General features: G+C 47.1%; 1 protein-coding gene across 1 annotated transcript; it reads left to right on the forward strand.

Moving 5' to 3' along the window:
* Positions 1–9,825: 9,825 nt before the first annotated feature.
* Positions 9,826–27,186, forward strand: GALR1 (galanin receptor 1). Its single transcript, XM_006059338.3, has 3 exons — positions 9,826–12,547; positions 16,949–17,014; positions 22,897–27,186. Exons 1-3 carry the CDS (start codon positions 11,882–11,884, stop codon positions 23,212–23,214), a joined length of 1,050 nt encoding a protein of 349 aa, XP_006059400.2. The 5' UTR covers positions 9,826–11,881; the 3' UTR covers positions 23,215–27,186.
* The last annotated feature ends 44,903 nt before the right edge of the window (positions 27,187–72,089 follow it).

The raw sequence follows: 72,089 nt of genomic DNA on the forward strand, positions 1-72,089 counted from the left end.
ACTATGTATTCCAAATAAAATTTTGAGTGTCCAACAGGAAAACAAAATTTCAGTAACTGATCTCTCAATACTGAAGGACAGAACTCGATTTGAATCTAAAAGGTGGAATCCCAGATCCCGTGCCGTCAGCTGCTGCAGGACCACATCAGGGCAAATCACTTACGGAGGCGACCAGCCTTTCTCTGCAGGCTCGTGTGGGGACAGCTGCGCACTGCAAAGACAGCGCCCCACGTGGCGGCACCACATGCATCCCGCATGCAGAAGTATGCTTCCACCGCCTGCTTAATATTCTGCCATGGTAGAAATTTAGTTTTTCCCTGTGAATTTCTGGCTGCTCCTTTCTTTCTCACTGACAGGAGCAGCACAGGCCTCTAACTCACAGTCAAATGTATCCAGTGTCTTCTTCATACTATATTGCACTGTATCTTTTATTACGAATAACATCCCTGTATAATGTCTTCAAGAAGTTATATAAAAAAGACTACAGTTTCTGAGTTATTCCACACTCAAAAGCATCTTTGTTTAGCTTTATCTGTGACAGGGCTTCCCAGGTGCTAGTGGTAAAGAATCCGCCTACCAACGCAGGAGACATGAGACCCAGGTTTGATCCCTGGGTCAGGAAGACCCCTGGAGGAGGAAACGGCCACCCACTCCAGTATTCTTGCCTGGAGAATTCCACGGACAGAAGAGCCTGGCGGGCTACAGCCTGTGGGGTTGGAAAGAATTGGATATGACTGAAGGGACTTTGCATGTGTGCACGTGATCGATAATTTAGCCAGTAGCAGGGCAGGCAATGAGGCAGACCTGGGTTCGATCCCTGGGTCCGGAAGATCCCCTGCAGATGGAAATGGCAACCCACTCCAGCACTCTTACCTGGAAAATCCCACGGACTGCGGAGCCTGGTAGGCTACAGTCCACAGGGTCGCAAATAGTTGGACACAACTGAGAAACTTCACTTTCTTTCTTTTCTTTATGGCAGGCTGAGAGCAGTCCAGCATGTGCTGATCAAACAGTCAATGCCAGGCCCTTTCTTGGTCATCGGTGGTCAGCTTTCTCTGTGGAAGCTGCCACTTTCTCCTTCTAGTCTCAGAACACTCAGGCTGTGTCTACAGATGAGTCTTTACAAAGTCACCTTACTTGTCTCTGAGGGAATCCTTTTTGTTCTGAAAAACTTTGCTCTTCTTCTGATGTGCTGGGCAGGGCTTCCCCATTGTTTCTTGGCAATTTCTTCACCTCTGTCGCTCCTTTCAAGGTCGCCAAGAGTCAGACACGGGACGACAGAGGTTCTAGCTTTGTTTTCACATTTTCTTTCTCCTTCTTCTTACTCTTTTATTCTCTGTTTCACGCTGGGGTACCTCCTTGACTCTACTTTGCAAGCCTGCTAAAACCTTTTTCTTCTCTGGTTGTTCCACTTACTAGCACACGAGTTCATTTTGTGACTGAAATTTTGTCTGAAGGGGGCGACAGAGAATGAGGTGGTTGGATGGAATCACAGCATCAATGGATATGAGTTCGAGCAAACTCTGGGAGGTAGAGAAGGACAGGCATGCTGCAGTCCATGGGTTCGCAAAGAGTCGGACACGACTTAGCAAGGGAACAATTTTGTCTTGACTCTCTTGGCATATTAGTTAAGGTTAATTTTTTTCTCTATTCCCTAAATAATCTCAGTCTTTTTCTCATATTGGTGTGTATTGATCCTTCTTTACTGGGTAGTCCCTTGTCTTTACACTCCTGATGGTCTTTAATGACCCATTTATATGGGATTGATTTTCTAGACTGTGTGAGTTTGATAGTGCCAAAGCCTCAACCTCATTATGCACTTTTCTCTTAAAACAAGTTGCGATGCACCTAGCCAGTAGGTATGGCTGCCTTGGGGCCTGGTTCTCCATCATTTGGTATGGTTATGTCTCCTTCCAGGTTTAACCAGCTGCCAATCTGGACATGGAACAACAGACTGGTTCCAAACAGGAAAAGGAGAAAATCAAGGCTGTATATTGTCACCCTGCTTATTTAACTTATATGCAGAGCACATCATGAGAAACGCTGGGCTGGATGCAGCACAAGCTGGAATCAAGATTGCCGGGAGAAATATCAATAACCTTAGATATGCAGATAACACCATCTTTATAGCAGAAAGTGAAGAAGAACTAAAGAACCTCTGATGAAAGTGAAAGAGGAAAGTGAAAAAGTTGGCTTGAGGCTTAACATTCAGAAAACTAAGATCTTGGCATCTGGTCCCATCACTTCATGCCAAATAGATGGGGAAACAGTGTGACAGACTTTATTTTTTGGGGCTCCAAAATCACTGCAGATGGTGATTGCAGCCATGAAATTAAAAGACGCTTACTCCTTGGAAGAAAAGTTATGACCAATCTAGAGAGCATATTAAAAAGCAGAGACATTACTTTGTCAAGGCTACAGTTTTTCCAGTGGTCATGTATGGATGTGAGAGTTGGACTATAAAGAAAGCTGAGTGCCGAAGAATTGATACTTTTGAACTGTGGTGTTGGAGAAGAGTCTTGAGTGTCCCTTGGACCACAAGGAGATCTAACCAGTCCATCCTAAAGCTCAGTCCTGAGTGTTCATCAGAAGGACTGATGCTGAAGATGAAGCTCCAATACTTTGGCCACCTGATGCGAAGGTCTGACTCCTTGGAAAAGACCCTGATGCTGGGAAAGATTGAAGGTGGGAGGAGAAGGGGATGACAGAGGATGAGATGGTTGGATGGCATCACTGACTCTATGGACATGAGTTTGAGTAAACCTCAGGAGTTGGCGATGGACAGGGAGGCCTGGTGTGCTGGGGTCACACAGAGTCAGACACGACTGAGCAACTGAACTGAACTGACTGAATTTGGGTCTGAATTGATCTTAGTTGTTCCCTGTGTGATTTGTGGAGATGCACTCTGGCTCAGACAGTAAAGAATCTGCCTGCAAGGCAGGAGACCTGGGATCGATCCCTGAGTCAGGAAGGTCCCCTGGAAAAGAAAATGGCAACTCACTCCAGTATTCTTGCCTGGAAAATCCCATGGACAGAGACGCCTAGCGGGCTACAGTCCAGAGCATCGCACACGACTGGGCGTGCGTGCATGCACTGTCCCTTTTCTAGCCTGGATTTCCGTGTCTTCATATCCTGAGTGTCTGTGAAGATTCTGATGGTTAAAAACCCCGGGTTGCTTGTCTGTGAGTTACTTACTTCACACACTGGTGCTGACCCCCTGGCCTCTCTTTGAAGGCGACTCCTGTCCGTTTGTAACACCGCCCTCGGCCACGTTCTGCCCCCTCTTTACCCCGTTTCTTCCCCAGAGTTGGAAAGTCTGGAACCTCTGTGCCTAAACAGAGAGAGACGGGGTGATGGGTGGAGGTGGTGGTCAGAGCAGGTGTGTGGGGTGAACCACGGCTCATGCTTAGGGGACAAAGGACACCCGGCCAGATCCCTAGTCTCTACCACCCCGCTTCTTCTTTTGAAAACTGTTTTTACTTTTTTATTTATGGCCACACCCACAGCACATGGGATCCTGGTTCTCACCAGGGATCGAACCCACGCCCCCTGCACTAACTTCACAGAATGAAGTTTCTAGATATTTTGAATCATTTTAATATCTTTGAAATATCTTCTCCATCAAGTATTTGGAAAAATAAGTTTGTTACAGAGTTCACCTGGAAAAAACATAGAGCTTTTAGGGGGTCTATATATGTAGCCCTTTGAAAGAGATCTTGTTTTTCCTGAGTTCTGTTTCTTTTATCAGCTCTGGAGTATTTGGGAACCATTGACTATTTCCAGTGACTTAATCACTTAAAAAAATGCACACATATTTTAATTGGTTAGATTCAGTGCTGGGTTAATGCTACCTCATCACTATTAGTGTTATAGTCATTTAGAAATTGTCTTGTTTGATGGAGCTTATAAGAATATTATGGTGATTCAATGAAGCAGACGAGGATGACTCAGAGCTACATTGTTCAAATAGGCTATGATTAGATTTAAACTTATGCATGATGAAACGACATCCATTTGTTAAAATATCTTAAAATTATATGATTACTTATACTAATTAACAGCAAAGGTACAGTAGGGAGAGTGTAAGAAGCATAAAGTCGCCTGCATAGGTAGTGGCCTAGCTAAGACCCGACGCCAGTTTCCTGCATTCGCTTGGATACGAAACAGCTCAAAACGGACAGACCCAGCATGGGTCTCTGGCCCACTTCTCCAGCTTTGTGTATTAGCGCATCTCATTTTTACAGCATCCTTTGAGTCAGGAATTATGGCCACCGTTGCCAGAATCACCACCATCATCTGCAGTGGTCCAGACAAGAACATCGGGGCACAAAAAGAATTAAGCTTATCTTTTTTTTTACTTCTGTTGAGTTTTTTTTTTTAAATTCAAGTGGAGTTGATTTACCATTTTTTATTATTTACAGGCATACAATATAGTGATTTAGTATCTTTTCCTGATTATACTCTATTGAAAGTTATTACTAGATAATGATTATAGTTGTGCTACCCAATTCATCCTTGTTGCTTATCTATTTTATACACAGCAGTCAGTTTTTCTTAATCCTCTACTCCCAATCCACCACTCCCCCTTCCCTCTCCCTTTGGTAACCACTGGTTTGCTTTCTATATCTGTGAGTCTGTTTCTATTCTTCATACACATTCGTTTGTATCATTTCTTAAATCCCACACATCAGCGATCTCATCCAGTATTTGTCTCTGTCTGATGTATTTCACTGGAGCATAATAATCTCTAGGTCCATCCACGTTGCTGCAAATTGCAGAATTTCATTCTTTTTTATGCCCATTGAGGTTTTTTTGTGTCTCTCTTCTCAAATGTCAATGTCATTCTACTGGGTATAAAAGATTATGCCTATTGGCCAAATTGCGATGAACTCTCTTAACAGCCCATGGTACTGAGTGGCAAAGCTGGAATTTGAACCTGGACCGTTTCAATCCCATATTCATCTTACTATGTTATATAGAGATTTAACACCACGTGGCTCGGTGGTAAACAATCTGCCTGCCAATGCAGGAGATGTGGGTTCGATCCTTGGGTTGGGAAGAGTCCCTGAAGAAGGAAATGGCAACCCACTGCAGTATTCTTGCCTGGAGATTCCCATGGACAGAGGAGCCTGGTGGGCTACAGTCCATGGGGTGGCAAAGAGTTGGACATGACCGAGCCACTGAGCCCACACACAGACACAGAGATTTAAAGCTTTATGTTTAAGGTACTGTTCACTGACCACTTTCAATCGTGTGATTAGGAAGTTTTTCTTTTAAGAGTATTTCACATTATGCTCCATGATAAATATTATCAGACCTAGATTTCAAATATGACTGCACTTTTATCCTTATTGTCCTCTCCTGTGCAGCCAATAATCTATGTGACGAAATTTTGATCAAGCGACTGATTTCTCATGTGGCTTATTTTAGGGGAGTCCTCTCCTAGAGGAATCAGAATAGTGACAGAAGCTTTATGACCCCCCCCCCCACTCCAAACTGCACTCATTTTCAGGCTGAACGTGTCACTGTTATTAAAAGAAGTCCTCGTCTTCCCTAGCCCAGTAAAAGGGGGTACTTTGACGGTGTCAGGATCATGTGTGTGGACTTCCTGGGGCATCTCTCAGGAAATCTCCTGGACTCTGGCTCTTCACTTCACAGAGTTGTTGACATCTTTGAGGAGTTGATAAGGCTAGGATGCTTGCTGCACATGGATTCTGAATAATATTTCAGGAGCTTCATGGATGCAAGATGCCCATCAATGAAGCCAATCTGGACCCCAGAGGACAATGAGTTACCTGGGTGCAGAGCTGACATCTTGGCTGGATGTTCCCTGAAGCTTTTGGCTCCTAGACTGTTAACCCTTCTGAGCCTGCAAACATGGCCTTGAGAGTACTAGAGATTCTTACCCTATGTGGCCGGAAGCAAAGGCAGGGCCTCTGCTGTGTAAGACACACCCCAGCTCTTCTCCTGCTGGGGCTAAGTGCTGCATGGCCCATCAGCGACATGCTGTCCTGACATGAAAGGAAAGAGCTACCCCCCAAGGGAGCTGTGTGGTTCGCCCAGAGGGCGCCGGTGGGAGAGGGCGCCACTTGGCGGGTGGGGTTCTGCAGCTGCCTGATTTGGATTCCATCCCCAGTTAGAGAACTAAGATCTTGGAAGCCTCTCTGGACAGCCAAATTAATTTTTAAAAAAGTGTACAATTTAGTGGCATTTGGCACATACACAGTGCTGTGCAGCGGTCCCCGCTCTGCAGTTCCAGAACTTCTGCAGCATCGCAAAGCGAAGGTCTGTACCAATCTGCTCCCCCACCCCCGGCCCCTCCACCCCTCCTTGGATGTACTTTCTGTCTCCAGGAATCTGCCTGTTTTAGGTAGCGTTCAATTTTATGCCTTCAGTATGACTTGAATTGTCTATCTGCATGTGTTACTTTCATTTGTCACAAAATGTCAATATGGATTATGAAGGCAAAAGGGTTATGGACCATTTGCAATTCTTACGGATGCCTTCCTGTTTTAAAATCATCCCAATAAATGTTCTTTTACGTGATCTCACAGAGAATGAGATAATTGAATATACCTGGGTCAGACAGTGAACTAATGTACCATTGCTTTTACATAGAAAGAAGGTACTTGTTTCTGTGTAATTCCCAGGGATATTGTCACTTTATTAGGCAGATTTCTGGGCACATCATAGCAAAGGATTATTAGTACATTAATATGCAACGATTAATTACGTTAAACTTCATTGTAATAAGCTGGTTAGAACATTAGGTCGTGAAACGTGAGAAATTTGCTCTACAGCTTTCAGTGCAGTTGTTAAACTACCCTAAGAAATTAAAAGATTTGATATATTAAATTAGCAGAAAATATTAGGCAATTTTGGATGGCATAATTGCCAGTGGTTCTAAGCACCGCATATAATATCAAGCACATGTCTACATATTTAATCTTAAGGAGATAAGCCATCAGAGGAAAAAATTTCTACAGCACAAAAGTTCACTGTGACCTTGCTTTCCATACTTCATTATCATAAGCAAACTAAATATTTAACAATAGAAAAAGAACTAAGTAAACGTTTGTCTCTCCACTTGGTGGATTAAAAGCGAGAACTGACTAGAGCATAGCACAATGTCAGAAATTCTTTTAGGTTCGAGCCAATAAAAGCCAGTGAACCCTTTTACAGGTGCTATGTTTGTCATTATTTCTTTTTTAAATCCACTGAAACTGATCTTTGTTTAATCAATATTTAACTTCAATCCTCATTCCTCCTGGCCTGTTGAAAATATTAATGATGCTGTCAACTGTTTGAATATCCAGGTTCTCCCTACTCTGTCTCTTTCTCCTGTCCTCCTTCTCCTAGGTACAGGAAGATCCTTTCTCCAGTCACTTTTTGGTTTCTCAAATCCTTATTCCTTGAGTTTTAGGATTCCTCAAGCTTTGGCCACATATCATCGTTTCTTGGCATTCTGCATACGCTCCGTGGTCTGACTTCTGCCAGGGATGTTAACCAGGGTAGGCTGCCTGCAGTAAGAAGCAGACCCTAATACATCAACCCCTCTGTCAAGTAGAGATCTCATTGAAGCTCAGTATTCTGAGGCTTCGTTCAAGGCAGTGGGCAGCTCTTCTCCTCAAGGTATTCAGGGACCCAGCCCTCAGTTTCCTTGGAGGGTCAGAACACAATTCCAAAGGGTAATGTTTGAATAAAGCTGAATCTGTAGCTCAGGGCTCTCTGAGAAGTCAGACAGTGGAGCAGGGAGGAGGGAGGAGCTTGAGGGAATGCAGAGTTAGAGTTTCTTCCAGGTCGTGGCATGTTTGCAGACTGAGGAAACGGAGCAGAGCAGAGGTGGACCACTCCAGGACCAGATAAGGGACTTGCTGGAGGAGGAGGTAGGAGCTACTGGGACCAAGCGTCAGGCCAGCTTGGGAGGAGGTGCGTGCTGACTGCGCTCACGGGACGTGGATGCTCTTGGAAGTGCGGTGGACAGCATGGAAGGGCCTGGTCTGCTTCACTGAGTCGTTTGCACCCAGAGTTTCGTGGTTTGTGTCCTGAGCTGGGCGTGGCTTGTGGACTGGGTTAGGGGCTCACGGCAGCCCCCAAGCACACTTGGTCCATAAGCAGGTCCCCTATCTGGTGCTGAACCTGGAGTTCCGGTTTGACGACATTTTAAATGACTTCATTTGGATCATTTTGAGTAATTTTCTTGTAAAAGAGGAATTTCTACCTGTAGTTTTCGATTTATTGAGTCCTATGAGACGAAACAGTGACACTTTTTCTGGAAAGAGACCTGGAAAATGTCCTTCATTCTTTTAGACTAGAAAGTATATGTTTAATTCTCTTATGAATATTTGAAAGTCTGGGTTTGAAATGAAGAATGTGGGAAAAGTGAAAACAGCTTAGAGCATCCAAAGTGCAAACTTATAGATCTCTCTCTCTCTCCTTTGTCAGGACTCCCTGGAACCCCTGTCTCCGTCACAAGACTTATCATCCTGTAAGTAATGGGTTTTTGTCTATTTTCCTCATGGGGCTATGTGTTCCTTGGCATCACCCACATTGTTAACCATCTGTCCTGGTGAGCTCAGCCTGGATTGGGAGGCACCAGCTCCTCGGAGCACTGAGATCTAGGAACACTGAGTATGCAGACGATGCAGGGATGACAGGCTGAGTGCTTAGTCATGTTTTGCGACCCTTTGGACTGTAGCCCTCCAGGCTCCTCTGTCCGTGGGATTCTCCAGGCAAGAACACTAGAGTGGGTTGCCATCTCCTCCTCCAGGGGATCTTCCTGACCCAGGGATTGATCCTGCGTCTCCTGTGTTGCACTTGAATTCTTTACCTGTTGAGTCAAATTGGCCTCCTGGGTCATACTCCTCTCCTGTTTAACAAATAAACACTGTGTGAGAGAAGGTTCTGGTCATGCATTTGCCGTCTGCAGGCTTCCTGCACCGCCTTCCCTCTGGGGCCCGTGCCTTCTGTCGTCACGATGCTGGGTGCAGGCAGGGTGACGACAGAGCCGCACTGTCGGATCCGGGCCCGCCACCTCTGTCCTGACTCTGGGTTTCACCAGATTCCCCCAGCGTCTGCTTGGTCACCTGCCTGCGGTGGCTGTCAGGTTTCTCCACCTTAAACTTACTCTCCGCCACCAGCCTGCAGTGTGGTCTTTGGAAAGAAGAATGTAAACGGTACATTTAAGGGAAGGGAGTTGCATCCATCTCTTTTATCCATAATAAAAGATAAGATCCATGAAATAAGGAACCTGGCTTTGTTTTTTTTTTTTTTTTTTTTTCCTTTCTGTTTTCAGAACCTAAAATAGTTTTGGGCAAGTAGCGGTCACTGAAGGGTAACGAGTAAAAGAATAAAAACAGACCACATGCTTTCTCCTTCCAATTGAAGGGGAAAAGCCACCTTCAAATGCAATCCTAAGTATGACAAAAAAGAGGAAAAGAAGCACGGAAATAGAAAACAAATAGGAAGTATTGGTATAAAATAAAATGTTAAAACTTAGAGTTATAAAAATTATTATAACAATAAATGTAAACAGATTAAATTCACCAGGTAAAAAAAATTGAGGTTATTAAGTTGGATTTTAGAGTAACTCAGTTATGTGCTGTTTCCAAGAGATATCAGGGAATCACAGGGCATAGGGAGATTGAAAAAGGTTGAGCAGGCCGATGAAAAGCAACAGTGTTGGTATATTTACAGTAATAACAAAGTACACATTAAGGGAAATAAAACCCCAGCCATATAATATTAAAATAAGAGCAATACCCCACAGAACAGTATTTAAGAACATTTGCATATGCCATAAATGTATAAATAAATGATCAACAGATGATACACTTAGGTTATCTGGAGATGTTGGGGTGAGGGCGAAGGCTGTGATTGGGGAAGAATACAAAAGTGCTTTCAATTTTATTGATAATTTCTTTTATGATTCCAAGCTGCTTGATGGGCACATTAGTACCGCATACAGTTTTATAATATCTGTTCCATGTTGAAAATAGTTCATAATAATAAGAAAACCCTCCCCCAAATCTAATTACAAACAACTTCCTGGCAGCACAGGACACCATCACCGTGACGGTGTAGGTCAGAGGGCCCCCTGGCCCTCAGGGTGATGGACAAGACAACCGAACAACGTCCAGCCATCCTCTTAGGGAAGGCAAGGGTGTTCTTGCTTTACCAGGATACTTGGTAAGCTACTTAATCTCGTCCTCTGGGAAACGGGTGTGGACACGACAAGAAGGGAACTGCCAGCATTAAAGGAAGCAAAGGATGCAGGTAAGATGCCTGGTATACAGCAGGTGTTCGATGAACTGAGTCAGAATCTTTCCGGAAATGAAGCAGAATACAACTATCCACGTAGAGTCAAAGAGAAATCAAATCCTACTCACTCCCTAAACTTCTGGGGCCAGGGCAGACCTGCCTCAAGTTGCGCACTTCCCTCACAGACCTGCCCCGGGGGACACTGTGCCCTGTTCCCCACCGCATTCCCCGCCCCTCAGCCACGGCGTCCAGCGCCTAGTGGACACTCGGGCGTCATCTGGAGAATGGAGGAAGGTATGGGGATACTTGAAAGGGAATACAGACAGATCGTGTAAACGCTGCAAAATTGAAGGGATCAATTTCAGCCCCTTAATTGCGAACCGGCAAGCATATAACGCTTACTGACACTTCTAGACGTAAACACCTCTTTTGTTGTTGTCGGCGGATCGACAGCAGTGAGATAAAATCTGTTCTTTTCATTTTACAAATATTTCGCGCCTTCTGTATATGTCACTCGGATGAGTAACGTAAGGCAAAACTGATATAAAGCTGGACGATGTAAACAGGGCACCTTCCCCTTTCATCGTACCCACGTTTATCAAGAAAACTCAAACAGGCCACCCTAGTTCCATCCCTAGCAGCCGGCAGGGTGGAGGGGGGCGGGGGGGTCAGGGATTTTACAAAGCCCCAGGTAGCCGCAGGGCCAATCACCGGTTTCTGGGCTTCACTCCTGGGCCGTGGAGCCCGCTCCGCGACCGCCAGCCCTGGAGCGAAGGGATGAACGGTTTTGATGAAGGAGGAGGCCTGCGCACCGCCCGCCTCCCCGCCCAGCACGCCCTGATCGCGCACAGCCTTGCTAGCCGGGGTCGGGGCGGGGGCTGCACCCCGGCGGCTGCTGCGGTCGCTGGACGCAGACAGGTCAGCAGTGCGCAGAGAAGAGCGCGCGACTGTTCTCGGAGAGGAGGTGGGCGGCCACCCACCCCATTAGGATTCGTCCAGTCCCTGCGCGAGCCTCGACTTCCGGGGGGCGGGGGGACCCCCAGGCAGCGCGGATTTCAGCCCGGCTGAGTCCTTGCTACATCTCAGCGGCACCCTGCGGGCGACGGCGAAGGCGCAGACAGAGCGCTCTTCCAGTTGACCAAAAACTACGAGGGGAAAGCGGAGCCGGCCGGTTGGGGGGCGCGGCGAGCCCTCTCCACGAACCGCGCGCCGCGCTGCTGCGCGCCCGGCTGTGTCCCCGGAGTGCCGCGGGAAGGAAGCCGCGCGGAGCAACAGGTGCCGCCCGCAGCCTTTCGGGACGAGGGAAACGACCTGCAGGGGCGCGGAGCTGGTAAGGCGCAGAGAGAGCTCTCTCTTCCTGCAGGGCTGCGCCGGCCGGTCCCTCCTCCCCGGTTCGGTGGCGGATAAGCGGACGCCCGGCGCTCTTGGGTCAGCCTCGCGAGTGCGGGAAGGTCCAGCTCCGGCTCTCGTCTGCGTCCTCTTCCAGGTGGCCCCGTCCGAAAAGACGGTGCCACTCGGCCCGGGCGCCTGGGTTCTGAGTGCCCCGAGCTGGGTCACCCGTAGCCCCTCCTTCCCCCGCAGGCGCCCTTCGCCAGCGCGACCTAGGCTCCCTCTGCGCGCCATGGAGCTGGAGGTTGGGAACTTCAGTGAGGGGAACGCGAGCGGGCTTGAGCCCCCGACCCCGGACCCCAGGCCGCTCTTCGGCATCGGCGTGGAGAACTTCGTCACGCTGGTGGTGTTCGGCCTGATCTTCGCGCTCGGCGTGCTGGGCAACAGCCTGGTGATCACCGTGCTGGCGCGCAGCAAGCCGGGCAAGCCGCGCAGCACCACCAACCTGTTCATCCTCAACCTGAGCATCGCCGACCTGGCCTACCTGCTCTTCTGCATCCCCTTCCAGGCCACGGTGTACGCGCTGCCCACCTGGGTGCTGGGCGCCTTCATTTGCAAGTTCATCCACTACTTCTTCACCGTGTCCATGCTGGTCAGCATCTTCACGCTGGCCGCGATGTCGGTGGACCGCTACGTGGCCATCGTGCACTCGCGCCGCTCCTCCGCCCTGCGGGTGTCCCGCAACGCGCTGTTGGGCGTGGGCTTCATCTGGGCGCTGTCCATCGCCATGGCCTCGCCGGTGGCCTACCACCAGCGCCTCTTCCACAGGGACGTCAGCAACCAGACCTTCTGCTGGGAGCAGTGGCCCAACCAGCGCCACAAGAAGGCCTACGTGGTGTGCACCTTCGTCTTCGGCTACCTGCTGCCGCTCCTGCTCATCTGCTTCTGCTACGCCAAGGTGCGGGGTGCCGGTGGGTCTGCGGGCCCGGGGCGGCTCCTCTGTCCCCGCACCCCTCCGGTGCCCCGCCCCCTTTCCCTCGACCCCCGTGAGTTTTCTGCCCGAGCCATCGCCTCCTCTGGCCGAGGCTTGGGCTCACGGGTTTGATGCTGCGCGAAAGTTGCTTGGAGTTTGGGCGACACAGGGAAAGTTTGCAGATCCGGGCGTCCGTCCTGGCCCCCGCAAGCCCTGGGCCCTGAGGTTGTCCCTGAAGGAGGCGGAGTTCAACGTCCACTTCTCAGCAGGTTTTAGCCTTGTAGCCCGCTCAGGCTGCCTGATTGCCTCCGTGGCCGCAGCGTTATGCGAGCGCCCGGTCCTGCCCAGCGGGCCCCTTTGCTGGGTGGAGGGCCCGCGCCCCTCCACAGCCCTCAACTGGGGTCGGATGGGCGGATTTCCCTGCCCGCGGGGTGCACGGGGCTGAGGCGCCGGCCAAGACCGGCTTTGTGAAACCGCTGCTCCTGGCGACAGAGCTTTTTTCATAACACAAGTTAGGCGTCATAAATCCAAATGGTCAGAAGTATTTCCTCGCGGATTCTCCAGAGAACGTTGGATGGATGGGTTTGCTGCTGCCGTTTCCTCATTTCAGTCCTTTTAGGAGGAGGTGAAGAATATTAAGTGGTTCAGGTGGCAGGTCTAAAGCCTCCGCTGGGAGACACACAGCTGACACGTGTCTGGTCCCCCTACCCCGCATCTCCTCTCTGCAGTGCCCTTCACCCCAGCTCAGCACAATCAAATTCTCTTTCATTAATTACACATGGTTTTGAAGATTTTGTACTGATCTAAGTCTTACACCTTTTACACAACTTGTTTGTGTGTGTTAGTCATTCAGTCGTTATCTGACTCTTTGCGACCCCATGGACTGTAGCTGGTCAGGCTCCTCCGTCCATGGAATTCTCCAGGCATGAATACTGGAGTGGGTAGCCATTCCCCCTTCCAGGGGATCTTCCCCACCTAGGGATCAAACATGGGTCTCCCGCATTGTAGGCATATTATTTGCTGTCTGAGCCACCTTATCTGCTTAGTAATCAGGAGATGCAGTGCATGGGGTGAGAGCCCCTCTCCCTGACACACCCTCCCCAATACCATCGCCACTAGAGAAATACTTCTGTGACCGAATTCTGAGCTCTGCACCATTTTATCTTCTCTCTCTCTCTCTCTCTCTGTTTCTCAGTTTCTTTCTGATAAGCCTGTGATTCTAGGTCTGTGAATAATCAGGTGAAGTAGAACAGCAATCAGTTCTTATGTTCCACTCATAGTTTTTTTTCCCCGAAGCAGAAATGTGGACTATGAGCCACCTGGTTTTGTTTGCCCTTCCCCCAGGCCATCTATCTAGAGCAGTGTCTGTTTTGAATGGTAATGTTTTCGGATTTGATCTGAAAGAATGTCCTGCACCGAAGGGTTGTGCATAAAGAGATGCAGTAAAGGCAGGAAATTGGGAATCACTGTAGGTTAGCTCTTTGATAAATGGCTGGTTTATTCCCTTTGCTTCTAGCAAAAGCAAATCAAAGCTTGGTCTGCACAGGGCAGTGGTCTCCTATGTCACTTGATCTGCAGGCGACCCAGTGGGTTGGAGCCACTGTGCATATTTTATTGATAAGGAAAGAGGGTTTTGGAGGAGTGAAGCAGCTGACTGAGATTGTGAAGCTGGTAAAGCATTCAGGAAGGATTTCCATGCAGGGCTTCCTAGCCCCCTGGGGCAGGAGGGCCTGTGGGGCATGGACCTTGAGACTAGAGAGATTCTTAAAGTGTTTGGCTTTTCATTCATCATTACATGGGTTATGCTTGAAGTATATTCTTCCTTTGTTTCCCAAAAGTCTTTGGTCTTTTGGAAATTCAGGTCTTTTTAATGGAAACAACAAGATAAACTTCTAGGAAGAAACCAGCCTACATTTCTGTCATTTGAGAATTTATAAAAGTCACACCTAAGGCGAAGTTTCTAAATTAAAAAATTCAGTAAATACATGATCATTGGGATTTTTTTTTAAAATATGGAAATAGTTTGCCTTTAAGCATAACTGGAAATTTCTTTGAAACTCAAAGTAATATTTGCATATTCATTCTAGGGCTTGAAAAAAGGTAAAGATTAAAGACTTCAGTTGCTTTCCTTTGATTCAGTCACTGTCTGCTTTGCATGGAAGGGTTTCACTACTTAAATGTTACATTCAGGATTGATTGTTACCCCAAGGCCCAGATCAAAAGACATATAAAATCACAGTGTTTTTCTTGTTTTGTTTTTTTTAAGTTAACAAAGGAATTGCATTCCAGAACTGCCTTCTGTACTGACAGGAGTTTAGTGGAAGGTCCTTTGCACCTGCCCTCCCTGGAGACCCAGAATGCGGGGCTGGAGGATGAGTCTGGCGCACCCTCTGCTGCTGTGGGGCTGGCTCACTCTTCCCTCGGGGGAGTGCTTGTCCTGGGCCCTCCTTGGCCTGACACCAGATGAACTCGTGACCTGCCCGGTTCCCGCACCTGTGCCAGGACGGGTGTGGGCCTCCTGCACACACACTTCTGAAAGCACGAGTGACGGGGAAGTGCCCACTCACCACGTCATCAGCTTCCCGAGAAACGCAGTCATACCCCTTCCTCCTTTGATGCCGAGACCTTCGTGGGGTCCGTCACACGTGTCAGTGTGAGTCCATAGTGTGCGCTCATGGAGTGGAACAGAGCCAGGAGAAACATGCTTGGGCTTTTCCTCCGTGGACCACTCCACTACGTTCCTTAGGCGTTCTGTAGTTATGAGATGTGACCCCCGAGTCTGTGGAAGGACTGAGTGGCCCCAGGCCCAGTAACATAGCAGGTAACATCTCAGTTTTCCACGTGGGGCCCTCTCCAGGCAGCCCTCACTGACGCTGCCTTGCCATCTCTCCCTTTCTTTCAGTGACTGGAGTCCTCCTCTGGCGGTGGGGAGGCTGTCCCCAAGGAACCTGGCCCGGTTGGTCCTCGCCGGGAGGGGCCCTGTCCAGCCCGTTCCTCCCTCTTGAAAGTCCTCTTCGTTTGTTCCTGCACAAGCCTCCCTTCTGTCGTTCTCTTCCATTTGATTTTTAATACCCCAGTTGCTGATGGCAGAACAGTAGACAGACCCATTGTTGCTGTACTGAGAGTGACCCCAGATGTCCCCATAGTAAGTGAGAGGCTTGTCTTGCGGAGGACGCTGAGCCCCTGTGGGAAGTGAGCAGTATTTCGGTAGGGCTGGGAGTTTGGAGTCAGAAATACACACCCCATGACAGCTGCTTGACCGGCGTAGGGAATCGTGAAAGTGAAGTGAAAGTGTTAGTCTCTCAGTCATGTCCGCCTCTGTGACTCCAGGGACTGTAGCCCACCAGGCTCCTCTGTCCATGGGATTCTCCAGGCAAGAATACTGAAGTGGGGTGCCATGGCCTTCTCCAGGGGATCTTCCCTACCCAGGCGTCGAACCCACTGCAGGCAGATTCTTTACCATCTGAGCCTCCAGGGAAGCCCAGGGAATCGTGAAGTGGTGGATAAATCCCGTGGCTTCTCGATCAGGGAGTGCCCGATGACTCCGGAGGGTTGCATCTGCCCAGACAGAGCAGCTTTCATAATATGTTCAATTTGATTAAATTATTTCCATGCTGTGGTGCTCCAGGGGGACAAGGAGGTGGCTGGAACACTGTTTCCAGTGTTTGGAGGGACTCAACTGAGCAATTGACGGGCAGTCTCAAGCCCTTAGTCACCCTGAGCTGATTGTCCTTAGGTTTTTCACTCATAAGAATGAACTCAAGACCTGCCTGGAGTGCGTACCACCATCCTGACCCTGTTGTATGGCTTATGTTGCAAATTCTTGTGTGGAACCACAGTGTCTCACATCATTTCTCCTGAGTATGACGCTGGCGAGAGAAGACAAAACTGATTTCTCTAAGGAAGGAAACAAGTGTCTCCTTGGAAGCCTCCCTGATGGGCCATTAGTTGTAGAACTTTGTAGAACGGTGGCCTGTCAGCTATCAGTGTGTTGGAAGGCAGTCTGTAGTTTTTCCACGCATCTAGGATTTAACATGTAGCAGGGACCTGGGATTGTAGAAATGTAGACTCTTAGGGGAAACCAGGTGGCAGGGAGGCCAGCGGGGATGCAGGTATGGGCAGCGGAGTGGGTCTTTCTGGAAGAAACCTCGGAGCTATCCACACCAGAGCTCTGTCAACAGGTGCTCTGGACACAGGTGGTTAGAAGACCAGACGTTCATGGCAATCCACAGTCGTCATTACTCCACCAGCTCATGTGGATTGCAGCTTGCGTGATTTTGTAAACCATGGTCTTCCCTTTGCAGAACATCAGGAAATGTCAATGCAAAGTGGGCAATGAATTGTGCGGTCTGAGGCAAACCGATTTTATCAGTCTGTGTTTTTCAGGTCCTTAACCACTTGCATAAAAAGTTGAAGAACGTGTCAAAGAAGTCAGAGGCATCGAAGAAAAAGGTAAAACTCATGAGTTTACATTCTCTGTGCCGTTTCTGGAGCTCGGTTTAATGTATACTCTTAGCTCTCCTGCATCCTCCTGTGAAATTATGGTTCCTGGGTTCAGCGATTTGAAACGAACATCTTAGCCCTGGGCAGAGAGGAGACATGGAGAGTCAGCTGCTGAGGGTGGGCAGGTGACTGAGCTGCCTGAGAATGTGGGTGGAGGTCTGGGGAGGGGCCGAAAGGTGTGTCTTCTGGATTCTGAGCCTCTGGAGAAGGTGCGCTGTGGGTGACTGGGACAGGGTGTCAGGTGGCTGGACCCACAGTTTGCTTGAAACTGCAGGTGGTGCTCGTGGTAAAGAACCCACCTGCAAGTGCAGGAGTCCCGAGTTCCATTCCTGGTTTGGGAGGATTCCCTCGAGGAGGGCATAGCAACCGCTCCAGTCCTCTTGCCTGGAGAACTCCATGGATAGAGGAGCCTGGCGGGCTACAGTCCATGGGGTCGCAGAGACACGATTGAAGAGACTTAGCAGACACACTTCTTTTATTGTGTATTTACCGTCTCTGATGTGGAGCCAGGAGGCCCCGTCTTAATTATCTTTCGAGCGAGTGTTGTTGTATCCCTCCCTGAAGCCTCGCAGCAGTTGCTGTGCTCTGCTCTCTTCCTCCCAGACGGGTGCTGGTTTGGCCCCCTGGGGGCAGAACTGAAGATGGGAGCGGCCTCAGGGGGGTCCAGCCCATCTTTAATTGTCTTTCTCATTCTCCCCTGAATCCCGATTCCCACAAGCTTCCCCTGAAGAGTTTGACAGCATCTAACACCCTGCGATTTATTATGTTTCAAACCCAGTTTGAGGGAAAGCTATTTTACAAATTGGGATTAATTTACCTCTTACTCAGATCATATCCTGGAGAAGGAAATGACAACCCACTCCAGTATTCTTGCCTGGAAAATCCCACGGAGAGAGGAGCCTGGTGGGCTGCAGTCCCTAGAATCACAAAGAGTTGGACACGACTAAGCAACTGAACTGAACTGAAAGATTAGTGAGCATTTTAACATTTACATTGTTTGGTTTTATAGGTATATGTGTACATTTGGGGGTGTGTGTGTGTGTGTGTGTGTATGAGGCATGTGTATTGTTGTTGTGTTAGTTGCTCAGTCATTTCCGACTCTCTGTGACTTTGTGGACTGTTGCCCGCCAGGGTCCTCTGTCCATGGGATTCTCCAGACAAGTATACTGCAGGGGTTGCTCTGCCCTTCTCCAGGGCATCTTCCTGACCCAGGGATCAAACCTGGGTCTCCCGCTTTGTAGGCTGCTTCTTTACTGTCTGAGTCACTAGGGAAGCACAAGACACTCACATACGTGCTTAGTCGCTCAGTTGTGTCTGACTCTTTGCAACCATGGACCATAGTTCACCAGGCTCCTCTGTCCATGGGGATTCTTTAGGCCAGAAAACTGGAGTGGGTATCCATGCCCTCTTCCAGGGGATCTTCCCAACACAGGGATCGAACCCAGGTCTCCTGCACTGCAGGCAAATTCTTTACCATCTGAGCCACCAGGGAAGCCCAAGAATACTGGAATGGGTAGCCTTTCCCTTCTCCAGGGGGATCTTCCTGACCCAGGAATTGAACCAGGGTCTCCTGCATTGCAGGCAGATTCTTTACTGGCTGAGCCACCAGGGAACATATATGTAAATGCAATTCTTCCCAAGGGAGAAGTTCTCAACATTTGGAGGAGGAAAGATTTTCTTTTCTAGTCTCACAACCTCTGACCCTTAATAACCACTGAACAGATGTCAGATCTCTTTTGATGTATTTAATTACTTCCTTGTTTGCACAGAACAAATAGTTTGTGTATGTGCATGTACCTGCGTCTAGGCAAAGGCTAGCAGACAGGTGTGGGAAGTAGGGTAGGAAGAGGGAACGGGAGATGGAAGGGAGGGCCCAGGGTGGAGAGCCAGCGCGTCTCCGCCTGGAGGCGGAGGTTGGGTCGGCTCCGCTGATGCTGCTCTGGGTCCAGGCAGAGAAGAGTGTTCCTGGGTGTGTACACACTCAGTTTCTGATGGATCATGGAGTGATGCGAGAAGATCTTGGAGGTTTATTCATTTCAGCTGTACCCATTTCTGGCTCCCCATCTCGGTGGCTGCGTAGGGCCCCTTCCCCTGTGCCGTGTCTATCCATAAGGGCTCCACTTCGTGTGAAGGCTGGTAGCGCTCCTGAGGTGGAGGGTTAAGTTCAACACAAATGTGCTCAACAGCTCTCCTGCCTGTTTGGAGAAAAATAGAGAAGAAGAGTGTGCTTTTCTTTGCCAAAATAGTAGTGACCACAGTACAGAGCCCGGCCTTGATTAACACTAGGCTCGGCTGGACCTAGAGAAACGTTTTCTGGCACAAGGCTGATCAGATAGGAAAACAAGATTCTTAACAATTTCTGGAAGACTTCCCAGTGGGGTAGACTTCCCCAGGATGGTTCCTGGTAATAGGCAGGTATATGTGAGACCCTCATGGTACCTTCTTAACCACGAGGTTCTTTTAACAGCTGCTCTTTTCCCCCATCTGGCTTGGAGTAACTCAGCAAGCTTTTTGGCTGTCATTTGTACAATTTACAAAATGTTTCTCATCAGTCTCATCATTTAGTCACTTTTTCCTTCCCTGCCAAGTTCCATTAGATGGATTATGAGCAAAATTCTTTGAAGGAAAAAAAAAATCAGATGTCTCAGATGGCTTGAAAAACAGCATCTCACAGGAAGAGGAGAAATTACTATTTTTCAGATACTTTCAGTGCAAGAAGTAAAAAGAAGGCAGGCTAATAAAAGGCCCAACCTTAGGTATAAGAATTCATTCAGAGACTTGGCACATAACCTTCAACGAGGACTTCTTCCCTATCCAACGGTGATGCTGTGGTTCTGCACACTACATGGACAGATGGGTGTAAACCCATTTGTGATTCAGGCAAATGATACTGTAAGAAATGAAAATAGCCCCCATCCCCACACAGGGCCTCGTCTCCTCACTGTCTGACTTTTCTAAGGGGAAGAGCGGAAGCAGGTTTGGAACCTTTCCGAGGAGACGGTGTGGGTCAGCCCGGGTGCGGTCAGCACCGAGGAAGCTCCTCAGCCTTCTCCTCGAAGTGGGTGAGGTTGCTTGCTTTTGTTGTGGCTTCTGCGGAATTCTTCACTGATTCTTCAAGCACTCATGAGCTATGTAGGAAGGCAGGTTTCTGGGCGGGTACGTCATCCACACGACCTGTGGAAGCAGCGCTGTGGGCCGTGAGACCCTGATACTTGAATTTTCATGAAGTGCTGCATGACAATGGCTCGCTGAGCTGCTGCAAACCCAGGTCTGCGGTTGTTGTACAGTTGCTCAGTTGTGTCCGACTCTGCAACCCCATGGACTGCAGCAACCAGGCTTCCCTGTTCCTCACCAAACTCATGCCCATTGAGCTGGTGATGCCATCCAGCCATCTCATCCTCTGTTGACTCCTCCTCCTCCCGTCTTCAATCTTTCCCAGCATCAGGGTCTTTTCCAATGAGTCAGTTCTTCGCATCAGGTGGCCAAAGTATTGGAGCTTCGGCTTCAACATCAGAACACCCAGGACTGATCTCCTTTAGGATGGACTGGTTGGATCTCCTTGCAGTCCCAGGGACTCTCAAGAGTCTTCTCCAACACCACAGTTCAAAAGCATCGATTCTTCGGTGCTCAGCCATTATTTTGTTAGTACATGGGTTCTTTTGACCAGATCTTGACCTTGAGCTGGTGTGTTCCAGGCGCATGTTTTCTGAGTTGGGGGTGGGGGAGGGCGCTGTTCCGTGGGTGGATGTCTTTCTGCATCCCTCCCATGTCTTCCCAGTTCCGTGGTCCTGGTCCTCTGATGTGAGAGAGACGGAGGAGGGAGCCATGCGTGTCTCTCCCTGGACACCTTGATGTGCTGGCATCGCGTGAAGCTGTGGCTGGTATGGAGGCCACTCCTGTACCAGCTCGGATGGGCTGAGATGCCTGTGAAATAGGCAGAAAATAAATAGTGAACCTTTGTCGACACATAGCTGGGAGCACAAACATTGTATTAAACAAGCATTCTGTTAAATTCTTTTGGGAGCATCATTTGATAAAAGATAAAGTTTATGTAAGTACCCATTGATATTCTTTCCTGATTTATAGTGCAATCTTAAGTCACTCACATTTCAAAGCTACAGGCAGACCAAGGAAAGGAACCTTGCTCATGGTTCTGAAAAGACCAGTAGACCTGCTAAAAATAAAAGGCAGATTTTGAATGACCTTGGGTAAACACACACAGAAACAAACCCTCCATAGAAAAGCCACCCTGCTGACAGTTGCCCTACAGGGATACAGATGCAGTGTGGCTCTTATCTGATACAGATGCAGTGTGGCTCAAATCTGATACAGATGCAGTGTGGCTCTTATCTGATACAGATGCAGTGTGGCTCTTATCTGATACAGATGCAGTGTGGCTCTTATCTGATACAGATGCAGTGTGGCTCTTATCTGATACAGATGCAGTGTGGCTCTTATCTGATACAGATGCAGTGTGGCTCTTATCTGATACAGATGCAGTGTGGCTCTTATCTGATACAGATGCAGTGTGGCTCTTATCTGATACAGATGCAGTGTGGCTCTTATCTGATACAGATGCAGTGTGGCTCTTATCTGATACAGATGCAGTGTGGCTCTTATCTGTAAGCTGTCGGGGTGTAGTTCTGCCCTCAGCTTGTTACTTAGTGAAAACCTCCTAAAAGGAGCAGTGAAACAGAATATCCAGAGAGCATGCATTTTGTGCTGCACAGAAATGGCCTTCCCATCTTAGGAAGGACAGTGGGTGTGCTCCTTGCTATTTGTAGGTGTAATTGTGTCTAGGTGGTTATTGAATCATCAGGAACACATCCCATACACTAATGGGTAAACGGATGGATAGCAGACGATCCTTGACGTCCGGGAGGTGGGTGCCGGTCTGCTCTGTGTGTTGTGCATGCGGCAGCCTCAGTCTGGAAACCTGCTGCCCTGAAACCCTGCGGTCAGCTTTGTACCTGAACTGTTTGAAGGTGTTAAGTGGGCAGGTCCAGTCAGAGAATCATCACATTGGGTCACCCCAGTCACAGGCCAGGAGGCTGAGGCCCAGGGAGGTGGCCTCATTTTTCAAAGGTCATCAAACTCTTGGCTTTTGCATGGCTCGTGGCACCTTCTGACCATTGTGTGGTCAGAGTAAACATGAGTGTAACTCCCGTCTCTGGCGCCCTGACCGCCCTTGCTCCGACCTCGTCCCGAAGTCCGAGCATCTCCTCTCCCATCTCTGCTGGGTTCCCTGGCTTCCAGCCCGCCTCTTGGACAAACTTCCTCTCCGAGTCAGTCAGCTATCCCGCGTCTCTTCTGGAAGACTTGCTATCTCACTGTGGGCTGTGACAGTCAGGTTCTAACTCACAGGAAGTAAGAGCAAAGTCATGGCATAACATAAGAACATTCCTGAGGGTGGAGGTCCAAGCTTGTCCTGTGAAAGGACCTGTGGGTCCACAACGGTTTCCTGGTCGGGGAGTCCCTGCTCCATGGTTGTGAGGCTGGAGGGAAAATAAGCACCTTCCTTCTCTCTCTCCTTCCCCTCCACCCTGCCTCCCTGAATTCATGGATCCCAGTGGGATTGCTTCTTTCCAGGGGCAAAGTGGACAGGGGACCACCGGGCCACGCTTATAGCTCCTTTAGGGGTGTGACTGCCAAGTGAAGGTCAGCACCCAGAGCATGTTTAGGATGCACTTGATTCTGTGGAAATGTACAGGAAATTCCCTCTGTCAGTGCATGAACTAGAACGCTGTTCCTGTCTGTTGTGATCAGCGTCTCTGCTTTCTTCCCTTCTCCTCTGTTGTAATCAGCGCCTCTGCTTCCTTCCCTTCTCCTAGACGGCGCAGACGGTGCTGGTGGTGGTGGTGGTCTTCGGAGTCTCCTGGCTGCCCCACCACGTCATCCATCTCTGGGCTGAGTTTGGGGTGTTCCCGCTGACCCCCGCCTCCTTCTTCTTCAGGATCACTGCCCACTGCCTGGCCTACAGCAACTCCTCTGTGAACCCCATCATTTACGCCTTTCTCTCTGAAAACTTCAGGAAGGCTTATAAGCAAGTGTTCAAGTGCCACGCCCGCAAGGAGTCACCTCTTAATGACACTAAAGAAAATAAAAGTCGACTAGACACCCCACCATCAACCAATTGTACTCACGTGTGAAAAAAAGAGTCTTATTTCAAAATGTGGTATTTGCATGCATGTGGACCAGACAGAGAAATACATTGCGGTGTTAAGCAAGGCAGTAACTTGCTATCTTAACAACAATTCATATTATATTGATTGAATTCCACTTGTGTTTAAAAAGTACTTTGATCTACCTGGAAAATCACTAGGTCTAGTGAAGGCCATTTCTAAATTTTATTTTATTTCTAAATTCTATTCCATAAGCAAAAAAAGAATAATATAGTTTTATACATCTTAAGAAATGAAAGTTTCTCAAGAAACTTTATTTAAAGACTGTAAAGAGTCTATAATAGGACTCTCTAGATTTATATTCTTTGTAGGATAAGGAAGAAGGGCCTGTCAAGGTGGTCAGGAATATTTGTGATCTACATATTTTGGAAACAAATGTAATTAGAAAACACATGCTTTAGTTCTTCGATTTTAAGATCAGTGGTAATGCTGAAACTATATGTGTCTCAGATACGATTATGGACACTTGATCCTGAGTTTTATTTTTGGGGCTGTTTGTATTAAGACGTATCCATCTGATGGAAATAAGCTTATTTGCACATTTGCTGCATCTGCTCCCAGCTGTAAGCAGTGCATGCGGCTTCTGCAACGTGCTGTGTCCGTCTGCAGTCATGAGGTCTCTTAAGCTCATCTCAGGCAGTCAGCAGCAAGACCCTGGTTTGTCAGCCATCAGGATGTCAGTGAAAAACTATGCTGTGAACTTAGTCTTCGTTGAGATGACCAAAAAAATCAGGGAAAACCACCACCTGCAACTATTCTCATGGTGGAAGCTGTGAATGAGTTACTGAGAATGAAACTGGACATTAAAAATTTACATATCGACACACACATATGTATATTTTAAGGTATTAGCTATGCCTTGAGTGGAATCTACTCAAAAGGAGAATTTTTAAAATGTCAGTGAAAATGATGTACAGAAAATAATTTTTATGAATTCAGAATAATTTCTATGAATTATAAGCCACATGAGATAATGGTCATGCTATGTGAGGAAAGTCAGTAAGCATAGTAAAATGTCTGGTTCAGATAAACTTTGAAAAAACAGTCTAATGGTTGGACATAGCTGGGCATATCATGTCCAAACAAATGCTTTTTTCATCAAATTTGTAATGATGCCTAATGCATATTTATCCCAAATATTGCTCCCTTTAGAAATGTTAATTTGGGGTTCAAATCATCATAACTTAGTTTCAAATGTAGTTTTTGAGACAGTTTCATATTTAATAATGAGAAAATGGTATGAAAAGATGAAATGATTCTATATTAGTAAATAATTTTCAGACTGCAAGACTGATATATTTTAGGATGATACAAAAGCAAGAAAAAATTTTTTAAAAAGAATTTTGTGTAATGCATACCTGAGTCATATGAGGACTTCATGTGAAATATCAAATTTTGGATCAAAAAATCAACTCAATGTAAGTCTTTGCATGTTAGCTTTTCTAGTTTGTGAATTTATTTTACTAACTATATTCCTCCAGCTAACAGTATTTACATTTGCCACGTTATAAATAGTTCTCTGGATAGAAGAGGAGAAAATTGTCAGAGGATGGGAAATCATGACTTTTCATGTTTGATGGCCAGGGGAAAAATTGTACATACACCTATGTGAGTATTTTTAAGAACAATGTAATTCCTTTGCACGGAAAAATTTTTGCACTTTATTCAAATATGGCAGCAGAAACATTGTACTCTGATGACGGTACCGCATGAGTTTTGTGAAACTTGAAGCTGCCATTGCACACGCCAGGACATCTTCTGTGTGTGTGGATTCACGCAGCTGCACAAAGAGGTGCGTCCTGCTTGGACTTGCTCGGGTGGCGGTGGCTCCCTGCACCGTGGCTGCTCTCTTCCGATTCCCATGCACACAAAGGAAGCACTGGAACAAACACAGGAGGCACTGCTGCCCTATTCGGGCAAGTGCCGAGATGGGTTTGGACATGATGTACTTACCCTTGTCATGCCTTGGTCACTTCCAGATGCTGTCATCTCTGATTTACAGAACCCAGAGCGCCGGGTATAAATGCGGATTGCTTCATTTCACAGGCCGGTGGGCTCTTCTCCTGTCCAGTGTCATTCTAATCAATTCCTCTTGTTTAGAGTTTATGTTGTCTCCTCCTCAAATGAGTTTCGGTGGTAACGGAGGTCTGCGAAGATGTAAAACTGCATACAGTTTCCTGAGTGAGGGGTTCCAGAAGAACTTGTATCTGCAGACCAAGTACTTCCTGGGGCACCCTTGTAATCATGTGTAATTAATGGGGACCCATTCAGAGGCCCCACTCCTTCTTCACTGAGTAACCCAACCCCCCCCTTCTCTTTCTCCCCAGTACTAGCAGCCAGGCTAAAGGAGATACACCCGCTGCACCTCCCCACCCTCGGTGCGCCTTTAAAGTCTGGATGCTGGGTAAACCTTGTTTTTCTGCAAACTTCAAAGAAAAATGATGCTTTCTCGTTAGACTTGGCTGCCCTAGTGGCCCAAGGCAGCTGTTATCTTTCTGGGCCTTTTGCTTTCTCATGGGGAGATGGCTCTGGAATATTTAAATAGCAGGCATACTGGCTGTTTCATATGCATAAAGCACGATTTCGGTTCCTTGCTAATGAATATGGGGACGCGGTTGAGGAGCTGGTCTTGTCCTGTCTCCTCAGGAGTTGCTGAGACAGAGTCTCTCTGCTGCTCCGACCATATATGTGCTCAGCAGTGCGGGGGCTGAGCCCATTTCTGAGTATCTTAGGGAAATCCTTTTGCTGTAAATGGAACTGTTTTACTCCACACACTGGGGATCAAACCGTCGTCCCCCTCTCCTCTGCATCTCCAAGCCCTGTGTGCTCACGGCCTACCTTGCTCCAATCCAGAGTTCCTCACTCTGACATAAGCCACAGTAAAATTCCTCCATCGCCCCAGGCGTATCTGTGGAGAGATGTCTGAACTGCGTGACTCATGCAAGGCTAAAAGCTTCTTGTGACTCAACTTCAAATTGTGATCCTGAGGATAATTGCATTTGCTCCATGTCTCAGATACATTGAGATGGTGCAGAAATAATTCCTAGACGTTAACTGATACCCAAGGTCAGGTTCTGGGCAGGAGAGGATCCCTTCTCTCTCCACAGATGCCATACGATCCCCAGTGCTTATGCTTGAAGCAGCCTTACATCAAGGAAAGCAATGTATTATATAGCTTTGTCACGTTCTTGCTGAATAATTTATTAAATGTGTATAAGAACCACATAGTCATGTAAACTGAATCAAGAGATCAAAATGGCTGCTTCTGGAAACTTACCTAAAATCTGTCAATTTCCGGCTGCATTGATTGCAAATATCTTCCTGACTTTATATTTCTAAGTGGTTTTCTCTGTAAGCTAGTCATGTTCTTCTGGGTCATCAAAAGATGTTGCATATTAAGTTATTTGTCAAGCAGATGTCAATGGCTCATTTATCTAAGGATGTGCTGATTTTAAGTTTCCAAATAGTTAGTGCAGGTAGCCTAAAATGCTGATGGTGACTTGTTATCTTGGAAGGAAAAAAACTGCAAAAGGGATTTAATTTATGCTGTATTTTATCATTTTCCTTTTTAAAAGTGGAAAACTGAGCCTCCAGAATCACGTAAAAAGCTTCAGCGTCCCTGGTGTGGGCTGGGTGTACCTCAGGCAGCCGAGTGCAGGGGACCGTGCCGGGTGTTGTCTGCGTAGCTCAGGGGCCTCTGTTTGTTTTCCCGTGAGAGCCGCATGGCTCTGATGGTGGTTTCTTCTCCTCTGTGGGTGTGAGTGGCCGGTGCACGCACTCCGCCCTCTGAACCTGGGACTCGGCTGTGGGCAGGTTTGCTCATGTGGTGAGGTCTCCAGGAATGGCAGCAGGCCTGGGCGCGGCCTCTCTGCTGGGTCCTGTGCTCACTGTCAGGGCCGTTCCACAGCTGTTTTCAGGCCTTGGAGATCGGGGTTCTGTCCTGGGGGCATCAGGGGTGGTGGGGATGCCTCAGCGATGGGGAGTGGAGGGGGAAGGTGGCGGGTGACCTCTCCACCTTCGGTCAAACTTTCCCTCTGGGTCTGTGAATGTTGGCTAAGTTTGCTGTATTCACACAATTGTGTGAAGAGCCAATTTTGTAGCTAAATGTTTTGGTGTCACTTTGGGGTAGAAAGCCTCATCCTTTTTGGTCTCTTTTAAATTGAAGTGTAGTTGATTTACAATATTGTGTTAGTTTCTGGTGTACAGCCAAGTGACTCAGTTATACATATATAATACGTATTCTTTTTCAGATTCTTTTCCATTATGGTTTATTATAACATTGAATAGAATTCCCTGTGCTGTACAGCAGGCCCTTGTTGGCTACTATTCTATATATTGTGTGTGTATCTGTTAATCCCAAACTCCCAATTTATCCCTCTGCCCCTTCTCCTTTGGTAACCGTAGTTTTTTTTTTTTTAATTGGAGGACAATTTCTCTACAATATTGTATTGGCTTCTGCCACACAATAAGCTTGTTTTAAATGTCTGTGAGTCTGTTTCTGCTTTGTAAGTTCATTTGAATCATTTCCTTTTAGATTTTGCATATAAGGGCCGTCATATAATATTTCTCCTTCTCTGACTTCACTTGTATGACAATCTCCAGATCTATGCATATGGCTGCAAATGGCATTTTTTCATCCTTTTTTTTAATGACTGAGCAGTACTCCATTGTGTGTGTGTACCACATCTTCTTTATCCATTCATCTGTCGAAGGACATTTAGGTTTCTTTCATGTCCTGGCTGTTCTGAATAATGGTGCTGTGAACACTGGAGTGCATGGATCTTTTTGAATTACGAGTTTTCTCTGGATTTACACCTGGAGTGGGATTGCTGGCTTGTATGCAAGTCCCATTCTTTTTTGCTGGGGAATAGTTTTCTGAGAATCTCAAGAAATGGGGGGCTATGCCCCCAGTTAACATTTTAGAGAAGCCACCGGCTGCTGGCTGCTGGAATCGATGGGAACTGGAATCTGCCACTTAGACTCTTAGACTCTTAGGTAGTGGGGATCAGCAAGGCAACCCGGGATTTGGGGGGAGCTATGCAGTCTGCTGTCGGTTTTCTTTGGGACACCGTGTTCTGCAGAACCTTATCTCAGAAGATGGGGTGTTGCCTATTGAAATGAGAAGTCTTTATGTGTTCTGAAGACCACTGTGGATCCATTAGGCTTGTTTTCTCCCTTCAGCTGGCTTGTTTGGGGCTGTCATGCTAACCTGCCTTGCGGTGCGTGGAATGCGGAGTCTGGGTGCTGGTGCTGGTGGAGAGTGAGCTCAGCCTTCTGTGAGCGTGTCTCACTCCTTTTAGCATCAGAGCCAGCGGAGGGCCGACCTCTGGCCCTGAGGGGCTGACCAGCAAAGGATGCCCGGGCTCGTCACGCCTGGGCATAAGTGGCAGACTCCAGGAAAGCGCGCTGCGTCCGTGTTTCTGTGTGGGGTGAGGGGAGCAGGTGGAGCGTTGGGATGGAGTGGGCCGTGTCATGTCCTGGAGGAGCGCCGGACTGGTAAGGAGATCCCGGGAGCCCGCTCCTCCAGCCCTGGGGAGTCCCCCGGCTTTCAGGGCCCTGGCGGAGCGCGGGAGTCGGGCACCTGGGGAGCAGCCCCTGGCCCCCCTCCTAGTTCGGCCAGAGGGGCTAAACTTCCAGGAGTTTAGAGAACTCTCATGCAAGGCCCGTCCCACCCGCTGGCTAGGTTGACTGTCTGACGAAGCTGTCATTCCCTGCTTCTGCGACTCAGACGTGTCCTTTCTCGTTCTCCCTGCTGTTTCCTTAAAGTCACCCATCATTTCTATGCTCAGGATCTCCTGAATTTGGTCATCTCTGAGGGGTTCATGTGTGGCCTGGGCCCTACCCCCATCCTCACGGGTTTTTTTTTGCTGGTCTGATGACTCTTTCCCGGCTCCCTGGCCAGCCATCCTCCCTTGAACAGTGAACTGTCAGAAATGCAGGCAGGGAGAGCACATCACTTTTCTAGGGAGCACGCGTGAGCAATTTCTGCATAGAACCAAAGGCGGGGGAGCCGGTCTGCGGGCATGGTCCGCCTGGGGGCCCTCTTTGGGGGCTGCCCCTAAATAAGTTTGTCCCCTGGGAGTGGCCCTGGTCACCTCTGGGAGGCTCTGACTCAATGGATGGTGGGAGGACTCCTGCTGTCTGCCCAAGGCTGCACTGGGTCCCCTGCACTCGCTCTATTAGGCTCCTCCCCGACCCGCTGCAGTGGCCAAGTGCATCCATCTGTCTAAGGATATCCCACCATCCTCGGACTTGAACTTCCCAGTCTGTTGGGAGTGAAGATGAAACGTCGCTGGGACTTTGGGACACAGAATGACCAGAACGTAAACAGATGTCTTGTCCTTCAGCGTTGCTGTTGTTGGGCTTAGTCACTCAGTCATGTCAGACTCTCTGTGACCCCCAGGGACTGTAGCCCACCAGGCTCCCCTGTCCATAGAATTTCCCAGGCAAGAATACTGGAGTGGGTTGCCATTTCCTTCTCCAGGGGCTCTTCCTGATCCAGGGATCAAGCCCATGTCACCTGTGTCTCCTGCATTGCAGGCAGATTCTTTGTCCTCTGAGTCATCAGGGAAGCTCTGTTAAACAAGATCTCTGCTTAGAAACAACAAAGATCCAAGAAAGAAGAAATGGATGGGGATCATGTTGATTTCCAGTGGAAATCTCCTCATCTTGTTGAAGGGGAAGAAGAATAAGGATGCGGTTTGGGTACATTTTGTCAGGGTCACCTTTGACTATGAGAAAATATTGTTCTAAATGGAAAGTGTGTCATTTTTCTTCTAAAGAGACCATAGCTGGTATGTGGATGTAACTAAAAATCAATGTCAGGGCTGCAGCTCAGGTCAGTGAACATGAAATGAGACCAGGGGTGTCGTAGGCATCCTGCGCTGTTATCTTCGGAGCCTTGGGGGCCTCATAGAGACACTTGCGCTAGAAGACACTTAGTGAGTGAGCACACTCCTGGGTTTTTGATGTTTTCAAAATAGGTCTGAAAGTGAAAATGAAGTTGCTCAGTCGTTTCCAACTCTTTGCTACCCCATGAACTGTAGCCTACCAGGCTCCTCTGTCCATGGGATTTTCTATGCAAGAGTACTGGAGTGGGTGGCCATTTCCTTCTCCAGGGGATCTTCCTGACCCAGGGGTCAAACCTACGTCTCTTATACTGTAGACAGATGCTTTACCATCTGAGCCACCAGGGAAGTCAAATAGGTCTACCGTGGATAAAGAGTGAAACTTCATACTTCTCTCAAAGTAAAATCTGATTATAATTTGGGAATATTTGTGAGCCAGAAAGGGATACATCAGTGTTACTTTCCATATGTTGGTTTTCCAATAATCATGGTTTATTGCCATGTATCTTGTAACGATTGAAGATCTGACAATGGGGGTAGAAATGCAAAGATCCCTTGAATATCAGTGACCACATGTTTCACTCTCTCACCTGACTTCTGCCCAAGTCAGGAAGAGAGTTGTGAGGTGTTCTAGAAAAGATGATGGACGTTAGGGGACTTGAGATTTGGTTGAATTCTGCTGGTAAATTGCTGTCTGCTGGGAAACGCTGTCTTTGGTGCCCTCACATCAAAGAATTTGGTTGAATGAGTCCCAGGTCTTCCCTGGTGGTTCAGAGGGTAAAGAATCTGCCTGCAATGCAGGAAACCTGGGTTTGATCCCTGGGTCAGGAAGATCCCCTGAAGAAGGGAATGGCTACCCTCTCCAGTATTCTTGCCTGGAGAATCCCATGGACAGAGGAACCTGGCAGGCTACAGACCATGGGGTCGCAAAGAGCTGGACATGCCATAGCTATGAATGCTGAATAAAACCCCAGACTGACGGCATATTTGAGTGAGTGGGGGAGATCCAGAGAATCCTGATATTCTGCCCTCAGCTTTGAGCAGCTGTTCTCAAATGTCATTGAGCATCCGATTGCCTGGAGTTTCTTAAAACTCAACTTATGTGGCTTCCCCTCCACGTCTGATTCAGTAGATTCAGGGTGGGGTCCCCAATTTACACGTCTACAAAGCTCTTTGCTAACATTGATGCTGCTGGTGTAGGGACCACATTTTCAGAACTACCATCTGATTTGATGGTTTTAGAGGTGGAGCCTAGGCATTTTTTTTAACACTCCCAGGTGTCCAAAGGTGTGGTGAGCCATCAGGTTGATACACGTCTAAATTTCTGTGGTTCTGTGGAAAAAAAAAAAAAAAAAAACCTGCTTCTGTGGGACCTAAATCATTTAAATTTTATTGCTTACGTTGAACAAGTTCATAAAATATCTGTTCATCTCTTACATGACCACAGCTACAGAAATGTGTCAGCTTTCAGGAGTGTGAAGGAGTTTATTAACTTACGTGTAGGAGTTTCAGAGGTTTTCATTTTTCTTCTAGAGAATAAAATAAAATAACTTGGTGGAAAGGAGCACCTAGACTTTCATGTTGTTCCCCTATACTATAGACAGATAAATACAGGGTTCAAAACTCATTACATGTGAATTTTTGAACTCACTCTTTAAATGTGTGCATGTCTGTCTGTGTGGTTGTTAATTTTTAACTACATTATTATCTCTAAGAGATAAATGTAACTGATACCGTGCTTAAAGTTTTTCAATTAAATATCACCTGATAACTTAATAATATGGATAAGGAAGAAAATCTATGTATATTGTATTTTTACTTTACCAATGCGATTGTTTAAACTCTGCTATATAAATAATGCTGACCAAGGATCTTCTTATACCAGATGTTGTTACAACTCTTCTCTAAAGTTTGTTTCTCTAACATTGTGTCACCATCTATAAATTTAGCATAACTATTACACATACACATCGTATGAATAAGGTTGCAAAGCCAACCACCCCAAGTTAAGAGGTGATGTTCACTTACTTTGTAGCAAATGTAGTCACTCTGAATCACCCTACTTTTGTGTTCTGCATGAAATCTAGCTGGAATCTAGGATTTGGATCACTTTTCTTAAAATGAAAATTTGTTCCTCAAAGTGTTCTTATCTATGAGTATGCTGGTTTCAATAAAGCATAGTTGCAACGTTTTGTAAAGCATTCATCTACATATAGGAACACGGTGCCAAGTTATTGCATTAAATGAGCTTCATTCGCATTGGGAGCTATCGTGTGAAATGTGAATGGATCACAACGGCGAAAAGTTGGTACCTGTATTCACAGAGGTTTCCCTTCCTCATCCCTTCCCTTCCTCCTTCTCCTCCTGCTTCCTTTCCTCTTTCTCTATTTTAAAAAAGAATACATGTCTACTGTTTTTATAAAAATGTCACAAAATTACAGAAATTAGAAGAAAGAAAGCATTCATCCAAAGTTTTATTATCAAAAAAGAGCCATTGCCAACATCTGAATATCAGTCTACACCTCTCTCCAAAGAATATAATTAAATATAGACAAAAGGGATGGAGGGAGGGAGAAGGAATTTTAGAAAAATTGGATCATACTGTGAATATTATTTGTGAATTCCCCAGTGGCTCAGCAGTAAAGAATCTGCCTGCAATGCAGGAGACAGAGTCGGCATGGGTCTGATCTCTGGGTCAGGAAGATACCCTGGAGTAGGAAATGGCACCTCACTGGAGTGAAAATTCCATGGACGGAGGAGCCAGGTGGGCTACAGTCATGGGGCCACAAAGAGTCAGACTCGACTGAGTGACTGAACAAGTATAGGTGATGTTCAATGATACAGTAAAAAAAAATCACTTAAAAATGTGAAAATCCAGTACTAAAGATAGCTGGTAGGTACATAAGCAGCTGTCTTCTTGCTGCACCTTCACCTGGCACCGGGGAGAAACTCTCTGGAGCCTCCTTATAAGATGCTGATCCCTGAAAGCTCTGCTGTCACGACCCGATCACCGCCCACCTCCAAGCACCATCACACTGTGGATTAGGTTTCAACAAATTAATCTGGGGGTAGGGGCAGCATCTCCCTTGATGATCAGAGTCTCTCCTCCTGATTTCACACTCACGCCTTTGCAGTCGCTCCTGATGCAGTCTGCCTGCCCATCCACCCTGTGTCCCCAGGCTTGAGGGCCAGTGTGGCGCCTGGGGGAGTTCAGAACCGTCTCTGCTCACCAGCACACTCAGGTATGTTGATGGGATGAGGGAGAAGGAAATCTCTGCCTGCAGACCTACCCTTAACATCTACGGCCTCTCTTGTGTTGTTGGTAGGTTTTGGATGGATTTGGGGCGATGATGCCCCTTTCTTTCTTCCTGGCCTGTCAGTAAGCATGACCATGGGGCGCCCAGAGGCCGTGAGGAGGATATGGCGTTTCTGAGGCCTTTTTGGCCCGAGTGCCTCCCTCTTGTTCAGAAATGTGGTGCATCTACCAAATGAAGTGCATCTCTGAGACTCGTGATCCCGCCTTCGTGAGGTACAGGCCAGAGGCGCCGTGTTCACAGATAATCCTGTGGGGGTGCTTACCTTCTGCCACTGGGAGTACAGTGAAGGTGTGAAAGTGTGAGTCGCTCAGTCGTGTCCCACTCTTTATGACCATGTGGACTGTGGCCCACCAGGCTCCTCTGTCCATGGGATTCTCCAGGCATGAATGCTGGGGAGTACGAGGGGATCGTCCTGATTCATGGGTCGAATCCAGGTCTCCTGCATTGCAGGCAGATTCTTTACTGTCTGAACTACCAGGGGAGCCCCGAGGATTACAGTACCAAGTTGTAAAGTTTCCATTTAAAAGACTTAAACCGGCACACTTGCAGCAGCTCCCTGTCTTTGATGCTGTTATGTGGAATGTGGTTTGAGCATATTTGACTGTTTGGGGCTGGCTGTGAGAAGAGATGCTTGTACGCTCTTGAAATCAGGGCATTCACACACAACAAAGGCCTCTCTACCCTCTGAAACCTAACCTAATCACAGCATGCAGATCATAGTCTCTTGCTGCTGCTGCTGCTGCTAAGTCACTTCAGTCATGTCCGACTCTGTGCGACCCCATAGACAGCAGCCCACCAGGCTTCCCTGTCCCTGGGATTCTCCAGGCAAGAATACTGGAGTGGGTTGCCATTTCCTTCTCCAATGCATGAAAGTGAAAAGTGAAAGTGAAGTCATTCAGTCGTGTCCAACTCTTAGTGACCCCATGGACTGCAGCCTACCAGGCTCCTCCGTCCATGGATTTTCCAGGCAAGAGTACTTACCCAGACGTAATTCTTGAAGAGTGTCTCTTAAGAAATTACCTCATTCAGAGAAGTGGAAAGAAAATGGATAAAATTCTAAGAATTTGTTTCTAGAGAGACTACACTCTAATATAGAATATTGGCAGATGAAGGATCATAGTCTTAAGTTACACTATTTGAATAATTGCAAAACAAAAGAATATGCTGCAGTGATTCGTATGAATGTATAATGTATTGTCGTTTGTCTCTTTTACTAGAAAGTGTTTCTTAATCATGAATTCAGAAAGATTATATTACCTTAATCAATCATAGTTTGTGGTCCAAACGCAGATATTGGTCTTCTTTCTCATTCAGTTAACGCACAAACGGTTTTGAACAGCATTTGTGTCTAACTCACCGTGTTGTGTTGTCGCTCAGTTGTTGAGTGGCGTCCCAACCCTTCTCGACTCCGTGGACTGCAGCACGCCAGTCTTCCCTGTCCTTCACTATCTCCCAGAGTTTGCTCAAACTCACGTCCATTGAGTTGATGATGTCATCCATCCATCTCGTCTTCTGTCGCCCCCTTTTCCTCCTGCCCTCAATCTTTCCCAGCATCGGGGTCTTTTCCAATGAGTCAGCTCTTCACATCAGGTGGCCAAAGTATTGGAGTTTCAGCTTCAGCATCAGTCCTTCCAATGAATATCCAAGGTTTATTTCCTTTAGGATTGAATGGTTTGGGGTATTCTTCCTGCCCTCTTCTGATGTCTATGTCAGAAGCTTTCTCTATACCTTTTATACTTTAATAAAACTCTATCACACACACACACACACACACACGTACACACACAGGATTGAATGGTTTGGTCTCTTGCAGTCCAGTAGTTCATTTGGGGGATGCTGAAGGCATGATGGTGTGATGAGGGAAACACATCCAAGCAGGGGATTTCCAGGCTTCATGAACAGCTCGAATGTACTGACAGATAACTGGACCACTAGCAGCCTGAAATGCATCAGGGCAGCGTGGACGTGCCCTTGAGTGGGTGGGTCTCTGACCTCCATGAGTTCCCAGAGAGCTTTTCATTCTGTGGATTGTATCCGTCCATGTTTATGGCATTGGAAATTACAACAGAAAATTTAAATATCTATATCAGTTTATTAAAATAATAGTAATTAACTCATTGCATGTTTTAACCCAGATAACCACGTTTGTAAAAAAAATGCATGTACAGATATGTATACTGTCGTGAGGGGAGTGGGCTTGTGTTACGATCCTTTTCCCTCCCAGTGGGGCTGGATGTCATGGGCATTACTGGTGCTCGAGCCTGTGGTTTCACCTGCCATCCTGGTGTTCCATCAGCACAAACATCAGCACGCTGAAAAAGGCAGATTCCACCCTGGTATTAGGGTGAAAGCACTTCCTATCCCTGCAGGCTGCCTGCCAACCAGCACAGGCCTGGAGTTCAGGGGGAGGGCCTGGGTAGGGACCTGGACTCAGGAGTCATCACTGGTGGGTTTGATGAGAGACCCAGAAGATCAGGGATAAACATCCGTGAGGCCACCCTGCGTGCGGAGGGCAGACCGGGAGGAGGTGGCCCCGCGGGACCTTTGTACAGGAGGGCCAGGCCATGAGGAGGATCAGAGGAAAAGGTCACAGATGAAACAGTTTCTAAAAGGTGGAGAGAAAACCCCTACTTGTGATGCAAAAGAAGTTACATAAAATCCAGCTCTCTAAGTGGCTCTCGGGTTTTCCACTGAGGACCGTGTTAGCGGGATTAGTCAGAGTAGCTTCAGTGGAGAGTGAAAAAATCCGACTTCAGAAAAAGAATAGAAGATGACAACGTGACACTGTTAATATATTTCTCAGTGAAGCTGAATTATAATTTATCATTTTACTATTTCCAAGTTCAGCTTTCAAAATGCCTCAGTTTTCTGGTTTCCATGTTCACTGCGTTTGAGGAGACAAACACCGTTCCCGACCCTCCGCACCTCCTTTCTGTTTGCTAGGAACAACGATGGCAGCCTACATACGTGCGTGTATTGGAATTCACTTGCTGATACATCACATTTCCAAGTACTTAGCAGCTTGAGCAATATAGATATATTATCTTACTGTTCTGTAGGTCAGAAGCCCTACACAGCTTTCCCTGGACTAAAATCCAAGTGTCAGTGGGGCGGCATTTCTCTCTGAAGCCTCTCAAAGAGAATCCACCTTCTTGCTTTTTCCAAATTCTAGAGGTGTGACACTATTAATTTTGACCATTCTTTCTAAAAGAGGTTCAGTGTGTTGCTGACCAAACTTGGGTCCCAACAGCAAAGCCAGTCTAGCGACACCAGGTTGTTATTAAGAAAAGTACAGTATTTTGGGGCTTCCCAGGCGGCACTGGCGGTAAGGAACTCACCCGTCAGTGGAGGAGACTTAAGAGACTCGGCTTCCATTCCTGGGTGGGGAAGATCCCCTGGAGGAGGGCATGGCAAGCCTCTCCAGTATTCTTGCCTGGAGAATCCCATGGTCAGAGGAGCCTGGTGGGCTACCATCCACAGCGTCGCAAAGAGCCGGACACGACTGAAGTGACTTAGCATGCACACAGTATTTATTACAAGCCACCAAGCAAGAAAAATATGTTCAAAAGATCTGAACTCCCTGATGGCCTTGACTGAAGGGTTCTAAAGGCAAAGTGAGGGTGGATGGTTCCAGAGTGACTGAGCAGCTCACACACAATTCCCTGATTGATGGGGAGGTAACAGGATAGTGTGTCCAGAATCTGACATCAATCCTCTGGTTCCAGCCACTCTGGGGTCCACGTGCTGGTGGTCAGCAGGCAGTTATTTTTTCCACCTGCTGGGGGTTTGACTGTCTACAAAATAGCTCAAGGACATGGCTCAGGATAATGTCCACAGCCCTTGAGGAGGAACTGAAGTCCCTTGGCTTTGTTTTCGGGCTAAACTGTTATTACTTTATCTTGCTTGGCTGCTTTCCTTTGTGTCTGTATTTTCTTACTTGATTAAATTTGCTCTTTGGAACTCAGGGAAGGCCTCAGATACTAAGGCTTTTCTACAAACAAGAGGAGGGGGACAGGATCGGGTCTCAGCAGGCGTGGGTGGAACATGGAGGGGAAAGTGGCAGGAGTGGATGCTCTGAGCTGGGGATTCATAGGGAGGAGCTGACGGGGAAGAGCTGGCCCCGCAGGTGCCCAGCGTCAAGCCAGAAAGAGGTGGACAGCTCTGCCCGGAAGCATGGGTGGGCACACGACCCCGGCAGGGACTAAGGACAGGTGGACGCTGTCCTTAGAGTAACACCCGTTTTCCACCCCAACAAAGCCCTGCACTTTGCAAACAGCGTCTTTCTGCCTGAGAAGATCTTAAAATGCAATTTCCTGTGAAGGACATTCTGCAGGGAAAGACCATAGAAACTTGTCTAGTATTTTGCTTGCTTAATGTTCTTTTTCTTGTTCTGTTCTTTCCTTGATTGTCACTAGACATTTTTAGCTATTTTTGAAAAAATGATTTCAAAACAAGTTAGAAGGCTTGCACACGTGGTTTATAACATGTCATCATGCCAAGCGCACATTCAAGGTCTCCTCTGTCTCTGACTTTATTCTGATGTTCACCCGTGGTCACATTTAATACCTGCACAGTAAGAGCAGAGCGTGAGGCTGGGCTGGCCTTCAGTCCTGCTGACCTGGACGTTGCAATGTGCACAGCGTCCACTTGACCCTCTTCCACAGGCCAGGCAGCACAGCACGATGCAGACGGCGACCACGAGGCCCTTCTCTGGGGGAGGCATGAGGCTCACAGGAGCCAGAGAACATCACAGAGCATGTTGCCAGTGACGAATGCCTAAAATGTTAGCTACTGTCCCTGTCAACATCTCCATCATCACAGCTGTGGTGAAGTCTATACACCCTGAGGTAGGAAACTTGCAATTCACGTCTGAATTCTTTTAGGATACAAACCTGTCTTCTTGATCTTTGCAATTTCATGGGACTCAGTAAGTGTTCATAGGGGCAACACACTTCCTCTCTCTGCCCAGCTCTGCATGCTTCAATCACATGCCACACATACACACACCACACACACACACACCACACCCCACACACACCACACACACACACACCACACCCCACACACAACCCCCCCACACACCCCATACACACTGCACACACCCCACACACACCCCACACAGACACACCCCACACACATCACACACACACCCCACACACACCCCACACACCACCACCCACACATCACACGCACACCACACACAGCACACACATACACCCCACATACACACCACACACACACCACACACAGCACACACATACACCCCCCACACACACCACACACACCCCACACACACCCCCCACACACCCCACACACATCCCCCACACACACACACCACACACACCCCACACACACCCCACATACACCCCACACACTCATCACACACACACATCACACACACACCACACATACCCCACACATTCACCCCACACACACCACACACACACACACCACACCCCACACACACCACACACACACACACCACACCCCACACACAACCCCCCACACACCCCATACACACCCCACACACACACCACACACCCCACACAGACACACACCACACACACCCCACACACACCCCACACACACCCCACACACACTCCACACACATCCCCCACACACACACCACACACACCCCACATACACCCCACACACTCATCACACACACACCACACATACCCCACACATTCACCCCACACACCCCACACACACACCACACACACCCCAAACACACCCCACATACACCCCCCACACACACCATACACCCCACACACACCCCACACACACACACCCCCCCCACACACCCCACACACACCCCACACACCCCACACACACCACACACACATCCCACACACACACCACACACACCCCCCCACACCCCCCACACCTCCCACACCCCACACACACCCCACACACACCCCCCACACACACACCCCACACACCACACACACACCACACACATACACCACACACACCCCACACACACCCCCCACACACCCCACACACACACCACACACACAGACCACACTGGATATATGCCCAGGAGTAGGATTGTTGGATCTTGTTTTTAGTTTTCTGAAGAGACTCCATACTGGTTTCCACATTGAGATCGCCATACTCTACAGTGTACAATCAGGTCATACTATTTGGAGAATGAAGGTTTGGATGAACAGAAAAATATTATGGAATTCTGTTTAGTCAGGGTAAGGAACAAATCTAGGGACTCTGCCTCTTTGTCAAATGTCTCCTGTGATTTCATTTCAACTGTGTCCCCCTTCTTGGGACTTCAGTCTCATGGAGGAAATGCCATGTTAGGCATTTAGAAACGGTTTTGAATTCCAGTTAACCTTTTGTACGCATTTGTTTGACTTCACCAACTCTCCAGATACTTCATCATTTGTGTCCTTTCCTCTCAGTGGCCTCCCTGGAGGTAAGGAGTTTTACAGAAGGAATCCTTGAGAACAGACAGAAATGACTGGGAACCTGAATGCGATCCCTGACTATGCACTGTGACCGTGACACGCCTGAGATACTCCGGCCCACGGGGCCCCTCTTCAACCGGCGAGCGTCTTTTTAGCTGTCATGCTCACCAGACTCCTCTGTGCACTCAGGAGAATGTCACGGCTGCAATTCTGTTTCTTTGCAACAAGAAAAACATTCTTGGCACAACCTCTGTGTCATTTCCTCTGTAGAGTTTTCTAATACTTTCTCTTCATTTATCTGTTCAACAGTGTTTTGGACTCTCTATGTGCCAGAAGCGGTGATGGGCATGAAAGAGATGACGGGAAGTAGAACGCCCGGGTGTATATCCTTGTGAAAGAAACTGACATGTGAGCAAACACACCCCGCGCCCTCGCAGGAGCAGGTGGGTGCTGCTGCGGGTCTGGCAAGCGTCTGGACAATCTCACCACGTCTACGCACAGCCCTAAGAATTGATTGAAATGAAGTCATTTGCTTCTGGTCTACTTTGGCTCTTGAGGGTGTTTTTTGTGAGGTTAGTTGAATTTTCTAATTCCAAGTAGAGTGTTTGGAAAGAGTTTTTAAATTAAATCGACAAATGTTTGAATTTGTGTGAATTTGTGTTAATTTTCCCTCTCCCAGTTGTTGTGTGTGTTAGTCGCTCAGTTGTATCTGACTCACTGTGACCCAAAGCACTGTAGCCCACTCAACTCCTGTGTCCATGGAATTCTCCAGCAAGAGTACTGGAGTGGTAGCCATTCCCTTCTCCAAGAGATCTTCCCAACCCAGGATTGAACCTAGGTCTCCCACATTGCAGGCAGGTTTTTTTTTTTTTAACTGTCTGAGCCACCAAGGAAGCCTTGAGTGACGACCTGCAAAGTAATTCTTGAAAACTTTAAAGTTTTGGGGGGCTTATTCAAAGTTGTGTATGATGCTAATATAATCCCATTAATCACACAGTGTGAATAAGCTGAAGATGTATTTCTGAAAAATAGGGACAAGTGACTGCTCTCCCGTCATCACTTCCCGTGTGATAGGTTGACCTGGTCTAGCTCAGCGACGTGCAGAGCTGGAGCATCTGTGCCCCCAGGACGCAAGCCTGATGGTTGCAGCTCCCTGACCTGTGAAGGACCCTGGGGGCAGAGCTGCCGCCAGGAGCCAGTTTCCCTTGAAATTGCTCCAGCGATGTCCAAACAGCATCACTTTTGGTGAAACTGAAAGCCTCCATCCAAACCTTTCAATCAAAAACTTTTTCTGAAATATAAAAATGTTCCCTGGCATGGTTTTCATGACAACAGACGTGAGACCCTTTCTATTTTTACATCAGATAATGCTCATTGTAGATACTTGATTCCCTTGAAGAAATAAAAAAATGAGAAAATGTTGGGGAAAATCATGAAAGATTAGACAAGATAAGACTTCAGGGATCATCCTGCTAAAGCCTTTCTTGTTTTAAGATAAAGGAAATTGAGCTCAGAAGTTAAGAAAATTGTCTAGGTATACATAGGCTTACAACTATCGACAGAACAATGGTTGCTCAATTCTGCCTGGTTTCTCCATAGAACTTTTTTGGGTGAAAGTCAGTTTACCAGAGTCTACCGCTGCTGTTGCTGTTTAGTGGCTCAGTCATGACCAACTGTTTTGGACTGTAGCCTGCCAGGCTCCTCTGTCCATGGGATTCTCTAGGCAAGAATACTGGAGTGGGATATTCATCCCAGCGCTATTTATAATAGCCAGCACATGGAAGCAACCTAGATGTCCATCAGCAGATGAATGGATAAGAAAGCTGTGGTACATTTACACAATGGAGTATTACTCAGCCATTAAAAAGAATACATTTGAATCAGTTCTAATGAGGTGGATGAACCTGGAGCCTCTTATACAGAGTGAAGTAAGCCAGAAAGAAAAATACCAATACAGTATGCTAACACATATATATGAAATTTAGAAAGATGGTAACAATAACACTGTATGTGAGACAGCAAAAGAGACACAGATGTATAGAACAGTCTTTTGGACTCTGTGGGAGAGGGAGGGGGGGATGATTTGGGAGAATGGCATTGAAACATGTATAATATCATATATGAAACGGATCGCCAGTCCAGTTTTGATGCATGATACAGGATGCTTGGGGCTGGTGCACTGGGAAGACCCAGAGGGATGGTATGGGGAGGGAGGAGGGAGGGGGGTTCAGGATGGGGAATACATGTACACCCGTGGTGGATTCATGTTGATGTATGGCAAAACCAATACAATATTGTAAAGTAATTAACCTCCAATTAAAATAAATAAATTTATATTAAAAAAAAAGAATACTGGAGTGGGGTTGCCATTCCATTCTCCAGAGGATCTTCCTGACCCAGGGATCCAACTAGTGGAAGGAAAAATGACTTCCCAAATTGACAGCATATTCACCTTCAATTAATTCTTCATTGTTGCAACATTGGCTTTTCTTTTCATGTAACCAAAACCATGAATAGAGCTGGGATGTCATTTAAACCTCTTCAACTAGGTAATCTTAGTTTTTGGATGACTTATTTAAGTATTTTCAGTTATCTACAGTGTGGTATATTGCATTAAATCAAGTAAATTGGACAACTTAGAAAGGAGAATTCCTGGGTTGAGAGTTCATTCTGATAGCGATTTCCTCATTTTTCCTGTAAAATAACTAGCTTCACAGACAAACCTGGAATTTTGAAATTCTGCCAAAAGCTAATAGGCATCTTATGTCCCTCCAGTTTCTGAGGAACACTTACCATCTAAAAACAGCTGTATTGATGAGCAGTGTAATGTCTGCAGGCTTTCATTCATTGCAGCATCCAGATTTTGCCTCATGAAACAGAGACCGTCGATGGAAGGGATGGAGGCATGTTGCCATCCTCCGTGGTCCCCATAGAGACCCAGGGCTGCGTCACCTGGGAAGATGTGTAATATCAAGTATCAGGGTTCTCTTGTCTTCAACCGAAATTCTGAAGCCATCTGTACCCTTTCAGAAGGCTTGTTGTTTAGTCTCTCAGTCATGTCTGACTCTTTGCAACCCAATGGCCTGCAGCACACCAGGCTTCCCTGTCCATCACCAACTCCCAGAGTTTGCTCAAACTCATGTCCATTGAGTCGATGATCCCACCCAACATCTCATCCTCTGTCACCCCATTCTCCTCCTGCCGTCAATCTTTCCCAGCATTGGGTCTTTCCCAGTGAATTGGTTCTTCACATCAGGTGGCCAAAGTAATGGAGTTTCAGCTTCAGCATCAGTCCTTCCAGTGAATATTCAGGGTTGATTTCCTTTAGGATTGACTGACTTGATCTCTTTGCTGTTCAAGGGACTCTCAAGAGTCTTCTCCAACACCACAGTTCAGGAGCATCAGTTCTTAGGTGCTCTCTCCCTCCTTCTCTTCGTTCTTTCCTCCCTCCCTGGTCGCTACCATTCCCTCCCTCTTTCCTTCCCTTCCTCTCCCTTTCCCTCCCTTCCTTTCCTCCCTTTCTGATTTTCTAACTAGATTTCCTTCACCACCTAGTTCTGGGAACTTTGCGCAGGTAGTCTTAAATGCTCCAGAATCTGCTTGTGTTGCAGTGAGCCCCGCAAGGCAGCTGGCTGATGGGATGCCTTCTGTCTCTGACCAGACAGGTCCACAGCTCCGGCTCTCCGCACATGGCCTCACCCAGGGCATGTGCATGGGGTGTCCTGGCAGTGAGAACTACAATTCCCTGGAACCGCAGGGCAGGACAAACGGCTGACTGTAGAGAGGCACAGAGGGGGACGGGGACAGAGCGAGTGGTCGGACCTCCTCCCTCCTCCCCATTTGCAGGGGGAGCACAACCAGTTTTGCTCAACTCAAGTCATTTTACTGCTCAAGAACCCAGTTCTCTGCCAGAGGCTTCACCAAGTATTGTTTAGAAAATCCTGATGGGCAGATGGCTCTGTAAGAGCTTCCTGTGTCTGGAACCTGTTGCTGGGCCACAGCTAAAGTGCCCTCTTGTCCCTGGGGAGTCCAGAGAAGTCGCCGCTCTCTCGGTGTTGGTCCTCCCTGGGGATCCGGATGAAAGGAGAGTGCTGGGCGGCAGGAAGGCAGGGCTGTTGGTCCCTCCTGTGGCCGGCTCCCCTGAGATGGGGCTGGACATAGGGCAGCTGTGGGCTTCACTTAAAGAAGGGGATTATTCCCAAGCTTCTCTCCAGCTTCAACACTGGGGGCTTCATGGCAAAGGCACCGTAATTCTCAGGATAGGAGTGCCCTGAGTATTGCTGTATTATTTTTGAAAAAAATACTTTAACGTTTAATTTTGCTTTAATAACATATAATCTTTTTAAAAATTAGTTAATTATTATTATTTGGCTGTGGTGAGTCTTTGAGGGTTCTTCTCTAGTTGGGGCGAGCAGGGGCAGCTGTCTAGTTGTGGTCCAAGGGCTTCTCAGTGCTGTGACCTCTTGTGTTCTGGAGCACAGCCTCTCGGGAGTGCAGGCTTCAGGGGTTGAGGTTGAGGCCCATGGGCTCTAGAGCACAGGCTCAGTAGTTGGGGTGCATGGGCTTAGTTACTCTAAGGCATGTGGGATCTTCCAGGACCAGGGATAAACCCATGTCTCCTACATTGGCAGGCGGATTCTTTACCACTGAAACACCAGGAAAGCCCCAATAGCATGTAATCTTTATTTGATGGTCCAAGACACAAGGAAAGACCTGATTTCTACCAAGGCAATGAGCTGTACTTGGGCTTCCAAATGGCCTCCTTGTGGCACTCAGGATTATTAGATTTTGTTGTTTTGTTAATTTATTACCATCTCTGGCAAGTATCTGTATTTTTAAAATCATTCCCTAACTCATTTAAGAACTTATTGCTTGTACCCATAAGGCACACACCCACCTGATTACTTTATGAGTAAAAACTAAATAAAAATGCAAACAAACGGTGGCCAACCCCCCTTGGACATGTTAGTTTGCATAATTGTGAAATTCTAATATTGTTTACAGATTCTTTTTTTCCATTTGAAGTTTTCACAGTTGCTTTGGGTATTACTTTCCTGTGTCCAATATTCCTCAGGATTTTTGCCTGTTGTCACATATCAGCTCTGTTTTATGGACAATAATGCAATAACCCAAGTGAAACCCAATTATAAAAGAATTTGTGAGCAAAGTATCAATTTTTCCCCAGCAGATTTTTAGAGTGTTTTAATTTTCTGGGATTTTTTTTTTTAATCATTTGTGTCCTTACTGAATGTCTTCTTGGCAGTAGGTGCAGAACACTGCTCTCTAGTCCTGTGCCTCTGTGGCTCTTGAGAGTCCACTTTCTAAAAATAAGTGGTGATATGTAAGAAATATCATTCTTCTCTCTCTGAAAATGCTGCTTTTCATTTTTCATTTCAACCTCAGGAAATAAATATCAAGACCTTAGGAAGTTGAACAAATACATTCATGAAACACTATAAGGCGGGGGAGAGTTTGAAAACCACCCAAACATCATATCTGGACCAGAAGCGTCCTGTCCAGGCAGGAGAAGAGCTACAGCGTGCAGATGAACAGCTGGGCTGGTCGTCACTGAACTGTGTATCTGTGAAGTAAAGTGAACACAAAACAAAGATAAAGAGGCCCGTATGCTCTGAGGTATGTATGGATGTGAGAGTTGGACCATAAAGAAGGTTGAGTGCTGAAGAATTGATTCATTCCCATTCGTCACAAAAGATTCTTCTTCTGGCTAGGTGTTCTGGCAGAGGATGAGACGGTTGGATGACATCTTCGACTCCATGGACATGAGTTTGAGCAAGATGGTGAAGGACAGGGAAGCCTGGCGTGCTGCAGTCCATGGGATCGCAGAGTCTGACATGATTGAATGACTGAACAATAACAACTGCTCTGAGTGCAGCTCTGAATATCTCATGTACATAGGAATGGGAGAGGTTTATTTGGCAAAGTCGCCCATTGTTGGCAGATATTATTTATGAAAACTGAAGGCAGTCAGAAAGGTGCCCTGTAATTGGTGTTCCCTGTGTTGCATAAAGCAGGCTGTGGTCTCAGTCCCCCTCAAAGGAAAGACCATCCAACGGGCAGCTGCTGTGAGCTCAGGGAGAATTTGGCCACGTCCGCAGTCCTCGGGGGAATTGCGTATTTCCTAATCTCCTGCCCAGAACACTTCACCAGAAGAACCTTTTGTGATGCAAGGGAATGATATGAAATCCAAGTCTCAGTGTCCCTAAGCCAGTGTGACTGGGCCCGGGGCCTGTGCCCCTTGCGTAGTGCCTCGGGGCCACGCGGCAGGGTCGAGCCGTATCACAGAGAGCTGGGCCCTGCGAAGGCTGGACTGTACGCTGTTTGACCCTGCAGAAAACGCTTGCTGACCCCTGGTGTGGATGGATGCCCATCAAGTGCTCAGGTACCAGGCCCACACGAAGGGAGGGTTGTGAAGCAGGTGTGAGCGGGGGCTCGCCTGTGGTGCCCACCAGTGGTGTGGGGACTCTGGGAGAACAGGCTTTGTCCGAGCCAAAACCACATCTCTGGGTGTGATCACAGGTTTTCCTCAGCTTCCTCGCCAAGGTCCTGGGCTCAGGTCCAGCCGGGGAGCTCGATACAGGGCTGCCTTGCTCTGGGTGCTCTTACATTGCTTGCATCAGGCTCGTGGATGCGATGATGTGAGGCTGGGGATGTGGAGCTTGTAATGCCTGGAAAGCCACTTATTGTGGTCAACTTGCCAGAAACTCTTGCATTTGCAGAAGCCTATGCTGTTTGTTTAGGGGTGAGTTTGCCAAAGCAGGTTTGCCAGGATGCTGACTGTGAGAGTTATACCTTAAAAAATGGGTCCAGGCTAAAAAAAATGGGTCCGGGATTAAAAACAAAAGACAAAACAAAAATCAAGCAAATCCTAAAAGTTTTGGGCGCACCTGAAATTGGCACCCTGTCTCCTGGAGATGCAGGCTGTGTTATTCATTTGTTCGCATCCTCAGACACTATTGTAAACTGAGTGCGATTCCGTTGTCTTCCAGCCATGCAAGCACAGAACCCTCCTCCTACGCCCAGCACAAACAGGTCTTACCATTTTGGGTAACTAGCCCCTAGCAAGGCCTCATTGGTAAACGATGCTTTGGACTGACCTCTGCTTTTTTCTGAGAGTAAAGGATTCTTCCACGTCTAAAGATATGTCACTTTCAGATTAGATGCAATAGTGCTTTGTTTGTTCCCAGGAGTATTTTCAGCTTAGAGACTGTATTTGGAAATGTAAGTCTTATTACATCAAAATAGCATTCAATGTAAATGACTTTCACTATCAAAGATTTCAATAGTTGGATGAATAAGAAAATGTGCAATTCAAATAGAGTTCATTCTATTCTATGTGCTGAGAACTCTGTCATATTATTTTCTCCCGTGATTATTTCTGGTGACAATAAAATATATCAATGGCTTTCATGTGATTATAGGAGTAAGACTATTACAGGCAGGAGTGCTTAAGGAAAATTAACAACTGCTTAATTGTAGTATCAGGCGGCACTAGTAGTAAAGAACCCGCTGCCAGCGCAGGAGGCTCAGGAGGCTTGCGTTCGATCCCTGGGTTGAAGAGATTCCCTGAAGGAGGGCATGGCAACCCACTCCAGCGTTCGTGCCTGGAGAATCCCATGGACAGAGGAGCCTGGCGGGCTACAGTCTCTGGGGTCACAAAGAGTCGGACACGACTGAATTGACTTAGCACGTACACACTGTAATTAATGCAACCAATTGTCTCATAACTAGATTTCTTTTCTTTCTTAAATAAAAACACAGAGAAGTGCTCTAAAACTAAAACTTGGACCAAAATTTTTCACTTTATGATAAATATAGAAGCAATAGGGCCTATATTTATGCATATTAACATTTTTATGCTTTTTTCTTTTTATATTTGCTTCTGTACTTTATTAGTTGATATTAATTATGTTAATGTCAGATCAATAGTCTGCTGTTTTTAGAACTTAAGACTGTGGAGATTTCTCTCCCTTTGTGTTTTTTTAATAAATTCTTAATCTTGCTGCAGTGTGGCTAGAAAAACATAGCTTATACAATTTCTCATTTTTGGAGTTTGTTGAGATTTTCTGTATGGCCTGAGAGATGGTTTCTGATATTAATGTTCAAAATTCCTTCCTATTGGTTTGCACTTAGTGGTTTAACTTGCCTCTTTCAGTTTTAACTCCCTTGTCTTTTACTTTAGTTTTGTGAGGTGTTTTTTTTTATTGAGGCTTGGTTGATTTACAGCATTGTATTAGCTTCAGGTGTGCAGCGCAGTGACTCGTCATTTTATAGACTGCACTTTTTTTATAGTGACTGTAAAATACTGTCTGTACTAGTTATGTGTTTTGAGGGCCCTGGGTACATATATTTTGTGGAATTTCTATATGTTTGCTTTTCATTGAATATTGTTTTTGTCATACCGAGATTTTTAATTCAAAATGTAATATAACTAATTCATGTTGATTTGCAATCAACAGATCATCTTTTCTGTTTTGTTTTGCTTGTACCTCACGATAGTTTCTTTGATTTTTAAATTTCTTTTGCAATACGGATTGTGACTTCCTTGGTTATTTTTCTCTGGCATCTCGAGGAGCATCTTCTGAGTATCTCAGACAAAGCAGGGTGACCGCTTCCTCAGGGCTGCTCTGCACGTTCTGTGTGAGCCGCCCTACTGCACGCTCTTTGTGTTAAGCAGGCTGGGCAGTTCCCATCTTGGGGCTGACCCTGGTGGCTGCTTGACAGACTGGCTGAATGATGGAGCTTTCCCTTCCTCGAACTTGAAGGAGGGATTTTAACTAAGAAACTGGGGGAGGGGTTGCAGCACCCCCAGACAGAGCTGTGGTGGGGAAGACCCCTGCCAGCCCATCACTCACTCTCTCCCTGGAACCCATGCAGCCCTGGTCTGTTCTTTGTCCATGTGGTTCTGCCCTTCAGGGTGTGTGGTCCTCCAGACCTCTTTCAGCTGGTGTGACAGGCAGAGGCTTGGCCATGTGTGGTTCACCCCTGCTGCCCAGGAGGTGCCAGTTCTGGGGAACCACGCCCCAGAATACTTCTCTCTTCCCCAAGCGAAGAGCATGAGACTTTCCAGTGCTTGGAAACTGTGAAATTGTAAACATACACGTCCAGGTGTTTGTGTGAGCAGTTGTTTTTACTTCATGTGTGTAAATGCCTTCACAAGGGACTCCTGTGTATGATGAGTGTGTCTAACGTGTAAGGAATTGCTGGCTGCTCGACACAGAGGCTGTGGCAGGCTGCATCCTTGGCAGCAGTGTATGAGAAACCCGGTTCAGCATCCTCTCCAGGACTGGACTTGTCAGCGTTTTTTCTTTCTTAGCAGCTAATCGGTGGTGTCTCATAGTTTTAATCTGTATTTGCCTATGGATTACTGATGTTGGAGGCCTTTCCAGGTGGTACTAGTGGTAAAGAACCTGCCTGTCAATGCAGGAGATGCAAGAGATGCAGATTCGATTCCTTGGGTCAGGAAGATCCCCTGGAGGAGGGCATGGCAACCCACTCCAGTGTTCTTGCCTGGAGAATCCCACGGACAGAGGGGCCTGGTGGGCTACAGTCCATGGGGTCGCACAGAGTCGGACACGACTGAAGCAACTTAGCATGCTTGATGTTGACATCTTCTCATTTTATCTTTTTGGTCATCCATGTATCTTCCTTGGTGAAATGTCCCTTCAAATCTTTTGACCATTTTAAAATACTGGGTTCAGCAATACGTGAACCGTGAACTTCCAGATGTTCAAGCTGGTTTTGGAAAAGGCAGAGGAACCAGAGATCAAATTGCCAGCATCCGCTGGATCATCGAAAAAGCAAGAGAGTTCCAGAAAAACATCTATTTCTTGCTTTATTGACTATGCCAAAGCCTTTGACTGTGTGGATCACGATAAACTGTGGAAAATTCTGAAAGAGATGGGAATACCAGACCACCTGACCTGCCTCTTGAGAAACCTATATGCAGGTCAGGAAGCAACAGTTAGAACTGGACATGGAATAACAGACTGGTTCCAAGTAGGAAAAGAGTACATCAGGGCTGTATATTGTCACCATGCTTATTTAAATTATATGCAGAGTACATCATGAGAAACGCTGGGGTGGAAGAAGCACAAGCTGGAATCAAGATTGCCGGGAGAAATATCAATCACCTCAGATATGCAGATGACACCACCCTTATGGCAGAAAGGGAAGAGGAACTAAAAAGCCTCTCGATGAAAGTAAAAGAGGAGAGTGAAAAAGTTGGCTTAAAGCTCAACATTCAGAAAACGAAGATCATGGCATCCGGTCCCATCACTTCATGGGAAATAGATGGGGAAACAGTGGAAACAGTGTCAGACTTTATTTTGGGGGCCTCCAAAATCACTGCAGATGGTGACTGCAGCCATGATATTAAAAGACACTTACTCCTTGGAAGGAAAGTTATGACCAACTTAGACAGCATATTCAAAAGCAGAGACATTACTTTGCCAACAAAGGTCCGTCTAGTCAAGGCTATGGTTTTTCCTGTGGTCATGTATGGATGTGAGAGTTGGACTGTGAAGAAGGCTGAGCACCAAAGAATTGATGCTTTTGAACTGTGGTGTTGGAGAAGACTCTTGAGAGTCCTTTGGACTGCAAGGAGATCCAACCAGTCCATCTTAAAGAAGATCAGTCCTGGGTTTTCATTGGAAGGACTGATGCTGAAGCTGAAACTCCAGTACTTTGGCCACCTCATGCGAAGAGTTGACTCAGTGGAAAAGACCCTGATGCTGGGAGGAATTGGGGGCAGGAGGAGAAGGGGACGACAGAGGATGACATGGTTGGAGGGCATCACCAACTTGATGGACATGAGTTTGGGTAAACTCCAGGAGTTGGTGATGGACAGGGAGGCCTGGCGTGCTGCGATTCATGGGGTCGGCAAGAGTCGGACATGACTGAGCCACTGAACTGAACTGAACTGAAATACTGGCTTGCTGTTTTTCACATTATTAACTTAGACATTTCTTTCTTTATTCTGGAAATAAGTTCTCTTCAGATGTTTGACTTTAGGGGTTTTCTCTCAGTCTGGCTCTTATCTCTTCATTTTTTTCTAAGTGTCTCTGGAAGAGTAACATGGTTTAATTTTGAGGAGCATGACCCTAGTCCATAATTACTCCCTTTAAATATAGACCATTGTTTCTGACTTGTGCCTTTCCATTTTAATATTACAGTATTATTTTGAGTAAATATGTTCCTTCTGGATCAAAACTGTTCCATCATTATTCACTCTAATTTATTAATTTTCCATGGTTGCCTCAAGAAAAGGTATTTTTGAGTGATCAGGATGTAAGGTACACTTCTGTACTATAAATACATGCATATTCTAACTCGGTGTCTCTGCTCCAGTGTCTTAGAGTCTTAACAGATTAAAGACCCATCCTGAGTGTCTCCAAAAGAAGTTATAGATTTCAGGTGTACTCAGAGCTTGTATGCATATTTGATTTTTAATGTTCTTTTCTTCTTGTTTTTACATTTACTTCTTTTCTTTATGTCTTGATATTAATATGGTAACAGAGTAGATTTAACATATGGAGATGGGTTTGCTTGATCACTTCTTTTGCTTTCTGTTGCTTTTTTCTCTTTTTTCCTTTTCCGTCTGTGTGGGTTGTTGTGGTTGCTGTTGGTGTTAAAATATGCCTATTTATTCCACGGTTGACTTTTCTATCTAATTCATATTTTAATGGGTTATTTGCTTAAGTAAAGTGTAAAGGGAAACTTTTTTTGTGCCTCTTCAAAGCACTTAATGCATTGTTCATTCTACAGTCAAATCTCAGGACATGTTGGGTACTAATTGGTAACAATAAAATGAAAAATTCCCCATTGTATAGACTGCACAATTTTGATAAAGGAATGCTTCTTTCAAAAAATTTTACACCACCATGTTTTATGTTCTCAGTAAAGGGGTTTTGTTATTAAGACTAAGTATTTTAATGAGAAACTGAAAATCATGGAGTTTTTAAAAGCAGAAAGGAATATTTCAAAAACTATAAAATAGCATTTCCAACAATGTTTTGAATGTCCACGTGGAAAAGGCAGACAGATGGATACGTGTGCACATACTATAGGGAGGCAGAAATCTATGTTCAAATCCTCTGTTCCTTTAGAACTGTGAAGAAGGAAAGAATCAGATAAATAGAAGGTTACTTACAAATAACCTGGAAAACCCAAAACCGAATATGACTTCTCCCCAAAGGGTCTAGAAAGGGCAGCTGGCATCTCAACCCCTCCTTCCAAGCTGATTTGATGTTGCATTTCCCCCGTAATTTATATATGAATAGAAAGGAATTGTTTTCCTGACTTGCACAGTATTTGTGGTGTGTGGAAAATGCCCAGGGAAGGTGTAATAAATACGTCTGGTTTTATTTTACACCCCAGAGGCTGTCTTCTCACCTACCAGATGGGTTTTCTTTTGGGTTTAGGTACTTATTGGATTTTATTGTCAAGAAGGTACCAGCTCTCATAAAGAAAAAATATGCATGCCGGATGAAGGAATTAGTTTGAATCTTGTATCTGTTGTAGTGCAGCTGTTCTCAAAGGTGGTCCCAGGAACAGCAGAGGCAGCCTCCTGGGAAGCTTGCTAGACTCCACCCCGTCTCCTGGGCAGCCCCTCTAGGTGGGGCTGGGCGCTGGTGCTGTGACCTGCCCTCCAGCTGACATGGGTGTAGCTCAAGCCGAGAGCCCTCTTGTGAAAGGACTCATCAGTCACCGACCACCTGCGTGTAAAGCGTGTGTCACAGTGCCTGGCCCTGGGTACTGGATACATTTTGATCTCCAGCGTTCCTTTACCACTTCTTCTCTTGGACAGAATGAAATTGTGTAGACATTTGACGTTCAAAAAGCTGTACAACCTCTCCATGCTAAGTCACTTCAGTCGTGTCTGACTCTCTGCAACCCTGTAGACTGTAGGAACCCACCAGGCTCCTCTGTCCATGGGAGTCTCCAAGCAAGAATACTACAGTGGATTGCCATGCTCTCCTCCGGGGGATCTTTCCGACCCAGGGACTGAACCCTCATTGGCAGGCGGGTCCTTTACCACTTGCACAACTTTTCCAGTCATCAGCAAATTTTAAAAACAGTGGAATGCATTTTAAATAAGATTGATAAGCATATGAGAAAACACAGACACTGTTTATGGGAGTAGGAACTGGGACAGTCTTTAAGAAGATTTATTTAACTCTGTGGACTCTGCAACCTCTGCTTCTCTGAACCATCAGCTGAGTTTTCAGGAGTCTCCTGCAGAAGTAGCAGGCGCCCAGAGAGATGCAGGCGCCCTGACAGTTGTGGCAACATTATTTGTGACAGCAAAACATTGGAAACAGCTTGAATGAAAAACTCTTAATATTGGATCGTCTGTATTAAAATCAATGCACAGATAAACATAACAGCACACTTGGAAATGCATTTTGGAGCTGTGTTCGAGTTGGAAATCTGTAGAAATGATGTAGAAAGATAAATTCTCAAATAGACCACAGTGATTATCTCCAGGGTGGGGTCACAGAGATGAAGAAAAGGTAGATGGAAGTTTTGACCGTTCTTCTAAAATGCTTGTATGGTTTTTAAACCACAAGAATGTGTAACTTTTGTGATTTAAATAATCACAACTAAAATGAAAGTGAAAAGAAATGTTTAGAGGCCGTATTTCAATCAGGAGGGTATGACTCAGGCTTTGAGTTAGAAAAGGTGTGTGCAGACCCAGTGCTGGTGGATTTGGGGGCAGAAGGCCCTGGACATTCTCATGCAGAGGAGACTGCAGGGCAGGGCTTGGGGAGAGGGCGGCCCGGGGGTGAGCATTGGGATGTGCAGAGGTCCCGCACGGGGCCATCACATCTCAGAGCCTGATTCTTGGCACCGAGTTCCAGCACGGATCCTGAGCCAGATGACGCTCAGCCAGTGTCTCTCCCAAGACAGCAGCTGAGCCAAAGTTGCTCAGCATAATTACTGTTGATCCCTTCATGATTTAATTGGGGAGACACATATGTAAGCACAAGGCAAAATGAGCACAATGGAGAGACTGGAGCCAGGGAAACCCAGAGGCATGACTTCCCCTCTGTGCAAGTTACCCGCAGGGTCAGACTTGTAACTTGGAAGCAGGAATAGGGAGGAGGGCGGAGGACTTGGAGGAGGGAGACTAGAGTTTGGGAAATTCATCAGCAGCTCTTGTGATAATCCAAGACATAATAATTGGGAGGCGTTTTGGAAGGACAGCAAACAGGAATGCTGTCAGCATAGGAAATAGGGATGTTTTCCCTGGAAATGTGTACTTGTAGGTGATTATTGGGTTTCCCAGGTGGCTCAGTGGTGAAGAATTCACCTGCAACCCGGGAAACATAGGTTTGATCCCCGGGTGGGGAAGATCCCCTGGAGAAGGGAATGGCAACTTACTCCAGTTTTCTTGCCTGGGAAGCCCCATGGACAGAGGAGCCTGGCGGGCTACAGTCCACGGGGTCACAAAGAGTCGGACATGACTGAGTGACTAAGCAAGCAAGCAAGCAAGGAAATATGTGATTAAATGAAAGATATTAAATGGGAAGATTATCCTGGATGGTTATGGGGACCCAGTGGAGCCTCAAGGGCCCTTGTCAATGAACAAGGGAGGGGCAGAAGCAGAAGAGGGGGTCGTGGTGGTGGAGGCAGATGGAAAGGGAGTCTGGAAGATGCTGCGGTCCTTGCTGTGAAGATGGGGTCAGAAGCCGTGGACCAGAGACACAGGCAGTCTCTGTCCCCTGGAAAGGGAAGCTCCCTGAGGGGGAACCAGCCATCCGATGCCTTCCCTTCAGCTCCGTGATGCTCATTTGGGACAACTGTGAGAGAGTAAGAGAGCTGTCATGCTGGGGTAACTCCTTACATGGCCAGAGACAACTCCTGTGTGGTCCTTCGGGCCACCAGAACCATGTAAGCTTAGATCTGTTCTGTGCTGAGCTCCAGGCCACTGACGTCTTTACTGGGCCTGCCCTGTAGAAAGCTTTTTCTGGCACGGACAGATGTAGGAGCAGTCACATTCACCAGTTCAGGAATTAACACCGCCAGCATCACCATTACCACTCCGGAGAGCTCTTGTGTGGGCGTTACTCTGACACAGCTTTCTTCTGAAGATACTCCAGGGGCTGGGGACATGGCATCTGGGGAGGTAAACTTGACCCCACAGTCCCGCGCTGGGGAGGAAACACGGCCACAGATTCGGTGAGAAGTTCTTGTAGAAGAACCTAGAACACATCAGTGGGCCCAGGGACCTTCCTAATCACCGGGAACTGACCTAAGAGACCTTCATCCCAAGAGCCCCTGAGTTCTGAGATCGTGGTCACTCAGAAGCAGGGCAGCAGGGCGTGGAACCGCACCTGGACCATGAGTCCCATCCAGGTTTGGATCTGATAGCCCTGGGGTAGGGGGGCTAGCCTGGCTTTCCATCTTGCGCTCTGACCTGGGCCAGCCCTTTTTTCTTTTCTCTTTTTTGGCTTGGAGGTGATTGTTCACCAGGGAACAAAGTGACCTCGTCAGCAAGTTACAGACAGACTAGATGTTCTGCTTCACAGATGATTCGTCTCTGACTTTACCATAGTAGCCGAGTTGCCGGTCTTTGTGTCTTCAGAGGGGGTCGCAGCACCCCAGGCCCTCTGCTCGGCTCAGAGAAGCCTCTAGGGACGGCCACGGCCTTCTGCCCCACGCGCTCCCAGGCAAGTGAGCGAGGACGCTCATGCTTACTCAAGCCTTCAGTCCTGAGTTTTCTCCAGCCTGGACCTGTCAACCGGCACAGGGAATTCTACTCGATAACCTGTGTGGAAGAAGAATCTGAGAGACAACGGTAGGAGTAGGTACGGCTGAATTGACCTTGCTGCACACCTGAGGCTGACACAGCATTGTGAATCAGCTATGTTCCAAAAGCAAAATAAAACAACAGCAACAAAAACTACTCCGGCCAGCACGCTGCTAGCTGCCACCTTTATTCCGCTACTTTGTAATGAGGAAGCAACAGCTCTTTCAGGGCGTTTAGACCACAGGCAATCCGTTTAAAGCTGGCTCACTGGCTCCTCAAGGTGAGACATCCTGACTGCTTCTTGGGTGGAAGCCTGAATGCTCGACTAGACGTAATTAAGATGATTTTATCAGTTCATTGGGAGCGACTGTCCTTCACTGATGAACGTGATGAAATAGCTCTTTGGTAAATCTTGTGATTAACCACAGACAGGCACTGGCAAACTGCAAATGTCTCCAATACATACACAGAAAGTGTCTGGTGGAAGGTTGGGGCAGGGATTTTATTTTCATAAAAGAGGCAGAGGAAGAGCAAGAGGAAAAACAAGCAACAGAGTCTGGAGAGAATGCAAAACGCGAACAAAATGGAAAACAAGATCATGTTTAAAGTGGAAGTATTAGCTGATCAGTCGCATCTGACTCTTTGTGACCCCATGGACTGTAGCCTGCCAGGCTCCTCTGTGCATGGAGTTCTCTAGGCAAGAGTACTGGAGTGGGTTGCTATTCCCTTCTGCAGGGGATGTTCCTGACCCAGGGATCAAACTCGGGTCTATTATTTAGAAACTGAGCCCCTAAGATCATGCTTAGTTTCTAAACAGTACCAAGAACATAGCAGAATGCCATTGGACACCACGTGATTCTGCATTTGGTCTTGTTTTTGAAGGGGGTAAAAGACTGGCCTTCTGGTTGGATAAGCCATGCGCCTGGTGAGAGAATGGAGTAGCTCGGATGCTCAGGGCTTTTGTCCATGAGAAGGGCGGCACTCCAGTGGGGTTGGGGGTTGGGGGACTAGGAGCATCAAGGAGGCGGGTTCCCAGGGCAGGTGTGATGCCGGCAGGGCGGTGGGCTCCAGAGTCACCAGCCAGGAGTGTGGCTGGCCTCAGGGGTTCACGCTGCCTCCGCCGGACAGACCCTGGGGCGGCTGCGACGGGCCGGTGGCAGCACCGACCGGGCAGCAGGCCGTCCCCTCTGTGGGAGCTCGGAGTCCCTTCCCCAGACATGAGCCCAGGAGAACCCCTGAGAACTCAGACCTCTGCCCTGAGTCCTGAGGTCTCTGGATTTCACAAGCTTCCTATTAAGATGCTAATGATGCTCAGCCCCCAGCCCCCAGGAGATACTGCGGGGGATTCTGCTATGGAAAATCTGATCACACCTCCGGATCCCAGATGCCTGCTAACAGCCATGAGTGCGATAATAACAATTTTAATCATCGATGGCCTCTCAGACACTTAATTTTGGTGGAACAGAAATAATTGAATTCTAGGGCTGGAAAGGATGTAAAGAGGTACAATTTCCAAAGCCTCCTTTTGTACGTCGGGAAGGCAGGGCCCGGTGGCTGGGTCCAGAGAACTGTGGGTTGGGGCCCGGTGGTGCCCTCACCAGGGGCCGAGTGCACAGATGCCCATGAGGCCTGTCCTGAACCCCTTAGGGTTTCCCAACTCCTGTGGCCCCATCTGCAGGACCTGTCTTGGACGGAATTTGAGCTTCTTGTAGAGCGTACTGGCAGAACGAGGGTACGGTATTTGTCTTTCAGATCAGGAGCTAGGATTCAGAGCGGTTTAGTGACTCAACTCTGGAAACAAAACAAAGTACAAAAGGGAAAAAATATCCCTGAGACCACGCTTGGCTCTTGGTCCGATGCACCTCCCCCTCCCCCTGCAAAATTCAAGTCTTGTCCTGGAACTCTGGGGCTTCATCTGGGCCCTCAGGAGGCCACCAGCCAGTAGCTGGGATCCTCAGGGTCCCTATAGTCAGGGGGCCTCAGAAAGGGGGTGTTTGGAGCAGGTGGACGTTCAGAGGGTCAGCAGGACCAGGCCTCAGGATGCTTTCCTTCCCCACGGGGCTCTGGGCCCGGCAGGGCTCTGCCTGTGTCCGGAGAGGAGAGGAGAGCGTGGGTCCCGCAGGTCTCCTGACGTGCTCTGCAGGTTGTCGGGCCAAGGGCTCCGGTTCCCGTGCTCCCATAGGTGTCACGTCAGGGGAGGTCCCCGTGGTGGACACTCCTTGCTGGAGTGAGCGGCAGGGTCACCACCTGAATTGCACAGTCTGTGGGGCAAAGTCTTCAAAGGCCTGTGGTGAGGTCTTCAGGAGGATTTAATTAACCCCAGAGGCATCAAGAGAAAGCTGGGGTCCCCACACTCCAGCTCCTTCAGCGGGACTTGCGGGGTGGACCGGCACTAAAGGAGGGTCTGATGCGAGCATGGGACCGGCAAGGCCCTTGGGGGGCCCTCCAAGGCTCCTCTGCCAGGCTGTCTGACGGGGCTTGGAGGGCCAGTCCTTGCAGGTCCGGGCGCTCCTGGCCGCCACTCCCCACCCCGCTAGCCACCCTGTTCTTCAGGGGAGCCGACCTTGCCAAGAGCAGCAAGGAGCCTCCCTCCAGTGCTGTCATCCTGCGCTCACACGGCACATGGCTCGCTCCAGCGATCACACGGGTCAGCTGGGGGCTCCTTCTCTATAGACTGCGGCTGGCAGAGCTGACGCGGGTGTGAGAGTCAGCGGTTATCAGGAGCTCCCGGTGACGTGCTTCTGTGGAGGTGAGGGCTTAGAGAACACTTGAGTCCTCACTGCATGTGGAGGTTACACCTACACACTGAGGTCCTCTTTACGAGGTGAGATGCTCAGATGCCCTGTCTCAGAGCTTCTCAAAGTGAGGTCCCCAAAGCAGGAGGATCAGCCTCTCCAGGGACTCGTTAGAAATGCAAGTTCTTGGGCCCCACTCCAGACCTGCTGAGTCAGAAACTGAGGCTGCAGAAGCAGTGTTTTAACAAGACTTCTAGGTGATTCCAGGCTTCCCAGGTGGCGCTACTGGTAAAGAACCCAGCTGTCAATGCAGGAGACATAAGAGACATGGGTTCAATCCTTGGGTTAGGAAGATCCCCTGGAGGAGGGCATGGCAACCTACTCCAGTCTTCTTGCCTGGAGAATCCCATGGACAGAGGAGCCTAGTGGGCTACAGACTGTGTGGTCACAGAGTCAGACACGACAGTAACTAAACAACAACATTAAAAATAGAAATAACTATAGTTTTGGTTACTTGTTTTTAATGTAGTTGATATCATACTGTCTCACCTCCTGTTTTCTCACATATCTTGGAAGTATTTGGAGCTTAAAATCATTAGTTTTCCTTTTATGAAATTCCCAAATAAGCAAAATTTTAAAATGTCGTGGACTTTCACACATGAAAGGTCAGTCAAATATATTTATTAAATGAATGTCACGGGCATAATAATCTGCTCTTGTTCCTTTAACGAAAAAGTCAACTCACTTGATGATTATTCAGTAACTTAATGATAGACATGTTCTCAATAATGGTGTGATATCAGAGTTTATGGGCTTCCCAGGTGGCGCTAGTGGTAAAGAATCCACCTGCCAGTGCAGAAGACGCACAAGATGCAAGTTTGATCCCTGGGTCGGGAAGATCCCCTGGAGGAGAGCATGGCAACCCACTCCAGTACTCTTGCCTAGAGAATCCCATGGACAGAGGAGCCTGGCAGGTTACACTCCAAGGGGTCGCAAAGAGTCAGACACAGCTGAGTACATACCTACATTCACTGTAGTTTAAAGGAAAAACAACCATATAGGTTTCATAAATTTGGCATAAGTGGATAAAATGACTTACTATTATCTCAGATTTCCTTTCTGGAAAGAATATTTTTACCTTAACGCAGTGTATGTGCCTGCACATAGTCTTACGCTCAGAGTAGAGCACGTGGTTTAGTTAATGTTGCCGCCTGCAGGCACCCACTTTTCCCAAGGCTTTAGAAACTAGAGTTATAATTGAACCGTATCTATGTCCTTGTCACTCAACACTGAGATTGTTTTAGTGCACATTCTCGTGCAGGTTTTCTAAGCTGCATTGCTTTCTAATTACACTTATCTGCACAGAATTTAGGCCAAGTTTGAAGTACTGTCCAGCTTACAATTTCCAGAGAATGACTAGCACATGATCTGCACATGAGTTGGGTTCTAGACGCCCCTGAGCAGGTAAGCTGTGTGACTTTGGTTATTTTCTCCTGTTTAAAAAAAAATACCCTGTGATGGTTAATCTCCAGGCCTGTTGACAACATCTCCCCCCCCACCTTTTTTTTAACCCACCCTGTACCTAGAGTATGGCATGACCATTAAACTGAACTCCAGGATTTAATAATTCATATAATATGATGATAATATTAAGTGTGTTCAGGTATTTATTAATTACATCCAGCATAGAGCTTTCTAGAGAGATGGTTGGACCACATAACCACTAAGTCTCCAATGAAAGGGGTATCCTCTTTACTACCAGAATCTGCCTGCCAAACGGGAGACCTGGGTTTGACCCTTGGGTTGGGTTGGGAAGATCCCCTGGAGAAGGGCCTGGTCACCCACTCCAGTGTTCTTGCCTGGAGAACCCCATAGACAGAGGAACCTGGCGGGCTACAGACCATGGGATCACAAAGTCAGACATGAGTAAGTGACTTAGCAGGTGCGCACTCTTCACTGCAGCCAGCTCCTTGATTTCTTGAATGAGCTCTGGCTAGAAGATCAGACACGGTTAACAGTGCTGTGCTTTCTCTGCTGGCTGGCCCTCTTGTCCTGTCTTTGGGTCAGTTCTTGGCACTGGTGGGCTGGTGCTGTCAGGCTTTCTCTCCGTGCTCACAGGCACTGCGTGCAGGTGGTCTTGACGTGTCCAGAGAAGACCTGCTGCTCTGGGAGAATCAGCAGCAGCCACAGGACAGCTACCTGCCTTATTAGCATGCATTTTATTTACTAGAAGGTGATTTGGTAATTCTTGTATTGAAACACTTTTGGATCGACAAGAATACAGACTATTTTTCCTTAAGATCTAAGGCTGTGAGACTAATGTCATTTTCCCCAGAAAGTTTCTTTGCATCCACACGACCATCATGGGCTTCCTAGAGAGAGGAGGCAAAACTCCCCTCCAAGGAGGGGAGGTGCTGGGATGGCCAACATCACACTGGTTGGTTGAACGTAGAGTGTGCTGAGAAAGAGATTTAGTGGAAAGGGAAGATGACAAAGCAGCACATGCTGTGGAGAACTCAGAGCTTCCTGATTCTGCTTGATTCAGTGTAACAGTGGTCAGCTTCACGGGGCCGTTTGTCTCATCCATCTTGAGAGGTGAGAGGGTAAAGGCCTGGCTTCTCTTAGAGGCCAGTATTCTCTCTACTGTTGTTGGTTCTCACGTTTTTCACTGGGGGAGGGTGTTGCCATACTGGGAGCACTTGAAGGTCAGAGTCTGGAGACATTCTTTTTTTAAAATTAATTTATTTTAACTGGAGGCTAATTACAATATTGTAGTGGTTTTTGCCATGCATTGACATGAATCAGCCATGGGTGTACACGTGTCCCCCATCCTGAACCCCCCTCCCACCTCCCTCCCCATCCCATCCCTCAGGGTCATCCCAGTGCACTAGCCCTGAGCACGCTGTCTCATGCATCAAACCTGGACCAGCGATCTGTTTCACATATGGTAATATACATGTTTCAATGCTGCTGCTACTGCTGCTGCTAAGTCGTTTCAGTCGTGTCTGACTCTGTGCGACCCCATAGACGGCAGCCCACCAGGCTCCCCCATCCCTGGGATTCTCCAGGCAAGAACACTGGAGTGGGTTGCCATTTCCTTCTCCAATGCATGAAAGTGAAAAGTGAAAGTGAAGTCACTCAGTTGTGCCCGACTCTTAGTGACCCCATGGACTGGAGCCCACCAGGCTCCTCCATCCATGGGATTTTCCAGGCAAGAGTACTGGAGTGGGGTGCCATTGCCTTCTCCGCTATTCTCTCAAATCATCCTACCCTCCTTCTCTCAGAGTCCAAAAGTATGTTCTTTACATCTGTGTCTCTTTTGCCGTCTTGCATATAGGGTCATCGTTACAATCTTTCTAAATTCCATATATATGCATTAGTATACTGTATTGGTGCTTTTCTTTCTGACTTAATTCACTCCATATAATAAGCTCCAGTTTCATCCACCTCATTAGAACTGATTCAAATGCATTCTTTTTAATGGCTGAGTAATATTCCATTGCGTATATGTACCACAGTTTTCTTATCCATTTGTCTGCTTATGGACATCTAGGTTGCTTCCAGTTCATTTCAGTTCAGTTCAGTCACTCAGTCGTGTCCGACTCTTTGTGACCCCATGAATCACAGCACGCCAGGCCTCCCTGTCTATCACCAACTCCAGGAGTTCACCCAGACTCACGTCCATCGAGTCAGTGATGCTATCCAGCCATCTCACCCTCTGTTGTACCCTTCTCCTCCTGCCCCCAATCCCTCCCAGCATCAGAGTCTTTTCCAATGAGTCAACTCTTCACATGAGGTGGCCAAAGTACTGGAGTGTCAGCTTTAGCATCATTCCTTCCAAAGAAATCCCAGGGCTGATCTCCTTCAGAATGGACTGGTTGGATCTCCTTGCAGTCCAAGGGACTCTCAAGACTCTTCTCCAACACCACAGTTCAAAAGCATCAATTCTTCAGCGCTCAGCTTTCTTCACAGCCCAACTCTCACATCCATACATGACCACAGGAAAAACCATAGCCTTGACTAGACGAACCTTTGTTGGCAAAGTAATGTCTCTGCTTTTGAATATGCTATCTAGGTTGGTCATAACTTTCCTTCCAAGGAGTAAGCGTCTTTTAATTTCATGGCTGCAGTCACCATCTGCAGTGATTTTGGAGCCCCCCAAAATAAAGTCTGACACTGTTTCCGCTGTTTCCCCTCTATTTCCCATGAAATGATGGGACCAGATGCCATGATCTTTGTTTTCTGAATGTTGAGCTTTAAGCCAACTTTTTCACTCTCCACTTTCACTTTCATCAAGAGGCTTTTGAGTTCCTCTTCACTTTCTGCCATCAGGGTGGTGTCATCTGCATATCTGAGGTTATTGATATTTCTCCCGGCAATCTTGATTCCAGCTTGTGTTTCTTCCAGTCCAGCGTTTCTCATGATATACCCTGCATATAAGTTAAATAAGCAGGGTGACAATATACAGCCTTGACGTACTCCTTTTCCTATTTGGAACCAATCTGTTGTTCCATGTCCAGTTCTAACTGTTGCTTCCTGACCTGCATATAGGTTTCTCAAGAGGCAGGTCAGGTGGTCTAGTATTCCCATCTCTTTCAGAATTTTCCACAGTTGATTGTGGTCCACACAGTCAAAGGCTTTGGCATAGTCAATAAAGCAGAAATAGATGTTTTTCTGGAACTCTCTTGCTTTTTCCATGATCCAGTGGATGTTGGCAATTTGATCTCTGGTTTCTCTGCCTTTTCTAAAACCAGCTTGAACATCAGAAAGTTCATGGTTCACATATTGCTGAAGCCTGGCTTGGAGAATTTTGAGCATTACTTTACTAGCCTGTGAGATGAGTGCAATTGTGCAGTAGTTTGAGCATTCTTTGGCATTGCCTTTCTTTGGGATTGGAATGAAAACTGACCTTTTCCAGTCCTGTGGCCACTGCTGAGTTTTCCAAATTTCCTGGCGTATTGAGTGCAGCACTTTCACAGCATCATCTTTCAGCATTTGAAAGAGCTCAACTGGAATTCCATCACCTCCACTAGCTTTTTTCGTAGTGACGCTTTCTAAGGCCCACTTGGCTTCACGTTCCAGGATGTCTGGCTCTAGGTCAGTGATCACACCATCGTGATTATCTGGGTTGTGAAGATCTTTTTTATACAGTTCTTCTGTGTAGTCTTGTTACCTCTTCTTAATATCTTCTGCTTCTGTTAGGTCCATACCATTTCTGTCCTTTATCGAGCCCATCTTTGCATGAAATATTCCCTTGGTATCTCTAATTTTCTTGAAGAGATCTCTAGTCTTTCCCATTCTGTTGTTTTCCTCTATTTCTTTGCATTGATTGCTGAAGAAGGCTTACTTATCTCTTTTTGCTATTCTTTGGAACTCTGCATTCAGATGCTTATATCTTTTCTTTCCTCCTTTGCTTTTCGCTTCTCTTCTTTTCACAGCTATTTGTAATGCCTCCCCAGACAGCCATTGTGCTTTTTTGCATTTCTTTTCCACGGGGATGGTCTTGATCCCTGTCTCCTGTACAATGTCACGAACCTCATTCCATAGTTCATCAGGCACTCTATCTATCAGATCTAGGCCTTTAAATCTATTTCTCACTTCCACTGTATAATCATAAGGGATTTGATTTAGGTCATACCTGTATGGTCTAGTGGTTTTCCATACTGTCTTCAATTTCAGTCTGAATTTGGCAATAAGGAGTTCATGATCTGAGCCACAGTCAGCTCCTGGTCTTGTTTTGCTGACTGTATAGAGTGTCTCCATCTTTGGCTGCAAAGAATATAATCAATCTGATTTTGGTGTTGACCATCTGGTGATGTCCATGTGTAGAGTCTTCTCTTGTGTTGTTGGAAGAGGGTGTTTGTTATGATCAGTGCATTTTCTTAGAAAAACTCTATTAGTCTTTGCCCTGCTTCATTCCGTACTCCAAGGCCAAGTTTGCCTGTTACTCCAGGTGTTTCTTGACTTCCTACTTTTGCATTCCAGTCCCCTATAATGAAAAGGACATATTTTTTGGATGTTAGTTCTAAAAGGTCTTGTAGGTCTTCATAGAACCGTTCAACTTCAGCTTCTTCAGCATTACTGGTTGGGGCATAGACTTGGATTACTGTGATATTGCATGGTTTGCCTTGGAAACGAACAGAGAACATTCTGTCGTTTTTGAGATTGCATCCAAGTACTGCATTTTGGACTCTTTTGTTGACCATGATGGCTACTCCATTTCTTCTGAGGGATTCCTGCCCACGGTAGTAGATAAAATGGTCATCTGAGTTAAATTCACCCATTCCAGTCCATTTTAGTTCGCTGATTGCTAGAATGTCGACATTCACTCTTGCCATCTCTTGTTTGACCGGTTCCAATTTGCCTTGATTCATGGACCTGACATTCCAGGTTCCTATGCAATATTGCTCTTTACAGCATCGGACCTTGCTTCTATCACCAGTCACATCCACAGCTGGGTATTCTTTTTGCTTTGGCTCCATCCCTTCATTCTTTCTGGAGTCATTTCTCCACTGATCTCCAGTAGCATATTGGGCGCCTACTGACCTGGGGAGTTCCTCTTTCCGTATCCTATCATTTTGCCTTTTTGTACTGTTCATGGGGTTCTCAAGGCAAGAATACTGAAGTGGTTTGCCATTCCCTTCTCCAGTGGACCACATTCTGTCAGATCTCTCCACCATGACCCGCCCATCTTGGTTTGCCCCACGGGCATGGCTTAGTTTCATTGAGTTAGACAAGGCTGTGGTCCTAGTGTGATTAGATTGACTAGTTTTCTGTGAGTATGGTTTCAGTGTGTCTGCCCTCTGATGCCCTCCTGCAACACCTACCATCTTACTTGGGTTTCTCTTACCTTGGGCGAGGGGTATCTCTTCACCGCCTCCCTTCCTGACCTTCAATGTGGGATAGCTCTTCTAGGCCCTCCTGCGCCCGCGCAGCCACCATCCTTGGATGCGGGGTTGGTTCTCCCGGCTGCCGCCCCTGGCCTTGGATGCGGGGTAACTCCATGTCCTGGCTATTGTAAACAGTGCTGCAATGAACATTGGGGTACACATGTCTCTTTCAATTCTGGTTTCCTTGGTGTGTATGCCCAGCAGTGGGATTGCTGGGTCATATGGTGGTTTTATTTCCAGTTTTTTTTTTTTTAATTTTTTTAATTTTATTTTTTTTAAATTTATTTTATTTTTAAACTTTACATAACTGTATTAGTTTTGCCAAATATCAAATGAATCCGCCACAGGTATACATGTGTTCCCCCCACACTGTTCTTTATAATGGCTGTACTAGTTTGCATTCCCACCAACAGTGTAAGAGGGTTCCCTTTTCTCCATACCCTCTCCAGCATTTATTGTTTGTAGACTTTTTGATAGCAGTCATTCTGACTGGTGTGAGATGATACCTCATTGTGGTTTTGATTTGCATTTATCTGATAATGAGTGATGTTGAACATCTTTTCATGTGTTTGTTAGCCATCTGTACGTCTTCTTTGGAGAAATGTCTGTTTAGTTCTTTGGCCCATTTTTTGATTGGGTGGTTTATTTTTCTGGTATTGAGCTGTATGAGCTGCTTGTATATTTTTGAGATTAATTCTTTTTCAGTTGCTTCATTTGTTATTATTTTCTCCCATTCTGAAGGCTGCCTTTGCACCTTGCTTATAGTTTCCTTTGTTGTGCAAAAGCTTTTAAGTTTTATCAGGTCCCATTTATTTATTTTTGCTTTTATTTCCATTTCTTTGGGAGGTGGGTCATAAAGGATTCTGCTGTGATTTATGTCAGAGAGCATTTTGCCTATATTTTCCTCTAGGAGTTTTATAGTTTCTGGTCTTACATTTAGATCTTTAATCCATTTTGAGTTTATTTTTGTGTATGGTGTTAGAAAATGTTCTAGTTTCATTCTTTTACAAGTGGTTGACCAGTTTTCCCAGCACCACTTGTTAAAGAGATTTTCATTTCTCCATTGTATATTCTTACCTCCCTTGTCAAAGATAAGGTGTCCATAGGTGCATGGATTTATCTCTGGGCTTTCTATTTTGTTTCATTGATCTGTATTTCTGTCTTTATGCCAGTACCATACTGTCTTGATGACTGTAGCTTTGTAGTATAGCCTGAAGTCAGGCAGGTTGATTCCTCTAGTTCCATTCTTCTTTCTCAAGATTCCTTTGGCTATTTGAGGCTTTTTGTATTTCCATACAAATTGTGAAATTATTTGTTCTAGTTTTCTGAAAAATACCATTGGTAGCTTGATAGGGATTGCATTGAATCTATAGATTGCTTTGGGTAGTATACTCATTTTCACTACATTGATTCTTCCAATCCATGAACAAGGTATATTTCCCTGGAGACATTTCTAATTGTCATGACCTCATGACCAGAAGAAAGAGGCGCCGGAAGTGGGCGGGGCTCAGCATCCTGCAAGGACCAGAACATGCCAGCAGCCACCGTTGTCCAGCCACAGCATTCGTAGTGCTGAGGCTGAAGCACAGCCGTGTGCTCTCCTCACTCTCCCTCTTACACATCAGCCTGTCTGGGGGGTGGGGCAAGGGGCCAGTAGAATGTTGCAGTTAAAAATCAGAAATGTCAGTGTTCAGATCTCCAGGGGTACCACTTATTAACATTTTGATCTCTCTACTGAAAAAAGAAAAAAAGAACACCACGTGAGAGTTGTGAGTTGTTTTGTTTGGGGCAAAATGAGGACTCAAACCCAAGAGAGAGTGTCTGAGAAGGTCCGAGGAACTGCTTCAAAGGTGGGGGAAGGTCAGCACAGGTGTGACTTTGTTAGCCCAGGGCCTCCAGTAGAGAAGGCCCCTGTGACTTCCGGTTCCCTAGGAAACAGTACTGGGCTCTGGGACCAATAGACCCAGGCAGCTCAGGTCACAGAAGGTGAGTTCACCTGGGGACCGGAAGCCACGCCACACAGGTAAGGGTGCAGGTGGAGGCTGGCTGCCCAGGTTGTGTCCTGTTTTCACTGTTTACCAATGGGGATGTGTCTCCAGCAAGTCACGTGGGTTTTGTGCCTTCTCTTGTGTGGTCTGTGAAAGGTGACGGTGAGAGTAACTGCCCCAAAGGTTGTGGTGAGGGACTGGGGGCTGAGTATAAAAAACACGAGCTCAGGGCTGCCCACGGTGAGATTTCCGTATTTCATCCTTTTCTCTGCACCTCCTCCTCCGGGGCAGCCTCGTCCGTCTTAGTGCCTGGTGACTGGTCTAGGGATCTGGGCTCCTGGACGGTCCCGGTCCCCTTGTGTTGTGTCTTCCCATCTCCACAGCCTGTGGGGAGTGGGGGGTCCTCTCCCCACTCCACCTCTGGTCTGGGGAGCAGGGTGGAGTATAAGGCTTGAATCCCCCTCTCAGCCTTGAGCTGTTTAATTTGGACCAGGGGCTGTGGACAGGGCATCAGGGACAGAGACAGGCCCAAGCCTGGGAGAACCTGGCACATATCCTGGGTGAACTACAGGATCAGGGAGCCACTGTTTGTCTATAGATTTTTCTGTCTGCTCTCTGCAGGAGAAAGAACCAAAAAGGCTCAGAAACTCTTCTGCTCTTGTTTTCCTCCTTTGAAAAAAGGTGACTTTTATTCACTTTTAGATCTTTGTGTTGTGACGGGATTAGCCTCTGAGCTCTGAGGGCTTAGCCCAGCTTCCTGAGGACATCTCAGCACAGTGGGGTGTGCGAGGCACCCGTCTCCCATGTGGACCAGAAGGATAGAAGACACGGGTCCGGGAGTGGAAGGCTGCAGGGGGCCCAAGGGTGCTGGGCACCCGGCAGGAGAGCAGATGCAATGCCGCCATCCTCAGAATCCTTCCGAAGAAGAAGCAGCTCTCTCTGATGAACAGCAATTAGCAGAAGCCACGTGTGGACCAAAGAGGCATGGGATTGCCATCCTCGGATTTCAGCTTCAGATCCTTAGTGTGAAGTGTGATGTTTCCACTGATCACTTCAGCATGCTATTAACGAAATCACGGAGGACTCTGCCAGCAAAGGCATCCTAATTTCTCCTCTAGTTTAGATGGGAAGCAAAGAGGGTTGAGATCACATTCCCTTCGCCTGTGATGGTCTAGAGCGAGACATAAAAGTGACACTCAGCCTTTGAAGAGCTAAGATGACAGGCGACAGCTTCCCAAGCCCGCAGCACTGAGGCCCGAGAAATGTGAGTGAGGCCGCAGGGCCCAGCGTCTGACCCAAATGGGCCGTTTAATGTGAAGGTGCTCTGGGGGAGGGTGCTTTCTAGGATGAATGCCATTTCCCAGGACTTGGAACGCAAGCTGAGTGCATTCCTATGAGGCCAAGATACCCTCTACGTCCAAGTTAACCATTTCCAGAGTCACAGAGTTCTCATTCCTCATTTGTGGAATCGAATTCAACTGGAATCAAAGAAAGGTTGTCTGTTCTCATGACCTGGGTTCTGTCTCCTGACCCAGCTCCCCGCCCCCTGATCATCACTCAGACTCTCCCCTTCACGCTCAGCACAGAAATTCATGTCTTATTTCATTAATAAAGCAAACCCATCACATCCGGGGTGTCTCAGCCTCTTTGCAGAACACCGCCAAGCGTCTCTGCACCTCCCCTGATTTCCCCGTGCAGGGGCTGTGACTGCTGTCTGCAGCTGCAGGGCCCCCGTCTCCTCCCCTCTGTCAGCTCCTGGCCCGCACCTGAATGCTTCCTGTGTTTAAACAAAGTGCTTTTACCTTTCTCATCTCCTCGGCTCTCATTCTTTTCATCTTTTTCTTCAAATGAAAACTATTGCCTTTAATCTGAGTCATTTGCTCTCTCGCTCCTTTCTCTTTCTCGAGTCTCCCTGGTCTGGGTCATCCTCACCACACCCTCAGGGTGTTCAGTTGTCTCAGTACTTCAGGTGGACCTGGGCAGGGGTCGCGCGTAGCGGACGGAGCTCTCACCCTGGGATGTCCCCACTTCCTCCCTGAGGCTCCTCTCCCGAGGCTCTGGATGCGGCCTGTGAGCAGTGGCTGCGCTCCGTCTCCGAGTCCCTTCCTGTCTTGTGGCATCTCATCCTGAGCGGTGGTCCCGTCTCATCTCACCTGCACGTTCCCACCCAGTCTTCTTGCTCCTGGTTCCAACCCAGGGTCCACGTCTCTGCCTTTACTCCTCTCTCCCGAGTCCCTTACTCCACCTGCCTTTGTGACGTGACACCCCCTCCAGAGAACACCCCGACTGCTGAAAGTGAGCCTGCGCCCTGCTCCTCCTGCCATCGCTCGCACCCCGGGCCTTCGAGGGGAGATGCCCCGTCCACCCATCGCCGAGCGCCCTCGGAGCTGACTCCCTGCCAACTGCTTGCGTGCTTGCTCACCTGGCTTCGCTCACCTGGCTTCACTCACCTGCGTTTCCCCACCCTGGACCTTCATGCATACTCTTCCCTACGTCTAAAACACAATTCTGTCTTACTTTTGCCTGGCTAACTTTTAATAAGTGTTCAGGTCTCAACTTAGAAAGTTACCCATAGGCCAGACCTTCTGTGACTTTGAAGGTAAATTTGAGAACAAGGTGACCCAGTTGCAGTGTACGCCCACATTCTCATCTGTAGCACTTAGACTTACAGGCATCAAATTCATGTTTATAATTATTTGTCTATAGCTATCTTGTCCCCACATTGTAACTTTTACGAGGTTGTGGTTGCTGTCTTTTGTCACCAGCTTTGTCATGGTACCTATGATATTGGGAATACTGTGGGTTCCGTCTCTATATGTGTTTATTAGCAAATTTTCATACAGGTGTGCTTATTTTTTGGTTTTATTTGAATATGTAGTTGCAGTATTCATAAAGGGGAAGCTCCAGCATTATTAACTGGGGGTGTTTTTTTCCAGGGCAGATATGGTGAAGAAATAGGGTTATTTCAGCACATTTAAGAGCAGTTCAGATGACTGAGGAGGCTGAGTAAGGAAGGTTGAGTGACAGGGGCTGAGAGTCTGAGAAACACAGAAGGATCAAGGATCAAGGACTCCACAAGCTTAGCATTTGGGTGTTTCTGGTGCAGGGATGACCTGGGTCTGGCAATGGGACTAGCACAGCCAGATGGAGATGAGGGTCTTTAAACGGATGTGATCTCACACGACCACTGAGACGTTTCTGGTCTTTACAGGATTTGGTACCCAAGCAGGTTTCAGTCTCCAATGGACCAGAGGCACTGGCTAGGAGGCAGGGGGAGACAGGATGGATGTAGTTAGAAGATGCTCCAGATGAATCAGTGAGTCTGAGGCAGGGGCAGAGTGGAAGTGGGGTCAGGAGAACACCAGCTCACTGCCTCTCCCACCTCCCTCACTGACCTTGGGGCCGAAAGGGCTGCGGCGGTGAGGAGCTTCCATGTCTAAGAGTGCAGGGAAGGGCCAGGTTTCAGCCAAGGCAAGAAATGGAGAGAATTTTCTGCACAAATTAGAGGATAAATTGGAGTTTGTTTATAATGTAAAGATGATTCCAGGAGGTATCAGTGAGCTGTGTGTATATGTGTGCGTGTTGATACTGAGAAGAACCAGGAATGAGAGAGTGCAGATCCGCAGGAGGATAAGAGGCTGAGGGGTTATATAAGGGGGGTTTCCCAATATTCATAGACACAGAGGTAGGGGCTGAAGTCTGGTGAGATGCAAGGAGCTCTACATACTGAACTCTGGCCGAGGGGCTGTGTGTGTCTCTGTGATGGAGTGCTGGCAGGTGTGACCACGGGCACCGCAGGGCTTCTCCCTGGGCTAACAAAGGGCTGCAGTTCAGACGCTGTGGGGAGGGCAGCAAGGGCTCTGGGCCGGGGCTTGGGGACCCCGGGGAGGAGGTGCGGGCCAATGCCATCTGCACGTGTTGGAGGTGGGCACACGTCTGCTGGGGAGCACAAAGGAATGAGTCCCGCAGGTGCTCCGGGGCCATAGGCTGATGGAGCAGAGGAGCTGGCTGACGCTGCAGAGAAGCTGCGCACACTTTCTCTCCGACTCCCATCGCACCTGAGGCCCCCATGCTTTTCTCCCCGGGTTCCACCCTTGCTATTTCTTCTGAGTGCAGCCTCTGCATGGCAAGTGTGCTGCCTCCTGTGGAATCAGAGAAATAGTGAGAGTGATGAGATTCTCGCACTCATTAATTAAGCTTACAGAGCAGAAGGGAAGAGAGACAGCAAGCAATTAATTATCCACACTGTGCTTTAATGAGAGCTGTGGTCTTCAAGCACTTCTGAGTGGAACCCCATCTCCTCAATTCACTTGGCTCTTAGACTGTCTTCTCTGTAAGGTCTTCTGATGAAAGACAATCGATTCTTTGGTCTAAACTTTGAACTTTCCCCGTAACAAGCATTTGGGAGCTACGAATGTTTATTTATGAACTAAACTATGTTTCCTGTTCATCATTTTTTCCATCATCATTAGAATTAGACTACAAATGTCCAACTGGACACTTAATAATTTAACTCTAATCAAATCATGCTGGGTGCAAATGAATGTTTAACAAATTATTTTGGATTTATTTAGAATATTTTGAAACATTTTCTAGAGATAACTGAAAGAAAAGGACAGCATGACCAGAGCTCTTAGACAAATCCTTTTTTTTTTTTCTGTTCTTGATGCCTAGAATATATGGTAGGCAAAGAGTATCTCTGTGAGAATATGGAAACCAACATTTTAAACCATCTTTTTGACAATTATAGTGAAATATACACAGATGTTTATGTGAGGACAAATTTATTAATTGTTATGGGTTTGGCATTAAGACAAATAGATTATAAGCATATAACATTCACCACTTCTGCTTACATTAATGTAACTTG

Source organism: Bubalus bubalis, chromosome 22, assembly GCF_019923935.1.
Source record: "Bubalus bubalis isolate 160015118507 breed Murrah chromosome 22, NDDB_SH_1, whole genome shotgun sequence".
Classification (NCBI taxonomy): Eukaryota; Metazoa; Chordata; class Mammalia; order Artiodactyla; family Bovidae; genus Bubalus; species Bubalus bubalis.

Coding starts and splice junctions, on each gene's coding strand:
- GALR1 (XM_006059338.3), top strand. CDS start 11,882: ATGGAGCTGGAGGTTGGGAACTTCAGTGAGGGGAACGCGAGCGGGCTT. Junction 12,548..16,948: donor TCTGCTTCTGCTACGCCAAG/GTGCGGGGTGCC, acceptor TGTGTTTTTCAG/GTCCTTAACCACTTGCATAA. Junction 17,015..22,896: donor CAGAGGCATCGAAGAAAAAG/GTAAAACTCATG, acceptor CCCTTCTCCTAG/ACGGCGCAGACGGTGCTGGT.